The 62566-nt window shown below is 42.5% G+C and overlaps 1 pseudogene; it reads left to right on the top strand.

Annotated features, from left to right (window-relative positions):
• The first annotated feature begins 2800 nt into the window (after positions 1–2800).
• On the top strand, positions 2801–34364 carry LOC136484957 (receptor like protein kinase S.2-like; annotated as a pseudogene).
• Positions 34365–62566: the final 28202 nt, after the last annotated feature.

Genomic DNA, 62566 nt, shown 5'->3' with positions numbered 1-62566 from the left:
ATATCTATGTTTCATCACCACCTCACTGGCCTCATTGCTGCTACAAGCTGTTAAACCTCATTTGTTTAATTAGTTCGCAAAGGCAAACCTATTAATAACACTAGTGTAATAATCAATTACAAAGTGAAAACTGTATGGCAATTATTACATAGTAAATGCACCAGTGAGATGGGGCAAGCCCCACGGACGGCTCTTTCATGACTTGCTCGATAAATTCCCTATCCAAGGGGGTCGGAAGGGGTTGCGAGGATTTAAATCCTTATCAAACCGAACAAGCCCTTAATGCGTCTCACATGGCAATTTTTTCGGACCAACACTTGGTGATAAATATAATCCAAAGGCGAGTTAATAATACCATCCCATTCATTTCTTTTGTTGCACCATATAATAAACTTTGATCTCGTTGCTTGTAGCGATCGATGACAACAACTTAACAACCATCAGATGTTGAGATGCATATATATATGCATGTGCGACTTTGATATCAGAATCCTAGTCTACTATTTGGTTAGTTATCAGGAGATAATAATATATATAATTGTTGGAATCTTCGTCGCAGGTAAGCATCCGCGGAGAGTATTCTCACTAAGACTTGGGAGGTGTGGACGGCGAAGTGCTACATAGGCCCATGTGGCACTGATGCAAAAAATAAAAAATAAAAAGAGAGAGAGAGATATACAAGATCCCATCTTGCTTTGCATTGATCCAGGTGGCATATATATATGGGTATGTCTGTGTCCGGCACCGTGGCGAGACTGGTGAGGCTGTAGTCTATTAGCCAGCTCACCGGCCGGTACCATGTGGTCTACAATATATGGTAGAGTTGACCATCTTTGGGTGTATGGTTGTTTGATTTGCATACATCTCTTGTGCAATCATATCATATCAGTGGCACTACTAGAGGGTGGTCTCAATGATATATCAATCACACATTATCATTTTGTCCTAGTGTGTTTTACCACGTAGCTAGATATTTAAAGTTACTCTTACAAATTAAAAACCTTATTATTTATTTTATGATGTTCATAAGATCTTTTAAATCTTTTTGTATTGTGTGTTTGGATAAATACTATCCTATTATGTGTTGGCATGTTAAGACACTGTTAAAATAATTATGTTCAGTTAGACCACCATATCTTAAAATCCTAGCTAACCCACTAAATCAACTGTTTGGGGTTACCCAGTTAGATAAAGAAGGTTTGTTTGCTCGCACCATCCACTTTCTAATTTCCCAGCTTTAATGATGGGATAGATGAAGACCACAAGATTGCTACCTGTTGATATTTATTTTGATCTATTTGTTAATATAATTTCCTTGTGCTTTAAGTAAATCATTCTTCAGTAGTGTTATCCTAAACACTAAATGGTAAACAGTCGGTCACTTGCTGTTAGCCATTATTCGGTCTAAACAACCACTTAAACGAGCAACATGGCTGGTTAAACGGGATAAATAGCCAATTAAACGGAAATGACGTACCAGTGTGTAGAGTTTAAGCAGTGTGTAAACATGCTAAATGACCATTTAGTCAGAATATTTTGATGGAAGTTATACCAAATCATGTGTAAGAAGAAGCTAAGGTAGATAGCAAAAGGTAACTGCATTCATGGTGTAAATAGGATTTTAATCCTCACATGCATGCATATAGGGCTAAATCATGTAGGATTATTCCCATCACTTCTTCCTCACAACCGACAAAACATATATCTATGTTTCATCACCACCTCACTGGCCTCATTGCTGCTACAAGCTGTTAAACCTCATTTGTTTAATTAGTTCGCAAAGGCAAACCTATTAATAACACTAGTGTAATAATCAATTACAAAGTGAAAACTGTATGGCAATTATTACATAGTAAATGCACCGGTGTGATGGGGCAAGCCCCACGGACGGCTCTTTCATGACTTGTTTGGTAAATTCCCTATCCAAGGGGGTCGGAAGGGGTTGCGAGGATTTAAATCCTTATCAAACCGAACAAGCCCTTAGCGTGTCTCACTTGGCAATTTTTTTGGACCAACACTTGGTGATAAATATAATCCAGAGGCGAGTTAATAATACCATCCCATTCATTTCTTTTGTTGCACCATATAATAAACTTTGATCTCGTTGCTTGTACCGATCGATGAGAACAACTTAACAACCATCAGATGTTGAGATGCATACATATATGCATGTGCGACTTTGATATCAGAATCCTAGTCTACTATTTGGTTAGTTATCAGGAGATAATAATATATATAATTGTTGGAATCTTCGTCGCAGGTAAGCATCCGCGGAGAGTATTCTCACTAAGACTTGGGAGGTGTGGATGGCGAAGTGCTACATAGGCCCATGTGGCACTGATGCAAAAATAAAAAATAAAAAATAAAGAGAGAGAGATATACAAGATCCCATCTTGCTTTGCATTGATCCAGCTGGCATATATATATGGGTATGTCTGTATCTGGCACCGTGGTGAGACTGGTGAGGCTGTAGTCTATTAGCCAGCTCACCGGCCGGTACCATGTGATCTACAATATATGGTATATTTATCTGCTCGAGCAAACACCCACTTCTGAAGCACGGGGAAGACACTGTGTATTTATATGTATCTGGGTTTCATCATCACCTTGTCACCGGCCTCATTGCTGCTGACACACAAGCTGTTAAACCTCATCCCATCTGCTGCATTATTGTTTGTTTGGATTGGAACCCGGATTGTCCGATTGAGTACATGGTAAAGTTCAGTCCTTCCTGTTGTTCGTGGTAAATACATATAATCTGTTGTTACTGTTGCTCTTGACTTGTGAATATAATGCATGAATGGTTTGTTTGCAGGAACCCCAAATGATCACGACAGCTTATGGCGGAGGACTAGGAGTAGGAGCAGAGCAAGTACTGCCTGCTGGTAAGTTGAACGCCTATGTCTCTCTCTCTCGCTCGCTCTTCCTTTCCCTCTCCTTTATTTGTGCATGCTTATGGAGCACAACGTTTTTGTTACCATCAGAGACAGTAGCAAGGATATCGGGTTACAGCACAGCAGCAGCTATGACGCCAACGGATGTCACTCTCCCAGTGTTAAGAACAATCACTAACAATTTCTCTCAGGAGCGAAAACTTGGTCAAGGCACATTTGGACAAGTCTACCTGGTACTGCATTTTACATTACACACAATTGCATTAATTAGGATATTAATATGGTTTTCGACATAATAATTTAACTAGCAAAATCTATGATAATATAATTTCTTGAACGAAAAAATGTATACATTTTTAAGCAATTTTCATAATGAATCTATAATATAGGAGTATATGTCAATCTTGTCAGTTTCTCAGATTCCATAGATATCCCTAAAAGTATTTAAACAACAATATAGTTTCTAATAGATACAGTTATATTTGATACAGGAGGTAGAAGTATATATAGTGAGCTATAGAAGACCTAGATCCATCATACATCAGCAGGACATCTATCTATCGAACCGTTGTTGTCTTCCTGTTGCTTCCACTTGAATCCTCCCTGGCCCGGCCCCCTCGCTCCTCATTGATCTCTCCACACTTTTATTCATCAGTAAGGGCTTGTTGGTATGCCTATGTATCCACTTCTATCCATGTGTATTGGGGTGAATTGATGTGGAATTTAGTTTAAATTCCACACGAACCCACCCGAACACATATGGATTGAGATGGATACATGGGCATCCAAACAAGGCCTAAATGGCTTTTATTGATCTCACAATAGCACTTTTTTTTGTTATGTTATATTTTAATTCCAATAGTTATGATTAGGGTTCGTTAGAAAAAACTCGTAACTTGTTCGCTCGGTTCGTGGCTGCCTCATCTCCGCTTCTCTCATTGTATATTCTTTTAAGAAGCCAAGCTCCAGTCTCAGCTCGTAAAACAACGACGACCAAAGCAGCCAGTTCATGAGCCAATAGCCAATAGCCCAAGCTATTAGACAATAACGGAGCACCTCCAGCACTTTGCCGCTAAGGGGACAAGCCCAACTTATTTCCTCTACTAGCCCTATCGAGGAGATGGGGCCTGCGTCGAGATATTAGACTCTCTCCTTCTCATCACTCTTGCGCCACTGCAATCTCAGTTGTAGGTTGTAGCACAGCCCAACTCCATCTCCCATGACAACTAAAGCACCAACGACAACGAGTGAAGGGGGTGCAAGGATGTGGCCGTCCATCAGAGAGGGCCAGGCCCTTTCCTTCTATTGCTAGGAGTCAACCCCACATTGTGTATGAGATCGTGGTTGGAGTACTCCCCAAAAACCTAATTGTCGCCCTTCACCTGAGCAGATGAACACAGAGGCGGAGTGTAAAGAGGCGGTTTCGAAGGCCTCTTCTGGAGTTGTAAAGAGACATATTCTTTTAAGAGTACTCCAGAGTTTCATAGTTTCCAGACATATTTTAACCGCCTCTTTACATGCCTTGTTGACTTCTTGTTATCCTTAGAACTGTTTACTTTAATTATCATAGTTTATAGAAATAGCCAGTATAGGTTTTCAACTACCGATAAATCTAGAAGGAGTTCACCAAGCCACTCAACCTTAGCAGTGGCAATATCTAATTCTATGAGTTCTGCTTCTATTGTTGACCTCGTTAAGATGGTCTGCTTTCAAAACTTCCATGAAACAACGCCACCTCCAAGTGAGAACACATATTCACTTGTGGCATAAATCTCATCAGCATCAGATATCCAATTTGCATCACAATAACCTTCTAGTAGCCTTGGGTACCCAGTATAGTGAATACCGTAGCTCATAGTCCCTTTTAGATAGCGCAATACCCTCTCAAGAGCAAGCCAATGATCACCTCCTGGATTAAAACAAAATAGCTGAGTTTGCTCACATCAAACAAGATGTTAGGCCTCGTTGCACTAGCTAAATATGTAGCACCCGGTTTTAAGAAGAAAACCAGATACACACCATATGTGAGCCCAGGAAGTCAAATCTCACATATAGCTACAAATAAGGGTAATATCAATAGACAATGCTCAATATACAACATACTTAGTATAAAGAATATAACCTTAGATAGCAACCAGTGGAAAGACAACTCCGATCTTCGGGTGAAGACTCCAATTTCACAGGGACAAATAACTGGTTGATCACAGGCCTAACGCCTCCAGACTAGCAATCTGGTACCCATCCAGGATTTTTATCCAAATAATTAAAAAAAATAAAGCAAGCGTAAGTACATGTCGTACTCAATAAATATAACACGGGGTTCATGAGGCTCAAAAGGCTGACACTGGTTAACCGTGATTAGCTTTTAATGAGTCACAATTTTAGCAATTGGGTGGCAACAAGTTTTTTCACAAGCCCATGTAAACATGAATAATGAATAGCATAAACAGTAATCATTAGTGAGTATCTTTATCATCAGTATCATCAGTGTTCATCATCTATTCTGTAAGGGTTCCAAGGCCGCTCGCCAACCTCTTGACCCACTACAAAGAAAGGTTGGCAGGGTTCACTATGAAGCCTTTCAAAGGTTCGTCTAACAAGTTAGGGCCACTAAGGTTTCCCCATCAATAAGCATGAACCCCCTCCGAGGAGTGACTAACAAAATACCAAGAAACCAAAGTGCACCCTCTTGGTAGGGCGAGATCATACCTGTCGAAGCCCCTCTTGCACCATAAAGGTAACCACTAACAAGTTAGAAAAGGTCCTCATACTGAGCTAAAGCCAGAGCCATGTAGCCCTCACAGCTGTACTGTAAGTCCCGGATGTTCGCTTATAGATAAGTCCTTAGGGAATGGAATCTACAACACCATAAAATAGACCAATGCTCTAGCTCCCTGGTTCCATGTTGCTAAAAAGCATATTTTGGCATTTATTGCATATACCATTAGTCAAGTTACAAGATCATGGTTGTAGTTGAGCACTAGCATCATACTACCCAATGCAATACCTCATAGGTAATAAGGAATCCAAGATATCAAATAGCTAGGGAAATTACTACGGTTGCCAAGGTAGACACATGCTTATGATTAGATTATTAAAGTGAATAGGACAGTAAGGAAGATCCCATGCTATACTTGCCTTAAACTTAGATCCTTCTTCTAGTCCAAACCCTTAATGAACTTCTTCTGGATTCACCACATATAGCTCACCAACTAGTCATGATCATAGAACACCACACAAGCATTCATGCAATCATAAAACTAAATTAGAACAGTACACCAGACAATAAAAGGCATGAAAACTAATCTACGCATTGCTATGAGCACACAGATGCGAAAAACACGCTAATTGGAGTTATAACGAAAAAGTTATGAATTAAACAAGATTTCCTTTAATAAAATAATAGATTAAATCTAACCTCAAATTTCAAAAGTTGAAAATATATTTAACAGTAGGATGAACATGTAAATTATGCAATTACGAATCTAACGTAACTTGAATGGATCAAATCAGAGTTAAAACAAAGATTTTATAGCTAAAACAAGATTAGTGGCAAAACTGTAAATAGATGAAAGCGTATTTTGGATCTAACCGAAGAAACTACGTTTTCAAAAGAAGAAAACGTATTTTGAATCTAACAGAGGGATTTTACACTTTCAGAAAGAGAAAACGTATTCTGAATCTACTAGAAAGAAACTACGCTTTCAGAATAGAAAAACGTATTCTGGAAGTTCGCCATGGACTGCGGGTTATATTACGTGAAACTACATGGGCTCTTTTGCAAATAAACCCAGTGAAGGGGTACGGGCGATCTTGGACCGTTGGATTGAATTTGTATGGCCCAGATTAGAAAGGAGGGGGAGAGAGAGTCACCGGCCGGAAAAGAAAACCGGCGCGGCGGAGCTCCATTACCGGCGGCGAGAAGCTCCCCGGAGCGCTTGGTTTGGGCCCTAGAGGCCACGGTTTGACAAGCCGAGAGCACAGGGAATAAGAGGAGAAGACGGCGAACTCACCTAGGGCCTTCTTGCGGTCGACGGCGGGTCTACGGCGTCGGGCAGCGCGGCGGCGATGGCGACGGCGATGGCAAGAGAAGGTGGAGAAAAATCTAATTTACTACATGAGGGATTTCTCAAACTAGGGGCTCCCTTACGGTAGTTTTGGTGTGCTTTCCCCAAGGGGTTGGTACATATTTATAGGGAGAAAAACTCCCTACATCTACATCAACTAGCAATATGGTACTAATTGATGTTGCACCCTCCACATTTACTAATGGATCTAAATAATCATTAAAGCCCATTAGTAAATAAATGCATGAGCCTTTAAGATTTATTAGCATTATTGTACATGGGCTTTGAGAGTTGGTTGGAAAATGAGATATATTATTTATTTTCGGAATTAATTAATTTCACGAATAAAATAAGTCTATAAAAGTCCAGAATTGATATTTAAGCCACAAAAAATACTCCGAGATCTCCAAAAATTTGGGGAAAATTGTCAGAGACACTTTGGAACAGGATGAACCCAAATAAAGTATTTAGAGCCCATGATAAGATAATTTGAAGCATCTAAAAATTAAATTATGCTCACAGACAAATAGGAACAAGTTATAGAAAAACCTGAAAAAATTCCCGAGAAGTTTGTAGAGATTGATTGACGGGCGAGGAACTGAAAGGAGTAATTTGCGTTACAAAGAAAAGATTTTAGAAAGCTCCCAATAAAAACTTGAGCTGAGAAACAAAGAATTTGATTGTAGAGAAAGATAAAGGCATGCCGAAGAATGAAAATCGACCTACTAACATATTTTAAAGACTTTGCTCACTCTCAACACACAAAGAAGCAACAAGCAAACATCACATCATCCAAATGCCCGTCAAAATTAGAAAACTTCAAAAATTCACATTTTTCCTATAACTAAATTTGCGCTAGCTCAAACTAAACTTGGTAAATTTTATCCAAATATTAAAATAATTCATTTTATTTAGTGTTTTCTATGCACAACCCAAAATCGGAAATTTTGGGGTGTGACAAAATACATAAGTAAGCCGATGATTTGTGAATATCCCAATTGACCCCATGCTAATCTTTGATTTTTCTTCAATAGCACATTTGGGTCATAAGGAGTTAGAGCAGGTTTGCAATCACTATAAGCGACTCAACACCTTTTCCACATATTGGATTGCACAAGTGTTAACCTACCATTTCCTTCTCTATGTAGCTTTATTTTAAGAATAATAGTAGCTTCTTCCAAATCTTTCATTTCAATGTTACTAGACAAAAAGTCTTTCACTTCCTTAATCACAGTAAGTTTGTTTCCAAAAATTAGTATATCATCAACATATAAGCACAAGATCATACCTTCTCCCCCACCGTACTGATAGTAAACGCATTTACCAGCTTAATTCACAACAAAATCGGCTAATGTCAAAGTTCTGTCGAACTTCTCATGCCACTGCTTAGGTGCTTGCTTTAGGCCATACAAATATTTCAATAGTTTACACACCTTTCCCTCTTAACCATTTGCTACAAATCCATAAGAGTGATCCATATAAATCTCTTCCTCAAACTCTCCATTCAAGAAACTTTCTTAATGTCCATTTGATGAGCAAGAAGACCATGTGAGGCTGCCAAACACTCTTATAGGCGTCAAATGAGCAACTGGTGAATAGTATCAAAATAATTTTTGCCTTCTTTCTGGGTATAACCTTGGCAACAAGCGTTGTCTTATACTTCTTAATAGTACCATCAAGCCTAAACTTTTTCTTGAACACCCATTTACATTCTATAGGTTTGCACCCGTAAGGACGATCAACATCCTCCCAAGTTCCATTAGACATAATAGAGTACATCTCACTCTAAACATCTTCCTTCCACAAGTCAGTGTTAAGAGATGAATATGCCTCTTCTATGGTTTTAGGAGTGTCATCCATGAGGTATATAATATAGTAATCACCAAAAGATTTTGCTGTCCTCTATCTCTTGCTCTTTCGAGTAACTATATTATTATCCTCCTCAAGATTTTCCACATGGGTTTCACATCAGTGTGTTTTATCGGTTCATGCAACTATGGAAAGTGATATAGATTCATGACTAGAAGTGCTAGGAGTATTTTTCATAGGAAATTCACTCTAAAAAATGGTGGCATCTCTAGATTCCATAATGGTACCAACATTCATATCAGGTATTCTAGAGTTTATTATTAAAACCCTATAACCCATGCTGTGTATAGCAGTTTTTGATCCAAGCTTTTGCTTTTTGTTAATTGGATCATTCACTTTTGCTAAACAACCACATGTTCGTAGGTCCAAAAAATTTAACCTCTTCTTCTCCCATTCCTTGAATGGTGTAATTTCTTTGTTCTTTGTGGTAACTCTATTCTGAATAGGACACGCTGTCAAAGATAGCCTCACCTGACCATTACTTAGTAAGTCACTTTGTTTCTAACATGGCATTAACCAACTCAGTTAGAGGGCGGTTCTTCCTGTCGGCAATCCCATTGGATTGTCGTGAGTATGCTGTGTCGTCTCATGAATAATACCATGCATGCTTCATGCAAAACTCAAAAAAATCTTTTTAGAATTATTCTCCCCCACGATCATACCATAACCGTTTACTTTTCTTCTCAAGTTGGTTTTCTACTTCACCCTTAAAGATCTTATATGCTTCATCGTTTGATTTTAACAGATACACATAGCAAAATCTTGTACAATCATCTTTGTATGTCATGAAATATCATTTGCCAGCTTTGGTCAACTTGCCATTAACTTCACACAGATTGGAATGGATTAGTTCTAATGGTGCCAAGTCCCTCACCGCTGCAGCCTTGTGAGTCTTGCAAGGTTGCTTCATTCCACACATACATGACACTTAGAACCTTTGACCAAATCAAATTTCGTGATTAAATTCATATATATCTACAAAGTGTGTCATAGAACCAAAATTTATATGACAAAGACATGAATGCCAAACATATGACTCAATATCATGGCTCACATGGTTCATAGAATTAAAACAAGCATTAGTAAAAGTTAAGTGGAACAAGCCTCTGCTCTCATAGCTTTTACCAATAAAAGTTCCATAATTAGGAAGTATACACTTATTTGACTCAAACACAAGTTTAAAACCACCTTGACATAGCAAAGAACCACTAATTAAATTCCTCCTTATTGAGAGGACATGCTGCACATTCTTCAATTGTATGGTCTTTCCCAAAGTAAGCTTCGATTAGGTCGACCATACCAACACCACGAACAGCTGCACACGCTCCATTCCCCATTAGCAAGGAGAAAGTTCGCCTGACCTAATAAGAAGAAAACAAGGAAATATCAACAAACACATGAATATTGGCACTTGTATCAACCCGCCATTTAGGTGAATGGCAAACCAAAAGAACATGAGTTACAGGATCCAATGTTCCTCCATCAGCCTCAACCATGTTTGCAGATTTCTTGTTAGGCTTCCACTTGCTCTCCTCTCACTCCCTAGCATAATGCTCGTGCTTTCCGCAAGTGAAGCAATTTCCTTTTTTCCTTCTTCTTCTTAAAAGGAGTCATGGTCTTTTATTTGAGTTCTTGCTTGATTTCTTCTTGTGGAAATTTTAAGGATTTTTAGCATCATATGGGCATAAAATATCCCTCAACAATTTTCTTATCGTGGGCATCCATTGATCTCGCCTTCTCTTCAATATCCAAAGAGCCAATGAGATCAGCAATGTTGAACTCCTATTTCTTATGTTTCAGAGAGGTAGCAAAGTTGGTCCAAGTCTTTAGCAGCTTAGCAGTGATGCATCTCGGCACAAACTTATCAGGCAGCACACAACCAAAATTCTCAAGCTCTTTTGCCAGTGTTTGTACCTCATGAGCTTGTTCGACTACAGAACACCAATCAACCATTCAGTAGTCATAAAACTGTTCTATGATATACAACTCACTACCAGCATTAGAATCTCTATATTTGGCCTCAAGTGCACCCCATATTTCTTTTCCACAAGGCTAAATCATGTTTGCATCAATTATGGTGTCCCCAAGCACGCTGATTATTGCCCCCTTGAATGTAGTGTCAGCCTCATGGATCACATGCTCCTCTTCAGGAGTATGCGGTCCTATTGACGTAGGTTCGTCAACAAAATAGCAATGCATAGCAGTCAACCATAAGATGCATTGATGACCCCACCTCTTCTAGTGTGTGCCCCCAAAAACATTCGGTTTCAGTCCATTAGCAAACCTAGCTACTGAAAAATGCCTATCAACTTTTTGGATTGTCAAAAAATTAGGCAAATTCAGTACCAATTTAATCCAGAAAAATATTAATAGCATGTTGGTGACATCGAAAGGGTGCGTGTGAGATCCAATCGCAAATGAGATAGCTAATATTATACTATTGTGGATTCGACCATAGAAAATATAAGAACACAACGAGTCATTGTAGTAGCATACCCAGCGGCACCAGAGCCTGTTATGCTAGTTGACAAAGTGCTTATTGTTTTAGTCGTCTTGATCAGTGCAGTGCAGAAGAGTTGTAGTGCCGAACACCACGGAAGTCACTGCCAAAAAGTAAGGAAGTTGTGGATCGATCGAATAGTCGTGTCGCACGTGGATGCTCCATAATCTAATTGCCGCCCTTCACCTGAGCAGATGAACACGGGGATAGTTTGGTTTCAAAGGCCTGCTCTCCGTATTCCTATGCATGTAGGAACCAGGACGGGGAGAACTCTAGTTGTAGCACAAACTATGTGAAGGAATATTTGCGCAAGAGTACAGACTGGATGCTAAGATGAGTATTTTATCTCGGCTAGTCTCGTAGAAGACCAGAAGTCTTCGGAAGCGGAACATATCAGACATCGTGGCTTTTCGATGCGGAAGATCAGAAGACAGAAGTGGAAGAGATCGACTCTCATGGATCAAACTCTCGTAGGTCCCTTCATCATGAGCAGTAACTTCCAAAACTTCTAAAACTCCTGTCATCAACTGGCTTAAGTGGCAAAACAAACCCGTGCCCCGCACCATGTCGTGACGGGTCGGCATGGCTATGGCCATGCCGCACCTTGCCTTAGCTAGGCTCGGCTGGGTGGCGATGGCGCACACGCGTGTGGCACGCCCTCATCCTCTCTCAACTTCTCAATATAGGCACATACAATCCACCCATATATATAGGCACATACAATCCACCCATATAAGTTGAGTCAACGTCCAGTCAAAATCCAGAATGGGACTAAAACTATAATGCACATAACATTTAATATCGGCCTTAGGATTTATTTGATTTAATTGAATTACAATAGTCCAAGCCAATTATTAAATCCATCAGTTAAAACATTTACTCATACCTGCCAGGCACAAAAGTATCAAATGATCAAGGTTAGTACACAACATACATATACTTAGAGTGTATCATCATATGACAAACAAATAAACAATCAACAGCAACTAGATAATAAAATTAACATTTCGGATAGATAGTCTTCTAGTACAGGTATTTATTACCCACGGGTAGGAGGGTATCGGTAGTATATACCCGCACGCACACCCACACCTGCCTACCCAATGGCGCGTAGAGGATTTCTCCCAATAACATACCCATGGGTATGTAAATTGTCCATACCCCCTTTCTTTATCGGCTAACATCCATTGGGTATTTGGGTATTTGGCAGTCTCCCAAATTTTTTTTGTGGTAGAGTTGTATGCTATTATGTTCAAAATCTGGGATGCAAATGAGTCATTTGGTTGGTCCGGTGGAGCACTCTAGGGACTGGCTAACTATGCATCCACATCCCTTAATTTTCTTTTTGGATTTGGAATAAGTTTTAATGGCTCTCAGCTTTGTTTGTTCCTGGGATGAAGTATTTTTTCTATTTTTTAGGATAGCTGTTCCTAGGTGCTTAACCCAACTGTTGATGCCATTTGATTCGAGTGAGGATTATTGCTACGGCTTGCGAGCTAAATGAGCCACCTTGAGCTTTCAGCTGAGCTAGACTTCAAGATCTCATTATCTTATAATGATCCAGACTAAGCCGAGTCAAGTCAAGCTGAGCTGGTTCGATATTCACCCCCAATCACCATATAACCATAGGTTTGAGAGAGAGAATGATGTTACACAAAATCCTACAATCAAGAATCTTTACACAAAGAATGCACTTTTGTCATATGATCTCTAAACACGGTTTCTTGCCCTATCACGGTCCTGCTCGGGGTTGGCTGGTTGGGGTGGCTAGGGCAGGGGAACGGAGGTGTGGGGCGGTGGCGTCAGGGTGCCGCGCCGGCTGCTGCTGGCGGCGTGGGGCGGCTAGGGTTGCAGCGCAGGGTGCTGGCGCGAGTGAGGGAGAGAGGCAGGGGAGAAGACCGAGGCTTAGAAGAGAGAGAAAGAGGGGGGTAGATAAGACCCGAAGCCCAATTCTTTGCTTAAGATTGAACGGTTACATCGCTCCTCTGTTTATTGTCCTCGGAGACTTGGCCGCTAAGCAATCTAGACTTGCATACTAAGAAAACTATAAGAAGAGTCTTTGCAGATTTGGACCGTTTTCTTTACAAGCAATATTATTTATTTCCTAATAAACCTTAATCTATTTTTTCTAAGAAGATCTCTATTTATTTTCCTACTCTCCTTATTTTCCTAATTCACCTAGAGTCGGGATAATGTGGAGGCGGTGGCGGACTGCCCTCCACAGCCGCACGCTACCCTCCTGCGTGTTAGGCACCCCCGGCGTTGGTCTAGGCTGAGTCCAGGCCTCCCGCCAGCCCACTGGACCCACTATGGTGGGCCTCATTTGGGCGCGTGACATCTCTCCCCCGTTCTCCGCACAACGCGTCCTCCCACTGTATTCCTGCTTGGTCGTTGATGTTGCTCGGGGAAGAAAGCTGCTTCAAATGTAGCTACCTTGATAATGAAGATGATGCGCCCCAACTCAATGAAGATGATGCGCCCCAACTCATTCTCCATGTGGAAGGTGACGAACTCGGGGTAGGGCTATAAGTTGTTGATGTGGTCGAAGATGAGGTGGTGTTGTGTCCCTGATCGACGGTGCTTGTGTGTCTCGATTAGCGTTGATGATGTGACGGCATCCTCCGGAGCTATGGTGTATGTTGATGTAGCCGTTCTTCGTGAAGAGGAGTGTCAAAGTTGTTGTAGTGTGGGAGCCTTTTGCGATGAAGTGCAAGGTTGTCATTCATCTAATGGCAAAGAGGAAGTCGAGCGAGTTCGGCCATGGTGGTGATGGTGCCTGCAAGTAGAAGTACATGTTGAAGCTGATGATGATTCCTTGGTCAAGTGACCAAGCTGATTTTGCGGTGCCGCTGATGCTGGTGATGCCGATGCAGCTTTCTGATGGTGGCATCTGTAGCTACTGAAGCGGCACTATGGCTCCCACCTGTGTTTCCTCTAGTTGTATGATGAGTCGTTGGAGCACCAGAGCTGTGAGGTATTGTAGAGAGTCGGTGTAGCTGTGGGGGTTGGTGTTGTCTGATGTTGGGCCAGACTCACTCTAGCGAACCGCCATTTTTCCTTGGATCTTGTTAACAGGACAGGGGTCGCCATCTCCCGTTAATAATATCTGCGTATGTGGGGTTATATTGTAGCTGGGAACCTGGGGTGTTTTGGAGCTGATGGTGTGTGGCTGCCATGTGTTGTGGCGTTCTTGTCATCGAGGCTTGTGCTGTACCGATGTTGAAGATTGTGTAGCTGCTCCTTCTCACGCAAATCTCCTTGTCGTCGAAGTTCCCTTGATTTGGCTTAAGTTTGTTTAACCATGAAGTGTCTGCCCAAGATATCTGTGTCGTGTAATCCCACCAAGAGGGCCTCAATTTTATGTTTGTCCATATCAATGCGAAGAGAGATGTTGGAACAAGCTAGCACCGGTGTTGATGAGGTCATTGTTGCGCGGTGTTGGTGGAGATGTGACACCATGTGTTGCTCCCGTGGCACTGGTAGGGGTGCGTGGCATGCTGATATCTGTCCAGATTAGCTGTATAGTCGGAGAGTGTTGATTGGAGTTTTGTATCTGTAGCCGGTTGCCTAGTTTTGCATAATCCGGCAGTCTCCTACCATTGCAGATTGACAGTGCTCACGGTAATGATCGTCCCACTTCTTTTTAATGCTGTTGAGGTTCGAGGTTTTCTTTGTGGATTGGATGGCCGGGTATGATCCTGGTGCTGCAGCCGTGGTCGAAGTGCTGGATAGCATGGTTGATGTTGGTGTTGTAGATGACCTTGGTGCGAGTATAGGTGCTGCAGAGATTCCACCCGAAGGCAGTTTTGGATCTACTATCGGTTGAGGAGACGATGAGCCTGGTGTTGTCGATGGCTGGGGCATGGGCACTTTGGGTGGCGCCTCCTCGGAGCTCCATATTGGCGATGAACAGCTTGTTTGTGACCTGCTCCATGATCTCTGGAATTCTTGACAATTTGGAGCGTTCCATCTGCTCCAAGAGGAAAGCACGCCCAGCTGTCTCCATGGCGCACTTGGTTCCCTCCTCAAGTTCCTTGGCAGCAATCTCCTGATCCCGCCTTGCCTTGGACGCGGTGGTGGTTGTGGCGTTGGCCTTGCTGATTTCCTCGTTCATCTCATCAATCTTGTTGACGTGCTTCTTGATTTTAGCGGCGAAGTCCTCCAATATATTCTTCACCTCGGGCGTGACAGTGGTGTTGGCCATCGGATCCATCAGGTCCACGGATACCAGGTGTCATGGTCCTGCTCGGGGTTGGCCAGTTGGAGCAGCTAGGACAGGGGAACGGCAGCGTGGGGCGGCAGTGGTATGGACTGCACAATATTATTTATTTCCTAATAAACCTTAATCTGTTTTTTCTAAGTAGATCTCTATTTATTTTTCTACTCTCCTTATTTTCCTAATTCGCCTAGAGTTCGGGATAATGCGGAGGCGGTGGCGGACCGTCCTCCCTGGCCGCGCGCACCCCCCTTGTGCGCTGGGCGCCTCCAGTGTCGGTCTGGTCTGAGTCCACGCCTCCTGCCGGCCCGCTGGATCCACTGTGGTGGGCCCCATTGGGGCATGTGACATGCCCCCTTATGAACTTCTATCTAGATATCTACTCCCAATATTCCAAATTATAGTTCACTTTAGCTTTGTCCTAAGAGCAATCTCAACTGTACCAAAAAACTATGGGATAGGTTCCATACTTACCATCTAAGCACTACACTTAGGCTAACCTCACTGGGGTTTTCAGTAGAGGTCTCATGCTTTTATTATGGTGCCACACCAGAAAAAATGGTCCGGTGGCATAAAAATTAATAGGAGAGAGAGAAGATGGGTTTGGTCCCCATGAAAACTAGTTGGCATTGTTTCCTGTTGAATGAAACTCCAACGAAATCTGCAGTGGAAGCTTAAAATTTCGTCCCCTTGTGTTTTGGTGCATCTCGTGCAGCTCAACATCGTCATTGTGCACCTTGCCTCTCATGTTTATCATGCGCTATATATAATATATTTTACATCTGAAGTAAATTCAACTAGTTGTATTGACATTTTTTATGCTAGTACTTAATTTAGAGAATATTGTAATTGGCTATATTGTTCATAAAAAAACTCGGCCGGTGGGAGAAAGACCGCCCAACAGTTTTTATACTAAGAAGTTCTCAGTACACCGACCAAGAAAATCTAAGAACATGTTATAACCTGGGCGGCGGCCAATGCCACAACCACCCGGGTGGGCTGCACCATTACCAAGGCCGGCGACCACTGCCTGGTTGGGCCACACCGTTACCACAGCCGGGGAGGCATAGGGAGGACATTTTTTTAATTTTCGGCAAATTGTGCCTTACAAATTATATTCTATATTGATGGTTTCTCCAAAATATTTTTTCAGCCAATCCACTGTCTTGTCTCTCCTATCATCTGCCTATCACATATATCTTTCTATATTGGTACTCGTGTAGGCAAGTTTCTTATATAGCAAACCTTTTATTCTCTCTCCTACTTAATCCAATGTCACATCACCATTTTGCCTACTTGGCACACTAATTAATGTCATATAAACCACCATAGTCATCCCCGCTAGAACTGCCATAAGTCAAATATATCTAATTTTAACCAAGCTTATAGAAAAATGCATCGATTTCTATAAATCAAGTCTGTTTCATTAAATCCTCCATGAAACATCCCTTGATAGTGCATTATCGAACCTATAGATGTTAATATATTTTTCTACAAATCTAATAAAATTTAAAAAAGGTTTGGCATAGGATAAAGCTAAAGTGAACTATCATATGGACCAAAGGGAATACGCAAAATTGGCTGCTGAACACTAAAAGTGAGGTTGCTTTGCCAGCAGACACCGAAAATAAATCAATTTGCTGGTGGACACTCTACTTTGTGCAAAATTTCCTGGAGGACACTGAATGCATTAAAATATCCATTTCAACCTTAAGAGGAGAGAGAACAGCGGTGAAATGACGATTGTGCCCCTTGCTTTTTCTTCTTCCCTCTCCCTTTCGCAGGCGTGCGCTGGAACCGAGCTGAGTCCTCGCCGGCGCCGAGGATGTCGCCGGCGACGTGGCCTCAGGCTTGCACATGGGAGCCGAAGCGGACGCTCTCCTCGTCTCCTCGCTGCTCTCTCCCTCTCCCCTTTCACTCGAGCCATTTCCCCTCCCTCTCTGACTGCGCTTAGGGAGAAGCACGCCGCCGCCAACACCACCTCCGCCGCCACCAAATTCGCCGTTGTTGCCGCACCATACTCCGATTCCACTCCCCCGCAGCAGCTCCATGACCTCCCCCCTCCCTCCCAACTAGCTGCATCACCCCTCTCCATAGGTAAAGGCAGGGTTGGACATTGCCACCGCCGCACCCGCCATTGATGCCGTCGAGCAGAGCTCGCGCGTGGCCGACGCATCCTTCTTTCTCATTTTGGTGTCACCCTAGGTCGCTGGAGCCCGCGCCAGTGGCCGGTGGCCAAGGCCTTCGCCGCCGGCAGTAGAATGCCGAGCACCGCAGCCATGAGCTCACCGCGGCATCGCCATGGATGCAACCACACTTCACGTCTGCCTTCCCAAGCCTGACTTCGAACCTTAGATCTCCACCTTGGTCACCTAGAGCTCATGTGTGCACACGGAGGCCACACCGAGCCGGAGGCAGCAAAGCCCGCCGCCATACCTAGTAGCCGAGCCGCTTTTCACGCCGTGGCCGCAGGTAAAGGCCTCCATTGGTACCACGACTTGTCTAGATGGGTGTGGGAGACCACGCAAGTCTGCGGTGCCATGCCCGCCACCGGCCAGGTTGCAGTGCCAAGCGCTGCGTGCAGGAAGGAGGAGGGAGGAAGAAGAAAAGGGCAGGGGCAGAATCATCATTTCACCGCTGTTCTCTCTCCTCTTAAGGTAGAAATTAATATTTTTATGCGTTTGATGTCCTCCAGCAAATTTTGCACAAAGTAGAGTGTCCACCAGTAAATCGATTTATTTTTAGTGTCCGCTGGCAAAGCAACCTCACTTTCAGTGTCCAACAACCAAATTTGCCAAGGGAATATCTAACTAAAGCCACCCATTCCCAAAAGGGATACCTAAACACTTGTGGAAGGGGGTGACTCATTCTCAGCAACAATGTTGTCACCTTCCTTGTAATCATGTTACCGTCTTCACCATCATGGTGCTCTAGCATGGGGTCTCCAAGATGTGCATAGCTTATGCCTACTCTCAATATTGGGCTATGAACATTCGCAGCTTGCGTTATGGATGTCTATAGACATGCCACGATGTGCCTACCGACATATGAGCACTATGTTCATATGTCATACTCCCCTACAACCGCACCTTACTGCAATAATCCCTGCCAGCCTCCCCTATATATGCCATTCGCTCCTCAATCACAAGCTTCAGGCCGAATGGTAGTTGGGCAAGGGCTTTGTAGAGAAAGTCCTTGTTGGATGCTCTACTGCCATTATGGCCTCAATGTTGACCACTGCATCGATCCTAGAGTCGAAAATGAAATCACCCAAGATACTAAAACCTTGCTCCTCTGCCTCTTCCTCACCCTTCTTCCTCCTCATACATATTCCTTCACACATTCATACACCTTACAATGATTATATTGTACTTCGTCTCTTCCTCTGCTTCGTTATGATAAAATGATTTTTATTGACACCACTATTTTGTTGTAGAGGCGGTCTATAAATACAAGAGTTTCTAGAAATACAAGAGTTTTTTCTTACTGTTTAAGTAAGTTCAGTTTCTCTATAATAATTATATGGAGGGATGTATCATATATCTCAATCTGAAGCAAAATTGTAAAAATGTTTGCAAACTTTTTTGTCATACTTGTTTGGAAGCCGATGCCTTTGAAAATTGTTTCGACCAATGTTCAAAATGAAAGGTTATGATATTCCTACCAACGATGCAACAACAATGCAGTTGGAGGGTAAGAAACGATAACATAAGGTGGAAGATTATGGTTTCAATAAAATCATGTGAATTGTTACTTGTGACGTGTGACCACCTGTGTTCTTCGCTGGGTCGGCCTTCATGCCAATTTATCTCCCTGTTTTTTTGGAACCTCGTTCTAAAAACATGCATGAAGGATGAGGTGTTGTTGGGTTTTTAAGGAGTGAAATGAGGAGGTGATGTGGATTTGGAAAGACACGCAGGAAGGATGAAGGATAGAAGAATGAAGCATTTAATTCTCATGCTAATATCCTGTTGACATTTATAATTCTTTTACAATTGAAAAAGTAATAGTAAATATATGTATTCTAACAGGGAGAGTATGAAAATGGACAAAAGGTTGCTGTGAAGTTGCTTTACAATCGGGAACCAGACTCTGTTAGTAAGCAATTCCAGAATGAATTTGACAACCTAATGAAGCTCGAGCATACAAACATTGTACGGTTGATGGGTTTTTGCTATGAAACCAAACATGTAGCTATACCATACAATGGAAATCTAGTTCTCGCTGAAGAGGCAACAAGAGCACTCATCTTGGAGTATTTGCAGAATGGGAGTCTTCAAAGGCATCTTTCAACAAGTAAGGTGTCCTTCACTGTAACTTTGAGTTGTTCCTATTTGAGAAAGACCTTGTATTTGTTATGTTCCTCTATTTGGTGGTTTGTCCAACTTCATCGTGTACTATAATTGTACAGATTACAAGCTATTATGGAAATACAGGTTCACATTACATAGCACGACGTGGTTGTATCTATAGGACAGATAACATCCAATAATGTAGCATGTATTGGTGCCTAACTCTTTTGAGTTAGGGGATGCTGCGTGGCCACACTTATGTAGTAGAGAGAGATCACACTGCTCCCATTCCTTACCGGCCAACCCACTGTGACCCATGGCTTCTTTGGGTTTTGTCATGGGGGAGGCAGAAGATAGGCAGGAGAGGTGGAGAGGAGAAAGGGAATTTTGCAGATTGCGAGGATTAAGAGACAAATAAAGGAAGGGATTAATGAGCAGGCCTATATAGAAGTGAGGGAGAATAGAGATGAGGGAATCCGTGACAATGAATAAATGCCACACCAGAGTCCATTGCATCCAAAAACAGCCCATGTGAACCGGCATGCCAAGTAGAAGGGTCAATTCACCAATTGTGAAGTACTCAGTGAATGTTGGACAAAGAGGAACCTACTATCTTTTTTGAAGCATAGTGGAGGAACCTATTGTGGATTTTTTCCCTTCTTAATGTAGCATGTCAATAGAAAGGCGGCGGCAGGTGTAAAGGAGGACGGTGGCGGCCTAAGCGTCGACTACCCGTCCTTGGCAAGGAGAAGGCGGACCTAGCAGAGGTGGTTCTGTATGCAGGCATGTCCTTGGAGCGGCGGTGGCCTGGCAATCCGAAGACCTCCTCGGCGACGGCGGCAACCCTAGGGGCAGCGATGGCCTGAGCGCTGGTGAAGATCTTGGCGAGGAGGAGGCAGATCCCATCGGCAGCGGCAGCCCTAAGGGTGGCGGAGGCCGGGAGTCTGGGCGGAAGAGGCTATCCTAGGTGGCAGCCACAAAGGACTCCAGCAGAGGCGAAGGCCATGATCCCAATGACTACCGCTACCCTATGGGCGATGGAGGCCTTGGAATCTGGCGAAGCAGAAATGGATCATGTCAGCTGGCCTTCGATCGGCTAGTTCTTATTGGACAACGGATGATGAAGGTGGGCTAACCGGCGACACATGGCGTTCGCCTCACTTGAAGCAGATGAAGATGGCACCAGCGGATGTTCGTAGCCATGGCGCACTAGGGGTGGTGGTGACTTGACAACTTTCACTCGCTGAATCTGAGGATGTTAGGAAGTAGGGATGTGCCAAGGTTGTAGTTTTTCCCTCTTTTGGTTGTGTATTCTCCTCTATGTTGAGTTGTGAGTCTAACTGCTCTTGTATTCTTTTGGCTGTGTATATCCTTCATGAATATAGAGGTCCAATTAATGAATCCATTATCTAAAAAAAGAAATAGTTCTGCGTATTTCCATCCTATTAAAGTGTATTTTTTTTGTTTACCATAAGATGCAGATGAAGAACTTGACTGGCATACACGCTACAAGATTATCAAAGGAATTTGTGAGGGTTTAAAGTACATGCATGAGGAACTAAGACCACCTGTCCTTCATTTAGATCTAAAACCTGATAATATATTACTAGACCAGAATATGGTGCCCAAACTGGCAGATTTTGGTTTGTCCAGGATTTGCGACCAAGGAACTCAGATCACAAGTTGTCTGATAGGAACACGGTAAGGTGACTGGTTTTTGTGCAAATGCATCATACTCTTAGTAAGCAAATCAAGCCCACAGCAAATTTATATGTGTACCATTCCATGGATGCAGTGGATACCAGCCACCCGAATACTTAGGCAGAAATGTGGTTTCAAAGAAGTTTGATATATTCAGCTTGGGTGTTATTATGATAAAGATTATTGAGGAGCGGCATAGTGACTACTACACATCTGATGACACGGTTTCTGATAATTTTGTTGATACTGTAAGGAACGATAGTTTTCTTTTTACCAGGAATAATATTGTTTTGCTTCAAATGTGCCTTTAATGTAGAGTATTTGTGTACATAGTATCCATCTAGATTCAATTGCATTCCTGTTTTATCAGGTACAAATGAAATGGAGGAGTAAGTTGAGTGGAACATGCAATGGTTCTTTACTGGATACATACTGCAGACAAGTAAAGATTTGCACTGAAATTGCATTGCAATGCATGGAGTGCAAAAGAAGAAGGCCCAACATAGTGGAGATCATTGATAAGCTGAATGCGATGGAACATGAAATGGGCATGTTTGAAAATAATCAAGGTCGACATATAGAAAGGGTATGTATACGAATTAAATTTAATGGTATGCACACTTCTATTTATTTGTGTGGAAATATTTTATTAAAGGCATAAAATAGAACTTTCAATGACGGGACATATTTTCCATCCCTGTGTCTCAGAAACGTTTGAACAACTTATAGAGTTTTGACATCTGTTTCTTTGATACAGTACATGGTAGATCCTGCACACCACATACGCATATATATATATATCTCCCCCACACACTAGAAAAATCTCAGAGGCACAGTAAGACTTACATAATGGTGTTACACATTTTCCCTCTAAAGGCAAATAAGATGGGTACTCAGATTGGTGCACATTACTCATTAGTGTCGATCATGTCTATCTAGTATTAAAATAGTTACCAGACTTAGCACAAATCATGTGGTTAGTCCAGATTGCAGTACTTAATTAATTATAGTTACTACTTGATTTAGCCTTGATGTATACCATCAGAAAGATGTCCATAGATATTTCTTAGAGAGAGTGCATAAGACACATGCTAAGGAACAATCCTCCTAATGAAAATATCTGTAGCTGGGGTTGAGTTGGAGTAGGGCGAGTTGGAGTAGGGTGGGTTGTGTTGATCAGCAACAAAACCCCCCTCCCCTCACGTCATATCCAGTTAGCTCTAAAAATACACAAATGCTAGCCACATAGCTAAAATAACTTATATCTATAGTGGATATGCACATCTATATCTAAGGCTCAGATTTTTTTTTCATTCTAGTTCAAATCGTATACTGGCAAGGAAAATATAGGAAAGGAATCAAAACAAATTAAATTGTTAATAAGCAAACTTAGGAATATAATATAAATGAAGTGGTTGGAACACTTGATTATTCCTGAGGTATTGAATGGTTGGCATGCTTTGCTAGTCCTCGTTGAGCCCCTATGTAAGGGTGCAACTCTCCCTTGGTCTACATAAGGTCTAAGGGCTATCTAGTGGTAACCTATTTTCCACTATGGATTGTCTAATTCCAAATTGAGCACAACTTGTTTTGGATCTTCCATAAGTCTCCTCCTTGGGATGTCAGAACAAATACCACCTACCCTTATTTGTGGTGCCGATCACCTAGAGTAAGAAATAAAGAGTCTCACATTATCTACACAAGCCAAAGACGAGGAGAAGAATAAACTGGTGAGAGACACGCCCGTGTAGCCCACCTGCATGGGTGGCTCAGGCGGCAAGAAACCCTAGCCGCCATCGCCCCAACTCCACCTCCTCCCATCCCCTCGCCGCCGCTAGAGGGAGCTACCAGGAAGCCCACGCAGCTCCCAAGGACAGCGGCAGCGAGGCAGTTTGCCTAGCTACGGGTCGAGAGCTCTCCGTGCGGGGAACACGCTCGGCGGCCTGGGGCTCCTCTTCCTCGTCTTCGGCAATCTCCGACGGCCGGCAACGCAGATCCAGCCTCCCCAAGTCCGGATCCACCACCGAAACCGCCTGGCGCTCCTCTTCCTCGTCTTTGGCACCGTCCAGCGGCCGGTGAGGCAGACCCAGCCTCCCGAGCCCGGGTCCATCGCTTCCTCATCTGAATCCGTGTCCCAGAGCCTGAATCTGCTGGCCCTGGCAGAGCAAGTCCGTGGCCTGCGCGGCGAGGAGGAGGCTAGTGCACGGCGCATCTTCCCCTAAGTTTGGATCTACCAGCCTCTGGCAGGCGCAGGAAGGCGCGCACCCAACCCCCCTTTAGTCCCCGCGCCCCACACAGCACCTACCTGGCCTAGAAAATGGGCGTCTGCTCGGTTTCGCCAATGCCACCCTTTGCCGAAGCCCCTCCTCTTCCTCCATTGGTGCTGATCCTTGGCGACCGTGCAAAATCTACGGAGCTACCGCTCACTTTGGCTTTGGGGCTTTTGGCCGGAGCGGTTTGTGATGGCACAGCGTCTTCCTGGTGTGCTCGACTGAGTAGCGAAAGCGTCATGCCCGGTGCACGGGGAGGTGCTGGAGAGTGGCACCTCCACTTGGTCCTTCGGTGGCCTATGCTCATCCATGGGCTAATGTGCAACGAAACTGTTGCACCAAGTGCACGAGCAGGTGCTCTATCTCCGCACAAGCATCCGCTCTTGCAGAACCTCGCCCCATGTTGCCTCTGTGGGGTACCTCCTGCTCCCCCCTTCATTCATTCATCTCTTGAGCCTGCCTAGCGACGGACATGGTAGGCATTGCATGTTTGACTCGTATCATGGCCTGGTGAGTGTCCGCCTTCGGTGCCTCTGCTCCGTCGGTGGTCTCCTGTTGGTGGTGTCATCATATCTTATGCCATGCGGTCTACCTCTTCCATGATCCCCCTTCAAGGATTCCTCCCCTTATTTTGGCATTCGATTACGCTACGTGGAGCTTGGATGTGCAACAATAGGTGGTGCCTTCAGCTTAAAGGGAGGTCGTCGTCTCCAGCGTGCCCTGGTTGGAGTGTTTCTCACCACCCTTAGTCCCCTTTCCATTGTGCTCCATCATAGAGAATGGCTTTGGATTGACGTAGCTACGAGGGGTGGTGTGGTTGCACAATAATCATGGTGCATCGGCGAGTATGTTGTTTGGTGGTGGCATTCTTTAGTGATTGGTGGTTGTCTTACGGGTGGTGCCATGGCTTGCTTGTTACCTATGCTAAATTGTTGTAACGACTCTTCAATTGCTCTCTCTACTCTGTCTCTCCACACCCCCTCTCCTACTATGTGTACACCTTCTGGTATGCCAGAAGTATGCTATATCTGTTTGAGCTTTTTGCTCCTTTGATTCAATATAAGTAGGTGGGAACTCCCCCTGAATTGATCAAAAAAACACAAGCCAAAGACATGCATAGATGCACACTTGCTACTTTTTAAGAATGAGTGTTGTCCTTAGTCTTCATTTGGCTAGGAAGATGCAAATCACTCTACTACCAAATCTTGCTCGACACTTTGGTGAGTGACTATGATCATAACTTGGAAGCAAGAGACCACAATTGGAAATGGTGATGAATCCCTTGAAAAGTACGTAGCCAATGCAGTTGAGCGAACTTTACTATATGGTTGAGCTGTGGTGCTAGTGTCCAGTGACACCACCAAAGCATCCTGTTAGTGTCACTCAGTCAAGTCTCAGACGCCCTTGTGTCAATTACCCTACTACTGGCATTTGGTGATTCCACTAGAACATCCTGTGAGTATCAATCAATATGATACTTTATTTGTTGAGATCATTCAGTACAATTTTTTAGGATACACAACAATTTGAGGAAGAAGAAGTTGGAGCCACCTAGCAAGGAGCCCCGACGGAGTCGTCGACTTGCGGGCTTCCCCGCGTCTACATCGGAGGAATGCCCCTCTCACCTGAAGAAACAAGTCATGCGTGCTCTGGACTTGAATGTAGACGATGAAAGGGCACAAATTAGCCAGCAAGCACTGGATGAATATGTGCAATGTTTTAAGCAGCCCATGCCAACTTCACACACTAAGGCCCTGGCTGCTCTTTTCGGTTGGGCACTCCCTGAGGCGGTGTCTGCTGCTGACTTGGTTGAGTGTCTTGTCTGATTGGCCCTCCTGGTCGCTTTTGCTCTCCAGTATCATTATGGATCCAGCACACATCCTAAATTGGAATGTACGAGGATTGTACTCAATAGCAAGACAGGATGTTGTTCGAGTCATGGTGGATTCCTCCAAGATTGATGTCGTTTGCCTGCAGGAAACTAAAATGAGTACGGTTTCCAGGCGTATGGTCCTGTCCATGTTAGGAAGTGATTTTGATAATAATTTTATTTACCTTCCTTCGGATGGGGCCAGTGGTGGAATTCTGGTGGCTTGGCGACTCCAGCTGGGCACTATTGGAGCTACCAGGGTGGATGCTTACAGTGTCTCGGTCCAGTTCTGCCCGTCTGATGGTAGTGCGTGGTGGTTGACCTGTGTTTATGGTCCCCAACTTGATCATGACAAGATCCAATTTCTTCAAGAATTGAGGGATGTCAGAGTTCAGTGTTCTGGGCCATGGCTGGTAGTCGGGGACTTCAATCTTATTTATAAGGAGGAGGACAAGAACAATTCCTACCTCAATAGAGCAATGATGGGAAGGTTTAGAAGATGGATAAATGATGTGGGGGTCTCTGAAATTCCTCTTCATGGTCGTAAATATACATGGACCAGCTCCTTCACTAACGCTTCCCCTACTCTTGTTCGGTTGGACAGAATGTTTTGTTCACCGGACTGGGAAGATCAGTTTCCAGGATGTCTCTTGCAATGTGATGCTTCAATTGATTCAGATCATTGTCCCCTGATTCTTGGGCTGAAGGATTTTATTAGCTGCAAGAAAAGATTTCATTTCGAAGCCTTCTGGCCTTCTCTGGATGGTTTCCAAGAAGTAGTGAAGGATGCTTGGAACACTGTACAGCCTAGTACCTGCCCACTTGATACCCTCGCTCTGAAACTCAAGGCAACAGCCAAGAGGTTACAAAGCTGGAGTCAGAAGAAATTTGGTCACTTGAAGTCCCAATTGCTCATGGCAAAAGAGATCGTCCACCAACTTGATATTGCTCAAGAAAGCAGACCACTTCAGCCTAATGAGTTATGGCTACGCAATAATCACAAGAAGCATTCACTGGCGCTTTCTTCTCTGCTGAGAACAATATCAAGACTCAGGTCCAGGATGAATTGGCTAAAGGATGGGGATGCCAACACAAGGCTTTTTCATCATTATGCAAGGTATAGAAAAAAGAAGAATTTCATCCCCAAATTGCATGTTGGAGATCAGGTTTTCACAAAGCATGAGGATAAGGTAGCTGCTGTTCTAGATTTTTATGATAGTCTCATTGGGACTGAGTACGATAGAGGGAGAACTATCAACTTGGACACCCTTGGCAGCCCTGGCTTTGATCTTGAAACTTTGGATTCACCTCTCTCAGAAGAAGAAGTGTGGAACACCATAAAGGGGATGCCGCCTGATAAGGCTCCTGGACCGGATGGGTTCACTGGCAGGTTTTATAAAAGTTGTTGGGCAGTTATCAAGAATGACATCATGGCAGCACTTCATTTTCTTTGGACTGGAAATTTTAGAAATCTCAAAAAACTGAATTCTGCATACATCACTCTGATTCCAAAAAAGACCAATGCTGTTCAAGTCAAGGACTATAGGCCAATTAGCTTGGTTCACAGTTTTGCCAAACTTGTGACCAAAATCTTGGCTAATAGGCTCACTGATCGGCTAGATGAGTTGGTGTCCTCTAACCAAAGTGCTTTCATTAAAAAGAGGTTCATTCAAGATAATTTCATGATGGTCCAGCAGACAGTTAAATTCTTACACCCTCACAAGCAGCCTAGAATCCTCCTGAAGCTTGACATTACCAAAGCTTTCGACTCTGTGTCTTGGGCCTTTCTTTTGGAGGTGCTTAGAAAATTGGGCTTCGGGAATCGCTGGTGTGACATGATCTGTGGCCTCCTATCATCTTCATCAACCCAAGTTCTCTTGAATGGCATCCCAGGAGAAGGTATTCTGCACAGAAGGGGTCTAAGACAGGGAGATCCGCTATCCCCTATGCTCTTTATTCTTGTTATGGATGTATTAAATCAGATGTTCACAAGGGCTGCTGAAGTGGGGCTGCTACAACCTTTATCAAGGAGGCCTATCCAGCATAGAATCTCCCTATATGCCGATGATGTAGCCATCTTCCTTCAGCCTAACACAGTAGATATCAACTTGTCCTTACAGCTACTGGATTTATTTGGTGATGCTTCTGGCCTTAGGACGAATGTTCAAAAAAGTAATGTGCTGCCAATCCATTGTGCTGAGGAAAATTTGGACCTTATTCAGAATTTGTTGCCATGTGAGATGCTGGATTTCCCTTGCAAATATTTGGGGCTGCCACTGACCATCAAGAAGCTGACTAAGTAGCAGGTCCAACCCATCATCGACAAAATTGCAGATCAGCTTCCTGGGTGGAAGGCTAATTTGTTGACCAGAGCGGGCAGAGTTATTCAAGTGCAGTATGTTCTTACAGGAATCTTGATTTATGTGGCCATGGCAATAGATCTCCCACCTTGGGCTCTCAAAGCAATTGACAAGATCAGAAGGGCCTTCTTGTGGAGAGGTCGAAAAGAGGCAAAGGGTGGTCACTGTCTCATTGCCTGGCCTAGAGTTTGCCGCTCACGCGAACTTGGTGGCCTTGGGATTGCTGATCTAAAGGCTTTGAGTATTGCTTTAAAAGCGCGATGGCCGTGGCTCAAGCGGAGTGAGCCCAACAAACCATGGGCAAATCTACCTATCCAAGTCAGTACAGAGGTAGCTGGCCTCATCTCCATGGCTGTAATAACTGAAGTTGGAAATGGATCTAATACACTCTTTTGGAAGGACAAATGGATAAGTGGCAAAAGTCTCCAGGACATCGCACCTCTAATATATGCATTGGTTCCTAAAAGAAGGTCAAGTACACGTACTATGGCGGAAGCTCTAACGGGGGAAAAATGGATAGAGGACATACAGGGTGAGATCGATTCTACTGCCTTGTTCCAGTATCTTCACCTCTCAGATATTCTGAATGCTGTGGAGCTAAATGAGGAAGTTCCTGATAAGCACATCTGGAGGCTATCTGCTTCAGGAAAATATACAGCAAAGAGCGCCTACGATACGCTCTTTCAGGGTGCAGTCGCCTTTGAACCTTATGAAAGAGTATGGAAATCTTGGGCTCCACCCAAATGCAATTTTTTCATGTGGCTTGTCGCTCATAATAGATGCTAGACAGCGGATAGATTGGCAAAGAGGGGGCTCCGTCACCCAGATCAGTGCCTTCTATGTGATCAAGAGGAGGAGGACATTCACCATCTTCTTGTGGGCTGCGTTTTCTCAAGAGACTTCTGGTTCTCCCTCCTATCTCGCTTTGGTTTCACAGCACTTGCTCCTCAGCCTTCCGACCAATCCTTTGATAATTGGTGGAGAAAAGTTGACGGTGCTGCTAGTGGAGACTTTAGGTTGGGATTGAACTCTCTAGTCATTCTGGGAGCCTGGAGTATCTGCCGGCATAGAAATGATTGTGTCTTTAATGGGGCAACCCCAAATGTTAACTTGGCTCTGGCTTTGGCTAGGGAGGAGGCGCATTGGTGGAGCATGGCAGGAGCCAAGGGACTTTCCATGCTCACTGCTGGAGGTTCAGCCTAAACGACTGATGTAGGGTCGTCTTTTTGGTCTGTCTTAACTGGTGATCTAGTGTCTGTGTAATGGCAAGGGGTGTGTGTGGGGTTTGGGTCTATGTATGACTCTTTTTTCTTCTATTAATACAATGATACGCAGTTCCCTGCGTGTTCGAGAAAAAAAAATTCAATCCCCTCAAGTCCTTGCTTTGTCTTTGTGTCTTTGCACCTTAGCATTTCATCCAAGCCACCAAATGCAAGATTTCAGTGTGCACAACACATAACTGCTAGGCTCAATATCATACTCTTGAATGCCACCAAACTCCCCCGCACCCCATGGCCAAAGGAGAAATAAGACCTAAACTGATGTACTCCCTCCGTCCCATAAAGAGTGTCATTCTCACTTATAGAAGTCAAACATTTTCAACCTTGATGAAATATATATAAGAAAATATTAATATTGATGATACTTAACTATTATCATTAGATTAATCGTTGTATATATTTTCATAATAAACTTTGGATATACAAATGTTTGCTAATATTTACTACAAATCTAGTCATACTTAAGAAAATTTTACCAACATGAACCCCACAACAACACTCTTTTTGGGATGGAGGGAGTATCTATCAACTCAAAAAATGACACATAGTAGAAGTCCATCCTGAGGTCATTATGCATATCCATTGAACCATATACAACAAACCACTACGGAAAATTAGTAATAAAGCCATCGTTGTGACCTCACTCAATATCATTTCAACAAAGCATATGTTTGTCATGATTGTCACAATGTCATTAATTGACAAAACAGAATAAGAGGCATATATTCTTTCGAATATTGAGTGCTAATATGCTTATGAAGACAAAGTGAAGTAATTTTCTATTGGTTGCACATAATTTCTACATGTGTGAGTGATTATTTTATTGCAGGACCCCCGAATGATCATGCCAACTAGCGAAGAACAAATATCAGCGCAACTGATTGCCGGTACATGGAAAACCTCACTCTCTGTAGATGCATGCCATGTTGGCTTACTATCAACTTGCTTGCAATTTCTACCAACATATTAATCTAGCACGAGTCCAAGCCATCGTCCCCCATTTCAATTTTTTGACAAAGCAATGACTAAAGTGTAAATCTTTAAGTGGGTCAGAATGTGTGGGTTACAATTAGCTCTAACACATCTCTCTCTCTCTCTCTCTCTCTCTCTCTCTCTGATCTTATAGCATGCTTGCTTATGCAGCACACAATTTTCTGTTACTAGCAGAAACGGAAGCAAGGCCGCTACGTTACAGCTACTCAACAACTAAGGGATCAACAGGTCTCATGCTCAGAGTTAAAAGGAATTACGGACGATTTCTCCGAGAATCGGAAACTTGGTGCAGGCTCATTTGGAAAAGTGTACCTCTTATAACATACCGTGGATAAGCATTGTAAGTGTAGTAAATTTGCATCTTTCACTAATATAAGTTGTTTATCAATACATCTTTAACAGAGAGAGAAGGAAAATGGAGAAAAGGTTGCAGTGAAGATACTTGATTTTGACGGGCTAGGACCTGATGCTGAGGATTTCAAGGTTGAGTTTGACAGACTTATGAAGGTTGAGCATCCAAACATTGTGTGTTTGAATGACTATTGCTACGAAACACAATATGAAGCAGTACCAGACAATGGTAGATTAGTTATGACTGAAAAGACAACAAGAGCACTCTGTCTGGAGTATTTGCACAATGGGAGCCTCGAAAGCCATCTGTCTAGTATGATGTTCCTTCAAAATAGCTTGTAGTTTGTTACTCTTAATTCTGAATGTGTTAGTTGGGATAGTCCTGTTCCATATTGATAATGTTGACTCAACTGTAGATGAAGACGTGTTTGACTGGCATACAAGGTACAGAATTATCAAGCGAACTTGTGAAGGTTTAAAATATATCCACAAGGAACGTCGAGCAGTTCATCTGAACCTTAAACCTAGCAATATATTACTCGATGAACATATGGTGCCAAAACTTGGAGATTTGGGTATGGCCGAGATTTTCAAGGGCTATATAGGAACACGGTAATTATTAAGCGGTCTGCCTTGTTCTATGTATCACTTTCCAGTCATCCCATACGTGCTAACTACAAATTTCTTTTATGATATATTGGATGCAGTGAATACCAGCCACCAGAGTACATAGAAAGAAGATTGATCTCAGAAAAATTTGACATATTCAGCTTGGGAATTATAATATTAAAGATTGTGGCTGGAAAAAGGGGCTACTCCAAATATCGTGGCATGAATTCTGAACAGTTTGCTGATGACGTAAAAAACAGTATTGTTTGTCTTTAACAGTATCAATGTTTCTATATATATGGAAATATACAAACTGCATATGCAATGTTTCTTTAACAGGATACATCTGTATTATCAGGTACAAAGGATCTGGAGGAAAAGGTGGGATAATGGAACACTCGTTGGTTCCATACTGGATACACATTGCCGACAAGTAAAGCTTTGCACTGAAATAGCATTGAAGTGTGTGGAGCATGAAAGAATCAGAAGGCCCAATATAATGGAGATCATTGATAAGCTGAACAGGATGGAAATCAAGGTACTATGATCATTTGTACATATATTTTGTTACTTTTCTGTGGACGTTCCCTCGTAGCAGCATAAATATGGGAGTAATTTTTCCTTCCATTGCAATTTTGGATAATTCCATATTTGCGACACAGTCAATAATGATACGGTTGAGCCCCACATGTCACCGGGACTGTGGGACACACACACAGCAATACCATGGACATCCACATGTAATTGTTGTTTTAAATGCTTGCTCGTTTAAAGCAGCTGAAGTATGAAATAATTAGGTAGTGTTATTCAATCAATTCTTACATTCTAGTATTTAACAACGATATAGTGTAAAGATTAAGAATACAAGTCATACATCATATATAACTTACAATACCTGTTTCACGTACAGTATATACGCGCAAAGCAGCTGGTACAAGACTAGACCGTGCGTGCCTTGCTAGATAGAGATGATGCTATTCTTTTATTTGCTTGTATGTAATGGTACTGTGATATTATATAGGCATCCTCATATCTGAATATTATATTGCAAATTGAAGGCATGCAAATTCTTCAAATAAAATTGTATGCATTTATATTTTTTTGACTTGGTCTATGAGAGAATCGATTTCTTTCCGAGAGTTTATATATCACTAAAAAAATTGTATATATTCATTAATAGCCGTGCCCACCGCCCCCACCGGGATGTGTGTCTGCATATGCACCCAAGCAAAGTATACATGAACCTGAGGGGCCAGAAGATACAAGTGCTGAGGTGAGCTCATTTAGTACTATTACCAATAGCATATTTCAACATTTTCCAAGTGTTTTTCTCAAATAGCCAAGGTTTAATATTCTTGTCCACAATTGTTTTCTTAGTTAAGTGACCCAAGGAGAAAATTAAATTATATATAGGAACCAATAATCTCAAACTAATATTTTGTAACAAAAATAATTATAGGCCGCTTATTGTAAATAACTCTTGAAAAATGTTCTAGCTAGATTATAAATTATAACCTTCCCTATTTGAGAAAGTTCTAAACACACCTTTAACCCTCAACCATTTGTAAAATGTACTTGTGAAATATTGAAATTTAGTGCCGACAAGGAAACATGTGCATTTTTATTATTGTGTAGTTAGATAATCATTCTGAATAATTAATGAAGTAGAAAGAATAAAGATTCTTTCTTTCATTATGGGTCATAGATAATACTCCTTCTAGTCTACTCCCTCCGTCCCAAAATATCTGTCGTTTTCGCTTTCCGAGAAATAACTTTGATAAAATATATATTAAAAAATATTAATATTTATGGTGCATAATTGGTATCATTGGAAAGATCTTTGAATCTAGTTTTTAATAAATTTATTTAGAGATACAAATATTGTACGCATTTTCTACAAATTGAGTCAAACTTGCGGCACGGAAACCAAAAGTCACAGATAATATGGGATGGAGGGAGTAGTTTATAAGGCATTTCGCATATGTGTTGAGCCAAACTTTATAATCTTTGATCAATAATTTAGGTAACAAATTTTAAATATTGTAATACAAACTTGATACTATTAAATTTATACCCAATAATTATAAGTTTATAATTATAAACAATATATTATAAATAGTAAAAGTATAATTTAAAAGACCGTCCCATGTCACAAGATGCCCTATAAAATAAATCAGAGGGAGTAATCACTACATGATATTTAATATTTCTTGTGTATTAGTGAAAACTCTAAAGAAGAGCAATAACCATATATGTAGGCAATTTGTGCAAAAAACAAGAAAACTTGAGAGAATTTTAAAACCTTGTAGTCCTAGCGCGGTAGCGTCACCTCGGTGATCGCATAACATCACCCACTATATGGAATCTTCTCTTGATTCATCTCAAAACTTGGTAGGTGTCGTGCGATGGTATAATAAAAAACATCAGCATATGAAGTTATTTGAGGCGTGAAATGTGTGTATGGACACACAAATTTCATGCTTCAATAATGTTTAATTTTTTTAATGATGATGTTCAAATAAGCTCTAAACTCTTTTCTATACCTAATATATGAATGAGGCACTCTCCTCCCTCATTTGCAGGTAAGGCGCGGCCCCAGCAGCAGCGAGCTCCTCAGCGTCCATCCTCTCCAGCTCCGGTTCCCCTCGACGCCAAGCGGCGGTTCGCCGATCTCCTCCAAGCTGCACCTAACTAACAACACCAATGACCGCGTCGCCTTCAGGCTCCTGAGCAAGGGTCATTTGATCCGGGACTTGGAGGGGCCAACATGCGGCGTGGTGCCTCCGAAGTCCAAGCTCACCCTCGCCGTGACCCTGCGCAGACCGGTGAGCAGCGGCGGATTCTTCGAGCTTGTGAGCACTAGAGCAGGCGACGAGGACCTGCTGCTGGCACAGGACCCCCCTCCTCTTGACTTCCTCTACCAGCACAGCAGTTTCATCAACAGAGCCAAGGAGGCCGGCCGTGAAGTGCATTCGGTGAAGCTGGCTACAAATGTCCACACGCAAACTGCGGTTTGTTTTGGACCCTGGTTCCGCTTCCGCAGAGAGAACCTCCGTCGCCTCTTCGTGGATTGTTTTCTACCTGCTTGGTGACCCAGTGATGGCCTTGAAAGGGCCTAAAATGTTAAAATCTAGTTATGCATGCATATATGAAATCTAGTTCGACTTTTGACATTTTCTGAGATTTGTTAAAATTGAATTTCATGTTTCTGGACTAAATTATTTAATACGTACTGGGATATCTGTATTAATGAATATGATGATGACTACTACATGAATAAAGAAACAAAATATTACATCTCCACTTTGATTACACCAATGGAGTGGTTTTATTGGATTCTTTGACGCAACACGCACTACAAAAAGAAAGATTTAGGACACACGTCCATCTTATATTTAGAGGCTGGCATAAAAAAGCCGTCTCTATTGATAATACCTAGAGACCTAAAGACAAACCTTGCCTATGTTAATCAATTAATAGAGCCAGGCAGCTGGAACCTCGCCTCCCCTTTATGGATCCATCTCCACCTGCATGGATCCAGTGTGGGTGGTTGTGGATCCCATACAAGCGATGTTGGATCTAGTGCTAGCAGTAAGGGATCTCATGTGGGCGCCAACGCATCCGACCGTTGCTAAGTGGACGGCGGTGGATTAGGGCATCATGCTATGTGGATCTACCCATGGTGGACTAGTTAGATCCATAAAGGGGAGGCGTCGGAGAAGGCATCATCTCCATGGTGGATGGCTTGGTCATGTGTACGGCAGGGAACTTCATCGTTCCAAGTTGGTGCCACTACGTGAAAAACGGTTTATAGCAATGGGACATTTTTTATAGGGGCGGCTGGTGATGGAGCCGCCCCTACAGTGGCGTACTCGGGATCCACGAGACCAGCCGCCCCTACAAATAGCACAGTAGGGGCGGTTGGTGATACAAGCCGCCCCTACAAATGAGTCGATTTGTAGGGGCGGCTCACTCACCAACCGCCCCTGGTGTTGCGATTTGTAGGGGCGGCTCAATCACCAGCCGCCCCTGTTTTCATGCGACCGCAACCGCAGTTTCGGCTAAACCGTTGGGCCCTGCCTATCCTCGCTTGTCCCCTGCCGCGTTCCCTCTGAGACCGAGCACGCGCGCGCGAATTGGAAATTCGTCGGCCCAATTTTCCCGCGCGCGACGGCGCGTTTGGGGAGGAATGGCGCTGGTTGCTGACCGAACCTGCTGCACCGGCCCCACCTCATCTCATTTAGCGTGCGTGGTATGGAAAACAACTAGCGTGGTGCCCCTGGTTTGGTGAATCCGCCGTCCCGTGGCGTGCAGCCAGTGGCCATCTCCCTTACCGCCGAACGCACCCACCCCTTCCTTTTCCCAGCTCCACCTTTATTGTTCATGAGAGAGGCCCTTACCTCACATTACCCTCCGGGGTTCATCTCTTTGAGCTGTGTATTTTTGTGTTTGCTGTTCTATGTTCGTCGTCCTTCTCCCTCCCCTTTCTTGCTTCATCTTTTTGGATTGAGATGTTTTGGGGAGTTTTTAGTTCATCCATGACGAGCTAGGACACGTGCTGAACTAATCCCTCCAGTGATTCAAATCAATTTGGCATGAGCTCGTAGATCGATCCGGTTTTCGCTTTTGAGGAGAAAAACACGTTCTTGTCTACAATCTGAAATTTTCCCGGAGTTTGGATTAATCCCAGGCGATGATTTCTTGGAGATAGATTTGTAGCAAGTCGAATTTCTCCTGTGCAAATTCTGGGGATGAATCATGGAGGTTTGGGTAGGATTTGGTTGAATTTCTTGGTGCCTTTTTTTCTTGTTCGTTCTTTACTGTTCTTCGTTAGGTTCTCGCTGTGGTTCCGTGAGGGCACCTGTGAGCTGCCATTGCTAGCATCCTGGTCGTGTGCATCTCCTGGCCAAGTTGCTTTGGCAACAGCGTGCATCAATCCTCCAGGCGAGCACCTGTTTTCCTCCGGTCCTTCTGTTAGTTTCCCGTTCATTCTTTTGCTCGCCCCTTTCTGTTCCTCGAGGTATCAGGCCGGGTCCAGTGAGCATCCGCTCAGCCTAGGCTGCTCCGGTCTCCTCGGCGCCTGCTGCTCTCGTTCCCAGTGCCGGCTGCGAGCAGACCCGCGACTGCTCGGTCCACGTCGTTCTCGTCCAGGAAGCGTCGCTCAGCTCAGGCGCAGACAGTCTGCCATCAGGGTGCGGACAGTCTACCGCTGCAGCGCACGTCGAGGGACTGCAGCGGCTAGATCTCGCGCGCCCTCGTGCGCGGCCAAGGCGACGGCAATTGGATCTATGGCGGCGAGGTCCTAGCAGCAGTGGGCCTGTGCTTCTACGCCAGCTCGGGCGACAACCGGGCACACAACGCGCGTTCCCTTGCCTGCTCGCCGATGGCCGTGGGCGCGGTGGCCTCTGCAGTTCCGGGGGCACGACGGCAATGGATTAGAATTTTTTTTCCGGAAAAATATACTGTAGGGGCGGTTCTAGACTAAACTGCCCTTATAAATAGGTATTATAAGGGCGGTTGGTGTTAGTAGCCGCCCCTACAAATCAATTTGTAGAGGAGACTGGTGTTACCAGCCGCCTCTACAAATCGATTTGTAGGAGCGGCTGATAATACCAGCCGCCCCTACAAATCGATTTGTAGGGGCGGTCTGGGAACCGCCTCTACAAATGCATGATTTGTAGAGACGGTTTGGTAGGGGGCGGCTGGCCAAACCGCCTCTACAAATGGTCTTAAGCCGCCCCTACAAACCCTTTATGTAGTAGTGTGCGTGTCCAAATCCCCTTCGGGTTTGCCTTGTCATGCTCATCTCTTCTTCCTCTCTCTATGCAGATCAACAGCGAGGTGGTGATATCTATGGCTAGCGGAGGCTCCGCGGTGCTAGCAACCTTTGTTCTAAGTTTCCAAATATGTATTTGTACTATCATTCATTTTGTAGATTTAAAGATACGTAATAACCAAGCACCGTTGTTGTTAACTGAACGTTGTGCTTGTTGTTTTGGTTTGCATGGTGATTTGGAACATGGTATCACTTTACTTGCTAATCAAATATGCTTGTGTAAATGTATGAACTGAGTTCATGTTGCTAAAACAGGTGTAGCAGTGCTCCAAAATGTGACTTGTGTTGTTTGCATCATTGTTCTATGGCAAATAAATTTGGTTTGGTTTATTCTACCTAAACTCTATCGAAAGATTAACCAAACAAATATGAATACCTAAATAATTAGTAACTTATTCCTTCACGTAGTTCAATATGTTCTTTAATGCTAAAGCTTGTGAAAAGTATTTTAGCAAGAGGTAAGTGATATGTTTAAGCGATTGATATGTTTACGCATGTGGATGTTTGTGGGGTATGTGGTAAGTACTTTTCTTGCAATTGGAGAATATTATTGCATCATATGCATTCGTGCCATGAGGTGCATGTGAGCTAGATCATTGAGAAAAGTGATATAACTATTCCAGAGTGCATTTGAGCTGGGTCGGTGAGAATGTTATATGACTATTCCAGAATGCCATTGTGGATTATGTCATCATCTTATGGCTGCGACTGTACTAATACAACATCATATTTCTCGAGGAGCGGTATGATATAGCTTCGTACCTTATTCGGTATGGAGACAGAAGTCACGTGCAAACATACAGTGGATATGTGCTCATGTGTGAGTAATGAGTGATTATCAAGGTGATGATCAAAGTTTTGGTATACTGTACTGAGATTAACTATGGCATGAGTAAGTTATGTGTGCAACATGTCTCTCGGCTTTATGATGTGCAGGTGTTGAGCGTGAGATTATCCACAATAATGGTGAAGGTCAAGCGAGGAGTCTGTGCATGATGGACCAGGAGCAGTGAAGGGAGGACATAAAGGTTTGGACCAAGGGACTGAGGGCCGAAGGATGGGCCATGGACGTCTAGCACTTGGAAACCTCGAGAAGCAAGTGTACATGCGAGGATGATGATGGAGATGGTGTTGACCAAAGTCAAGACGACAATCGGACCATGTCAAGGCAGCACACTTGGTGATTGGACAGTCATGCACTACTACATAACAGGTAATTACCGCCACCACTTTCACTGCCGGTTTGCTCAAAATAGGCGGTGATACTCATCACCGCCAGTTCGTATTACGAACCGTTGGTGAAATGATTTTCACCACCGGTTCGTGTTATGAACCGTTGGTGAAAATTTGGGCACTTATCACCGTCGGCTGGTAACACGAACTGGCGGTGATAAACCTATCATTACAGCCGGTTTGTGTTGCCAACCGGTAGTGATGGTCGACCCATTTGTACTGCCGGTTTGTGGTACCAACCGGTGGTGAAAATCTTTTTACTAACGGTTCGTAATACGAACCAGCGGTGATGATTTATGCTGCAACACAATAAAATTCATAACTTTTTCAAACAAAGTTGGATGAAAATAAACTTTATATCGAAGTTGTAGATCTCAATGAGATCTACAACTTTGTAGTTGATGACTTTTTTATTTGAAATTGTTTGCAGTCCTAGAATTCTGTTTGAAGCTCTTATATTTTATAATTCAATTTTTTGAAATATACAAACAACCTCAGATGAAAAAAATGATCAAAAGCAAAGTTACAGATTTTGCTATGATCTACCACTTTGTAGTTGACAACGTTTTCATTAGAAATAATTTAGGGTCTTAAATTTGTATCTCAAGTTCAAAAATTTTGAAATTCAAATTTTGCAATGGACCTCGGATGGAAAATCAACCAAAACCAAAGCTGTAGATCTCTATGAGAACTACAACTTTGTAGTTGATGACTTTTCATTTGAAATCATTTGATGTCCCAACTATATGGCTGAAGTTTTGACGATCTGAAATTCAAATTTGTCAAATGACCTCGGATGGCAAAACCACCAACATCAAAGTTGTAGATCTCGATCAGAACAACAACTTTGTAGTTGATGACTTTTTTATCTGAAGTCGTTTAGGGTTCTAAATATTCATTTTCAAATCATAAGAAGTTAGTACTAAAGGAATATACATGTTGTATGGACACGACTGACTTAGGGGCGGAGTGGTTAGAGCAGCTACGCGTGAGGGCATAGGTCTCAGATTCGAATCCTAGCACGGCGCAGCGCGCGAAAAATCGCGTGACTTGTGGGGCCTTCCCAGGATTAAAAAAAATTGATATTTTTTTACTTGATTTTGGAATTTTTTAAAATTGTTATCACCACCGGCTAGTAACACGAACCGGTAGTGATAAGTTTTTATCACCGCCGGTTTTGTAACCGGTAGTATGACAATGGGCATCACCGTTGACTTACACTTCTGAGGGCCAAAACCGGCGGTGATGGGGGTTCTAGAGCTGGCGGTGAATACCTATTCTGTAGTAGTGAAGGACAAGCGGGACACGCGTCAACATCATGGAGAAGGTGTAGCTACAACGCAACTCCAAGTGGGTGTGGTGGTTTGGGCCTTGAAATAGTGGGCGACAGGTTTGGCAGATTTGACCCTCAAAACTAGGGGAGGATCTCAGGGCGGCATGTGGTGTCATTGCAGAGCTTGTGTCGAGGCAAAGCGAATTCATGAAGGGCTTGTGTAGCACCCAGTTTTAAGAACAAAATCAGATACACACCATATGTGAGCCCAGGAAGTCAATTCTCACATATAGCTACAAATAAGGGTATTATCAATAGACAATGCTCAATATATAACGCACCTAGTATAAATAATATAACCTTAGATAGCAAACAGCGGAAAGACAACTCCAATCTTCAGGTGAAGACTCCAATTCCACAGGGACAACTGACTGGTTGATCACAAGCCTAATTCCTCTAAACTCTAGCAATCTGGTACCCATCCAAGATTTTTTCAAAGATTTAAAAAGTAAAGCAAGTGTAAGTACATATCGTACTCAACAAATATAACATGGGGTTCATGAGGCTCAAAAGGCTGACAATGGTTTAACTATGATTAGCTTTTAATTGTCACAATTTTAGCATAGGAGTACCAACAAGTTTATCACAAGCCCATATAAACACATGATCAGGTAAACATGAATAATAAATAGCATAAATAGTAATCATTAATAAGCATCTCCATCATCCGTATCATTAGTGTTCATCATCTATTCCGTAAATGTTCCAATGTCGCTCATGACCGTGAGCACGGCTGATATACCAGTTTTACACTCTGCAGAGGTGGTACACTTTCAATGTGAGTCATGATTTACCCTTTCGCCTGAGGTAGCTAATCTCTTGACCCACTTCCAGGAAGGTCGGCAGGGTTCACTATGAAGCCTTTCAAAGGTTCGTGTAACAAGTTAGGGCCATTAGATTCACTTGGCAAACAGATGTAGGAACCCCCCTTCCCGATGGCACAATGACACACAGCCTATACACAAGGGGACAGAGGTTGTCCTATACTTGATTCGGCAAGCCATTCATACGCCAATAAAGGTAACCTCTAACAAGCTAGAAAAGATCATCATACTAAGCTAAAGCCAGAGCCATGTAGCCCTCATAGCTTTACTATAAGTCCTAGATGTTCGCTTATAGATAAGTCATTAGGAAGAGGAATCTAGAGCACCATAAAAACAGCCCAATGCTCTAGCCCCCTGGTTCCATGTTGCTAAAAAGCATCTTTTAATGTTTATTGCATATACCATTAGTCAAGTTATAAGATCATGGTTGTAGTTGAGCACTAGCATCATACTACCCAATGCAATACCCCATAGGTATCAAGGAACAAGGTACAAAGTACTAGGAAATCCTTAGTGGTAGTCAAAGTACACACATGCAGCATGAATTAAATGATTAAAGGTGTATAGGACAACAAGAAAGATCACATGCTATACTTGCCTTAAAACTTAGATCCTTCTTCTACTGAATTGTAACCTCCAAAAGACTTTTTCTGGATCATCAACTTCTTCTATTTCATCAACGTACTTCTCACCGACTGGACATGATCATAAAGCACCACACAAGCATCCATGTAATCATACACGAAGCAAATAATAGATCTAAATTAGAATAGTACACTAAACATAAAATCAAGATGAAAAGTCTGTAAAACAAATCTACGTCCCGCTACGAACACACAAACGCGAAAAGCACTCTAATTGGAGCTATAATGAAGGAGTTATGAATTAAACAAGATTTCCTTTAATAAAATAATAGATTAAATCTAACCTCAAATTTCAAAAGTTGAAAATATATTTAACAGTAGGATGAACATGTAGATTACTCAATTATGACTCTAACACAACTTGAATGGATAAAAACGGAGTTAAAACATAGATTTTATGGTCTAAATAAGACTAGTGGGAAAACTATAAATAGATGAAAGCGTATTTTGGATCTAACCGGAGAAACTACGTTTTCAAAAGAAGAAAACGTATTTTGAATCTAACAGAGGGATTTTATGCTTTCTGAAAGAGAAAACGTATTCTGAAAAACTGCAGGGTTATATTACGCAAAACTGCAGGGTCTCTTTTGCAAATAAACCCGGCGAAGGCGTACGGGCGATCTTGGACTGTTGGATTGAATCTGGACTGTCCAGATTAGAAAGGAGGGGGAGAGAGAGTCACCGACCAGAGAAGAAAACCGACACGGCGGAGCTCCATTACCGACGGCGAGAAGCTCCCCGGAGCGCTTGGTTTGGGCCCTAGAGGCCACGGTTTGATGAGCCAGGAGCACAAGGAATAAGAGAAGACGAACTCACCTAGGACCTTCATGCAATCGACGGTGGGTCTACGACGTCGGGCAGCGTGACAGCGACGATGACGGCGACGGCGAGAGAAGGAGGAGAAAAATCTAACTTACTACATGAGCGATTTGCCAAACTAGGGGCTCCTCTTATGGTAGTTTTGGTGTGCTTTGTCCAAGGGGTTGGTACATATTTATAGGGATCAAAACTCCCTAAATCCACGTCAACAAGCAATATGATACTAATTGACGTTGCATCATCCACCTGCACTAATGGGCCTAAATAAATATTAAAGCCCATTAGTAAATAAAGACGTGTGTCTTTAAGATTTATTAGGATTATTGCACATGGGCTTTGAGCGTTGGAAAAAATGAGAGATTTATTATTTTGGGAATTAATTAATTTCATGGATAAAATAATTCCAGAAAAGTCTAGAATTGTTTTGTAAGCCACGAAAAATACTCTGAAAGCTCTGAAAATTTAGGAAAATTTCCCAGAGACATTATGGAACATGAGGAACCCAAATAAAGTATTTGGAGCCCATGATAACATAATTTGGAGCATCTAAAAATTAAATTATGCTCACAAGGAACAAGTTCCAGAAAAAGCTGGAAAAAATTCCCGAGAAATTCGTAGAGATTGATTGACTGACGAGGAACTGATAGGAGTGATTTGCATTATAAAGAAAAGATTTTAGGAAGCTCTCAACGAAAACTTGAGCAGAGAAACAAAGAATTTTATTGTAGAAAAAGATAAAGGCGTGCCGGAGAAGGAAAATCGACCTACTAAACGCATTTTAAAGACTTTGCTCACTCTCAACACACAAAGAAGCAACAAGCAAACATCACATCAAGCAATAGCCCATCAAATTAGTTCAGAAAAGTCTAAAGATTCACATTTTCCCTATAACTAATTGACGCTATCCTCAACTAAACTTGGGAAATTTTATCCAAATATCAAAACATTTATTTTAATTAGTGTTTTCTATGCACAACCCAAAATCAGAAATTTTGGGGTGTGACAGCTTGCGGCCATCCAATGTACGAAATCTGATTTGGACCATTTCTCCCTCATGGCTAAGTGGTTAAAGCCTAAACCTAGGGGCATCCTTGGAATGTCTAATAGCCCTATAAATAAGTATAGTGGCTTCCCAAGATAGCTATCTCTTCCACCCCAAGTTGTTCTGTTAGGCTAGCCAAGTGTTTTTCTTGTGAGGGATATTAGAAGCAGAGACATATAAGCACCTTTTGCTCTAGTTTTCTATATCTAGTGGAAGGATGAAGGGAGGGGGCTAGACTTGGTCTTGTAAAGAAGATTTCATGGTTGCTTAATCAAGTTGTTGGCTGAAATCTTGAGTTCATCAACTTCCTCCTCTGACTTTTCTTTTTTGGTGATTTTTGTGGTCATTTTTGGGTGATTTTTGATCTGCTGGTTTGGTTGTGTTGTAGCCTCAATTTTGTAGTGTTTTGGCACTCCTGGAACTTGTTCAAACCATGGCTTGAAGCCCATCTCTCATCTCACATGTTTCCCTTCCCAAACCTCTCCTTTTGAAACATCTTTTGATGATTTTCTTGGAAATGTTTGATCTGAAGGTTTTGGGTTGTTCATGGTTGATCTTTAGGTGCTATGACCCCTTGGGAACTTATCTAGCCACTGGTTTCAACTGATTTTCCACAGGCACTTAGAGATCATCATTTGGAGGATTCTTGACAAAAACCCCAATTTGAGAGAGGGATTTTGAAATTCCCATTCAAGTTTTGATCTTTTTGAGTTGATCTCTTGGGGATAGATTATATATGAGTTAGTCAACGTGTGTGCCAAGTTTCAGACTTTTTGGAGCTCATTTGATTTTGCTTTGATTTTTTCTTGGAGAGGATTCTGCTGAAAATAGCAGATACCAGCCCAAGCCGGTTTCACAGACCAGCCTAGGCCGGTTTTTTTTAACTTGCTTCCATTGAGGTAATTTTTTTTTGGTGGAGATCTTTTCTGTAGTGTTACAAACTACTACACTAAATTTCAGATTTTTGGAGGTCATTTGATCAGTTTTTGACTTTTGTCTTCCATGAGCAGTGTTACGAAAAAACTGGCTCAGGCCGGTTTTTGCGTTGGTTTTCAAGTTTGCTCATTTTGACCTCTATTTTCTTCCGTATCTTCCCATTCTAGTTTGTAGGTTTAGTAGGTCCACTGTGACTATATGATATAGGCTAACGGTACTCGATGGGACTGTAGATTATATTAAGGACATAGGCCAGGTTCTTACAAAGAATTTTAATTGCCTCTCATTCACCCCCTTCGTTTTTGGTCTTTCAAAATGACATATGCATTGCATTTGTACTCGTTTAGGTGGTTATTATTTTTCAAGTATTAATGTTAGCAAAGATTAAGGTGAATATAAGAAGTGCATTTCTCATGAAATTGATATGTAGTTGTGGCTTAGTTATTACTCCCTTCAGGTTGGTAAAGAAGTCGTTTTGACAGTGACACGGTCTCCAAAGTATAACTTTGACTTCTTATTTTTATATAATATTTATTGAAAAGTGGTATATGTATATTTTTATGAAAGTAATTTTCAAGACAAATCTATTCATATAGTTTTCACATTTTCAAACTCAACAACTTAAATGTTATTCATGATTTATATTGCCGATGTTTGACTCAAGCCTTGTCCAAAATGACTTTTTTTAGCAACCTGAAGGGAGTACATATTAGAACATGAACGTCCATTATTATTTTTCATTATGGCCATGATATTGGATATTAACATAATCATGATTCTTTTTATCCACTATCCTATTTGTTATGTTTATTTAAATTGATGTCTATTGAACTTGCATTTTAAATGACTTGTTCAAATAGTTTGCATACTAAGATTTATTCTCACACCCTTTTATCTTGCTAGGTGCTTGGATGCATTGCTTGAAGGTGTTGACAACAAAAATGTAACCGGGAAAGTTCAAATTCGAGTTAGGAATTCAAATACATTCAAAAGAATCAAATTTGGGCAAAATTGCATGAAAATCCCAGTAAAAACCGGTCCACGGTGGTTTAGAAACCGACCCAAGCCGGTTTGGGCTGCTCTGTATGGGCTCTGAAGAAACCAGAGCTGACCAGTTTTCCAAACTGGCCCAGTTCGGTTTTGGTTGATTGTCGGCTAGGCCGGCCTGCCCTCACTACTACACTAATACGTGTTTACGACAGCGACAGAGAAGGCAGCAGCGTGATGCTCGTGTGAGTGTGACAGAGAAGTTATGCCCTGGTGCTCGAGCAGACGAAAACAGTTCCTTCAGTGTTACGCATGAGCACAACATCTCGATTAGTATTACTTATGAGAGGAAGTTTAGTGGTGAGATAAGAACGGAGAATCATTTTTGTTTCTCTTTTTTTGCGTGTAAGTGGTAAGTGGTGAGAAGATTTGCAGACACTGATTTTGTTGTATATATATTACTACTAGGTAGTGTGCCCGTACGTTGCTATAGGACAACTAAATTTTTTTACTAAAAACACACGGATCGCACGATAAGATAACAATATTGTGAAATTAAATTCGACGTTAAAGTGACATTTAATCCAAAAAGCAAAGTTCGTGAAATTTTCACGATCACGGAGAGCGCGGTGTCACATGCTCACCAACTCTACTATATAGACCTTTCCGCGCGTTGCAATGGGAATAAATAATACTCTGAATAATTTGAGCATGAACGTGTTGTATTGATACAAAAAACGTTCGGAATGTTAATATTACAATTGAATTTTATGATGTACAATCTATGGACTCATGACGTACAATCTCTGGATTAATGACAACTAAATGTACTCCCTCCGTCTCAAAAAGACCGTTGTTTTAGAAATGAATCTAGAGAAGTAGATTGAAAAACTGATGTAACCAAGATCCAACAATTAATTTCATCTTTACGAAATAGTAACGTGGTTTAAATTACCAGCACAAAAACTCAGGGAAGTCCACCCAACTTCTTATACCGAGTAAAAAGTTCACTTCATCTGTTAGAAATTGATCTGGCTATCTAATTCACTTTCAAAAAATATCAATACAGAACGCAGGCACCATGGAGTTGATATCAGAATACTGTCGGTAAATTGGAGCAATAATGATAATAGTGATGACATATTTATATCTTCATCAGCACCATGCTTAATTAGTGCTTGGTGTCTGATTGGGGTCTTCTTGCATACGCGGCGCTAGTGGCAGCCTACGCGACCGCGCTGAGGCTGGGCCCGGGTTGCCGTTCTCGTGCCAGGGCAAAGTCAAGGGCCAGGGTCGTTTGGTGCCCATGCCCACACCACCACCTAACCATTGCCAGGCGCCCATGTCGTGGTCTCCCGCCGCGCCATGGCTTCGACAACTAACTGGGGTGGAGGAAAGATTTGGATTAGATTGAAAACCGAATTAAACCTTAGAATAAGGAAACCATTCTTCTCCTATTTTGATGCTGCTGGTGGCCGCTGCCACATAAATAACGTAACTTCAATTTCATCATCAGCATGCCCCTAATGCAGAGTTCTGAAATCAGCACGTAAGCAAATTTTCTTGAGTGGGAAACTTTCAGTGCACAGAACATTCAGTGCAACGCACACAGAACTGCAAGCGCAGATGCAGTAAAGGACATGGGTGTGCACATGTACGCATGATAATCTTTGAAATGGAACGAAGTTAGCAGGCATAAATACATGTCCGACCACCTTCGTGTGGGCCGACATCATGTTGCAAGGGTGATGCATCTATGTGATGTTATTAAAGAATCATCTTAACCATTCTCTACATTTATGTGTGTTACCTGCTGGAAGAAGGGGATCATCATCGCCACCACCAGCTATGACCGGCACTGCTGTGTTGCCATGATGCACTCTGTTCCCATCATTACTGCATCAAAGAAAGACACTTTGATCAGCAAACCAAGAGGTACGGTGGAACTAAGATGGTTAGAAACAAAAGAGATAAGCATATACAAATGCTTACTGTTAAGCTACCAAGGCAGCCAGGAAACATCAATATAGTTAGCGTCTTTTTCTGATGCAACGATTTGTATGGCATATTAGTTGGAGACAGGGTACAACGTTAACTCATTATCGTATTCGTATTGTTCCAAACCAAATCATTGAAATGATGCGACGGTTTGCATGTTGTGTTAACTGCAGACAGGATACTGCTCACCTACATTTGCCACACCATTGTACCTACACTGAATCACCCATCTTCAACACGTCAGCCACTACAGTACAAAAGGCTGCAACCGTGATGTTTGAAACATCAATATTACATAAGTCTATAATAAAGATTCAAATCAAATGCACATCTGAACTTTTTTCTTCCGATTCAAGCCAACTAAATCACATGCAGCCGAACTATTGTATTCTAATATCGTACAGGGATAAACTATGACTCAGAAGTTCATAAAGGTGAATTCATAATCACTGGAATGGTATAATTGAGACAGTGCACAGCTGCCCACTTTGCGTGCTCATTCAGAAATAAATTAGAACATGTCTATTTAATATTCTCAATTATCTATTATATTCTTGTTCACATCATAAAAAAGTGGTCATTAACCTTCACAATTTACGTGACAAGTAAGCAACTTCTAGCTTTGTGTCCTGACCGTCAGTAAAACATATGTTCGGTGACTTACTGCCAAAAGAAAGCTGACATATCTGAAAAAAAACCTAAGCACCTGAACCTCATCAAACTTATCTGCTACTGCATAGTGGATTCAGAAACAGGTAAGCACAGGGGAAAAAAGCTCTGAGTTTTCCCTACGTGATCATATCGTTTAGTAACTGATGGATGAGCTTTCTTTATTTATCTTATATGCTTTTAAGTAGCTGATGTTCTTCTGTTTATCTTGGACAACTCAAGACATGTACTAATTCATCAACTGTAATGTAAATGTGCAAGCATGATCTATGTCCAATCATTAGTTAATGGGCAAATGTATAGCCCCACCAACAAAAACTTCTCCTAGACAAGTCGCTGTGCAACCATGATAATTCTAAGATTGATCCAGTAACTAAATGCACATATATATGTATATATATATATATATATGTATATATATATATATGTATATATATATATATGTATATATATATATATATGTATATATATATATATGTATATATATATATATATATATATATATATATATATATATATATATATATATATGACAAAAGCGAGCAAGCGCTAGCTGACAGCCGCCTCTCATCGGGTCTTGGCTCTTCGGTTTGGACAATAGGCCATGTTTCACTCTATTGGAGCACGCAGGAGCAAATTGTATAAGTCGAAGTACTATTCTGTCTCTTCAAAATGTAAGTCATTTTGCCTTTTCTAAATTTATAGTTTTTATTATGTATCTAGATATGATGTATATCTAGATATGGTGTATATCTAGGTGTCTAGCAAAAACTATGTAATTACAAAAACCAAAATGACTAAAAATTTAGAACAAATGGAGTACTCTTAATTTTATCCAATATTTATGTTTTGTCATTGTTTTTTTCTTATAAAGAAGCCAATATAAAATCATGCTAAATAATTAATGTTTATACTTTGGTTCGAGAAAAAAAATAATGTTTATACTTACATGCATCTTAGTTGAATATAACATGAATAGAACACTTGCAGAAAGCTCAAAAAAATGTTGTACAATAGGAAGATGTTACTGGAGAAGATGCAAGCTCATGGAGAACATACTGCAGATACATCAGACATGTATACATTCAGACAGTGCGCAAGCAGGAAGAAAACGGTAATGGAACTCTCAACTCTGTAACATTAATCTTTATAAATAGCATGTGATAATTAGTTAATCGCAGAACATTACCTCTGCACAGTCATATTCTTGCAATCTCCAGTCAACCTTCTCCACATCTCTGCAGCTTACGCAAAATTGTGTCGACTTTATTCCTGCAAGAATTATATTCAAATTTCATATTTATATTCAAAATTCAGATTAAATTATTATTTCAAACTTGATGAAAACAAGAAACAATAATATTTCAAACTTCTTATTGTTACGATCAAAGAAGAGCCGACTACAGCTTGCATATCTATATAATATTAGAACCCAAAGAAGAAATGTCCTCACGTATCTATATGCTCAGAAGCACCATTGAAGAAGCAAAGTTTAGATTTCGGCAAACTGAGCAGTCATCTCTAGATAATAAAAAAGGGCCATCTCTACTACTCTACCTGGGCGCCGCGGAGGTCGGGTGCAGCGTCATCCAAGAGCTCTTTCCGAGTGAAGACCATGGCGAGGAAGATGTTGACAGCGTGAGCAATCCGAGAGTCCGCCATGATCGATGACCAGATGGTGGCTGTGATTGGACGCTAAAATGGAGAACACTTGTAATTGGATCATATCCCAATAAACATAACCCACAAAGCAGATCAAAGCACACAACTGCGGGCACGCATCCAATAAAGGACATTTGGTGTGCACATGAACGACTGATAATCTTTGAACGGGATCAAAGTTAGTTCGCAGCGAAGAGAAGGGTGGCATACCTATTGTGCGCTCGTTTCCGGCTAGTGATTGGCGCCCGGCGGCGTGGAGTAGCAACGGCGCGAAGCAGCGAGCCAGCGACGGCAGGGCAAGTCGTGGAGGTAGTGGTGTTTTCGGCAGCGTGGAGGCAGTGGCACGTTCAGCGGCGGCGTCGACAACAGGGCAGGTCGTGGAGGTGGTGGTGTTTCCGGAGGTGAGGCGCCGGTGCAGGCGCCGCGTGCATGACGCTCCTGGTCGCGACCTTGGCGTGGAGGCGTCCGGTGGAGACAAGGCATAGCGATGTGACGGAGCAATGGGCGCGGCTCCTCGCAGATCTGCAAGGGGTGCTCAGAGGGGTCGGAGCAGGGGCGGGGCGAGGTGCCTGTGCAGGTGCAGAGGATGGTAGCGAGGCGGCGGCTACACCTCCATGTCTCACTGGACCGGCGCCGGAAGATAGGCAGAAGGAGGCGCGAGGGCGAGCGCAGGAAGGGCAGGAGCGGGTTTTGATCGGTGATTTTCTTTTCCCTCTGGGGCTGCGGTGATTGTGCAGTGATTGATCGATCAATGGCGCCAATGTCCATCCAATTTTCTTCTGAATTCTTGCGGGCGAGCTTTTTTTTTGTCGGAGGGAGTGTTCACGCGCGCGAGGGAGGGACCGCGCGATTAAGGGAGGCCGTGGGATCGTACAGGCAGAGAGAGGCTGCGGGAATGCAGCAGACAGGACTACAGGCCCACGTTGAAATGTCACATCAAAAAGTGTCCATGTTTTATTCTTTTTAGTTGTGGGAGATATATGAATCATCGATGACTCGTCATACCGTGCAACGGTTAGTCGTACCGAGTGCTGTCAAAGAGATTCACTAAGAGCCTTGCTTCTTTCGCTTTTTGATCAGAGGAATGATTGAGTTGTAGTTGTCGCCAAAGAGATTCGGTTCACGTACACCCAAGTAGACTGAAATTGAGTCATTGCACGTGCTCTCGGTCGATTTCAGGCTTTGCGTTGAGATCTCAGTAACAATGATCTGCATCACACGTTGCCCATGTGTAAGGAGTTGCTTGGATCATGTGGCTGTTAGTTTATTTGAAAGCGACAAGAACCTGCCAAAAGTAGCTAGAGCGCCTAGAAGTCAAACAATCATTTGAGATGGATTCATCTCGCAGCCACAGTGGGGGAGTCAAAAAGATCAGACGACGCGACAGGCGGACATGCATGGCTGCAAGCCTGAAACACAGTTTTGCTGGTCGACAGCTGAAGCTGCAAGCATGCCGACACAGGCGACACACGGCAGCAGATCAACAGGCAATAGCTCAGCTCATAACATTTCCGTGCCTGCTTTTGGAAGTGCGATCTGACAGTGTTTAGGGTAGCTCTCTCCTAACAGTATCCATGCATGACGCACTGTTAGGAGCTGTCCATGGACACCACGAGCAGGCGTACGCAGCATGGCGGGAGACAGGCGTGGCTAGAAAACCGCTCGTGCTTCATTATCTGCTGGGGGCTTACTAGCGCCGCCGCTCGGACTTCCAGAGCAGATGAGCACGTCCAGACGCCCCGCGCGTGCTGCTGCCCCAGCCCGTCCGTCCGCACCTGCCGCTGCGGCGTATCGCTGATGCACATGCACATCCGTCCCCCGTCTGCCTCGCCATCCCGGCTGCGCCCGCCACTCCTTCCCCCTGACCCCCTCCTCTTTCTCCGCGCGGGCGGGACCTAGGAGCCCGGATGAGGAAGAGCGCGCCCCGTCCACAGGACCCCTGGTGCGCCGGATGCCCCATCTGTCGGACCTCGGCTCGTCGCGCCCCTTCCCCAGCGCCCACGCCATGCCCACATGACTCTCTGAACACACAACATACCTTTGAAACACGAAACACTTAATGCAGCATAAGTCTAAAGCAGATAAAACATTTAGAACATACACTTACAACATATGTGTGAAAACATATGCAATGTCTAGATAAAACACTTGCAACATGAAAACACTCACTGCAACATAAGAATAGAACAACTGATATATTTAAAACATACTCTTGCAATATATGTGTGAAACATATCCAACATCCAGATCAAAACGCTTGCAACATACATCTGAAAGAGCGAAACACTTGCAACATGCCTCTAAAACACTTGCACCACATGCATATGCAACATCCCGATCTACTTTTGCAACATCCATATGAAACACTTGAAACATACCTCTGAAACATCAGAAACACTTGAAACATACGTTTGCAACATTCGCTTTCAGCGCAACATTTCTTTGCTGCATGGGAATGGAGGCTCATCGGCGCGTGGAATTCACCGGTGTAGAGCTCGTCGGTGGAGAAGGCCGTAGCAGGTCCTGTTGAAAGTGCAATCAAGCCCTAATTATGGGTTTTGGTGATAGTAACTACGCAATTAGAGAACTAATGAGATTTATGGAGATGACAAGCAGGGAATCTATATTCGAGGATGTTAAACGAAACGGAGAAGCCCCCATTTACAATTGTTGATGGCGTCAAACTCAAAGAAGGTTTAAATTTTTTTATATTTCAAATTTGAGTATAGGAAAAGCCGTACTATAAAGGGGGACACATTGCTTAAGCTAAAAGTGTGCTACCAAGTGCTCAATCTTACAAATACATCATCAATTACTCAGCCAAGACAACCAGCATTTCATTCTTTACCCTTTCTTCTTGCCTGGTGCGGCAGTGCCGCACCTTGAGAGAGGCACTGCCGCTGAGTGGCATTGCCACAACTTAAATGACCGTTGGAGGTAGGGGGGTATTTATACTTTTCCTTTCCCCTCCAACATCTCTCTTCTTCCCTCAACCGTTCAGCTCGTGCAGAAGCTAAAAAGTGCTCTTCTCTCTCTCCTCCATTGGTGACCTTGAGCTCTCAAGCTTCTCCATTGATTTTTCCATCAATCCTTGAGAGAAAAAGGTGCCAAACTCGATTAGAGAGTAGATCCACTGATTCACAAACTCTAAAGAGCACTTGGTTCACGTTTTGGCCGGCGGTTGCGTTTGTTACTCTTGGAGCTTGGCTCCTAGCCTGCTGGAGCATCGTCCGTGGAGCTTGCCAACTTGTGTGGTAGCCCCTGGAGGTTTGTAACCAACTCTTGTAGCTCGTAAATTCACCCCTCATCTCAAGAGTTAACTCTCTTGACTTGAGAACGAGGAAGGGTTGGAAAGCGCTATACCTTAGTGGCTAACCTCAACAATATGGATATAGGAAAGCCTTAGTGGCGAGCTGACCCACGTGATAAATCATCGTGTAACCGTCTGCTTGCTTTACACTCTTGTGATTCATATTGTTGTTGAGGTGATTTCTAGGGTTTGTGGCTGATCTACTTGTGTGGTGTTCCTACCACTTCTTGTTGTCAATCTGTATTCTACACACCTGTAGGGACCTTAGTAAACTCTTGGATTCAAGTTTCCTTTCACTGATTTTGAATTATATCTTGAAGTTGTCTGCAGGTGTGGCAGTACCATTGTTCTAGCTTGGTAGTGCCATAGAGCGGCAGTGCCGTGGGCATAGAGCAGCAGTGCCACGGGTTGAATTTGACAAAAGCTCAAGTTTTGTTTTAACATCCCTATTCACCCCCCTCTAGGCTAACCAGAGATCCTACAAGTGGTATCAGAGCGGGTTACCTTGTGAGCGCTTCTCCACGTGAGGTATGGAGCCTAGAGGTGGTACTAGTGGTGTGAAGCACATTGACGTTGATTCGGAGGATGTGGAGTTGCATGACACCGACAGCAGCGAGCTAAGTGCTTCTACAGTGAGCAATACCACACTCCCGCAGCTTGAGGCTACCAATGCCGAGAAAGCTGTAAATGATGAAGAAAGAAGAAAAAGGAAGGCAGCTTGAAAGGCAAAAAGAGAAGCAAGAGAAAAGAAGAAGAAGGAGCATCAAAGGCTTGAAGATAAGAAGCAAAAAAAGAAGAAAGAAAGCTCAAGAGAGAAGCAAGAAGAAAAAGAAGAGAAGTTAGAAAAAAGAAGGAAGAAGAAGAGAAGGCAACAAATGCATCATCAAGTGACATATCAAGTAGTTCCGAAGATGGAGATGATGATGAGTCTTACCAAGTGTCAAGGGGGGAAAGAAGGAGAAGAAAGGAAAGGGCAAAGCCGACAACAACAAATATACTGTCGTATCCTTTAACTATTCTTCTATGCCTATGACTAACCATGATCGGAGGTCTTTCATCAATGTGGCAACGGGCAAGTTACCTCATTTCGATGGGACTAACATTGCCAAGTGGAAGCACTTGATAAGAGCCTATCTTATAGGTCTACACCCCGGCATTTGGGAGGTCATGTGCAATGGATTTGAGGCACCAGTTGATCCCAAGAACCCAACACTAGAAGAGATGAAAATCATTCACCTCAATGGTCAAGCCACAAGTGTGTTGCTTAGTGCTTTGGACGGTGATGAGTACAATAGAGTGATTGGAGTTGATGTTGCAAATCAAATATGGGACACTTTGCACCTTGCACATGAAGGAGTTGACAAAGTGAGAAAGGCAAAAATTAATTTGTTGATGGCCAAGCTCAACTTGTAATCTTGGATGGAGAAGGGCCACAAAATGTTTGATAGGGTGATGACAATGGTGGGCAAGATTAGAGGCTATGGTGGTGATGAGCTAGATGATCACAAGGTAGTCAAGATTATGTTGGAAGCTTATTCACCTAGAAATGAAATCGTAGTGACTCTAATTAGAGACAAGAAGAAGTTTAAGTACATCACACCAAATGATGTACTTGGGAGGATCTTGACCTTTGACATGCAAAGAGAAGAAGCAAATGAGAGGAAGAATCTTAGTGAGTTGCAATCAAAGCTAGAAGGCATGAAGATCAAGGATGTAGCTTTCAAGGCCAACAAATCAAGCAAGCAAGGCTCTACAAGCAAGTCCAAGATCAACAAGCATGCCCAAAGCAAGCAAGCAAGTCCAAGAACAAGTAGAGACTACATCATCCTCAAGTGAGAGTGAAAATGATGATGATCAACATGAGAAGGTTGATGATGTTGCTCTCTTTATGAAGAGATTTCAAAAAGGTCTAAAGAAGCAAGGCTACAAGGTAGTGAAGTGAAAATTTCCAAACAAGAAGAAGAGGACATGCTACAATTGTGGTAGTACCGATCACTTCATTGCCAAGTGACCATATGAGATCGGAAGGAGAGTCGCAGGGACTCGAAAGCTCCCAAGATCATGTAAGCAGGGAATCAACTGCGTGTAGATCTGAATCAGCTGATTCGAATGCAGCACTGGAATCAACTTTCTTCAGGTAGCGCCAGCAGATAATGACAAAGGCTAAGATCGGCGCCGGGACAAGACATGATGGACTCTACAAAAGGGAAAGATTAGAGTCGAAGTTATCTCAAATTAGGAATGTTTTCTCTTAGGGCCAAAGATTGTGATGAGTCGTGCTTAGATAGGAGTTATACGTAGGTCCCGGGTATAAATATCAAACCCCGGCTATTGTAAAGAGACACACAATCAATCAAATACTAGCTATTTACTTTTTTTTTGGCTCCGGCCACCCCTTAGGAGTAGGAGTAGAGTAGATCTCGGCGAGTTCTTCAGCAAGTACGGCTGTATCGATCCGGTCGACCTCCACTGCTTGTTTGTAAGTACTATCATGGCTTAAACCTCTATTTGTACGGCTACATCGATCCGGTCGACCTCCACTGTGACTCTGGTATAAGTTAGTTATCGACTATTGTCTAGTTCAAGTACGGCTGCATCAATCCGGTCGACCTCCACTGCTCGAACTAGATTAAGGTCAAGTTATCAGCTCTATCTAAGGGTGGCGTTCCTTCGTATAGATTCATTAAGTTACCGATATTGCTTATTGCTTCCATTATCTATTTAATTACAGCAATATCACTTTGCCCGATTGGGTTTGATCTAGATCGGCCTTATATCCTTTTTAACCCATCGTTTATTAATTAAAACTGATCTAATCTGTACTTTAAATGATGAGTTATGTTTTATCGGCTATTTTACATCAATCTTGATCGTACATAGCGTGCGGTTAAGGCGTGTTTGATCTTGAGTAGATCTATTGGCTAGCGAAAACTGTTCCATGGCCCGTTATCATGGCCTGTGTGATTCTGCCTCACACCCCACTATTAGCACCGTGGAGTGGGGATCGTTATTTGGTAGATCTATTCCTTAGAGGGCATGACCTTAACTGTGCGCTATGCCTGAATCGACTGTTTTAGCCGATATCGAGCGCTTTCACAAATAGTTTGCATCACGAGATCATTGAAGTAGCGATAGGTTGAAAGATGTGTTAGCCCCATGATCTTATTCTTGTATTATGGCCTGTATGATTTTGTCTCATGCCCCACTGATATTAGTAATAAGTTAGGGTCGTCGAGTCTATTGTTGTTTCTATGGCCTGCATGATTCTGCCTCATGCCCCACTAGTCATAGCGATAGATGAGATCTAATATGTTCATTAGATCTATCTCTATTAAATGGTTGAATGATGATGAACTGTTTCTTTCATAAAAGGGGTTTGGTTACTTGTAGTCATTGGCTTAGCATAAACTAATTACTGTTGATATCTTTTTGCCAGTGACCAATATTTGTCTAAAAATGATATTCATCCAGAATGATAACCGATTCTTCTTACACAACCCCATAAGCTTTAACCGATTTATTCTTACGAATATGCTGGAATCGACTATTTAGTCGATCTCCTTTCATATTGGCTCTTAGAGCCGTACATTCGGGACTGTCTGGCAACACCGACATGTTCCGCTCTTAATTACTGATGAACTTTCTCTCCTTGTCAATTATAGGGTCAAATTGACTGACACGTCTCGGGAGGATTGCGCAGGATCGACCATGCCTGCGCTGAAGCTAGGTGGATCTACAGCTCCATCGAGCAGACCCTTCTGGCTTGCTACGTGTGTCCTCGGCACGAGATGAAATTTCGTGTTGATAAGCACAAAAAGGACAAGAAAGAGGACAAGGACGACCATAGAAAGAGAAAGAAGTACATGGGAGAGGCTCACATTGGGCATGAATGGGACTCAACTAGAGAGAGCTTAAGTGAAGAGGATGGGAAGATTGCAACCATAGCTATCCACAAGCCATCCTCAACACTAAGGCTCTTCAACAACATGTCCGATGATGATTACTACTCCCCTCACATTTGTCTTATGGCAAAGGGTGAGAAGGTAAAATCCGAATCCAAGGCCAAACCTCCTCCACCTCCTAGTGATATCTCTAGCAGCGATATTAGTGATAGCTCTAGTGATAATGAATCTAGTGATGAAGAAATTGATCAAATAACTAAAAACTTGGATGGAAAGACTAAATTATTCATCACTAAGCTAATAGAGGATTTAGAGTGTCCAAGCCGAGCTAGAATCTAGAGAGGAGACTCTTATCCAACAAGAGGATCTCTACATTGCTAGCAAGGAAGCTCTTGCATTAGATAGAAGTGAGGTGGAATCCTTGCGCAAGGCCTTGGCCAAAGAGCAAGAGGACCATGCTATCACAAAGAAAGCTAATAATGCTCTCAAAAAAAGTATTATGACTTGGATGAAAAGCACAAAGAACTTGAGCTGCAATATGGCATTCTTTGAGATAGCAACTCACATCCCTCTAAGGCAAAGGAAACCTCTACTCCCTCCACTAGTCAAGGTTGTGGAAAATGTTATAATCTTGATTTGAATGCCTATTCCACTAACATTGCAAACATGGAGGCTATGAAAAAGGAAATTGCTAGGCTCAATAAAATCATTGGGAAAGGGTGCATGGACAAGGCACAATCCAATGACAAGAAGAAAGATGAATCAAAAAGGCCATAATTCAAGCAAGGAAGGCATCCCTCAATCAAGCATGGGCTCGACCACACAAAAGGAGCTAAGACAAATGGAAGAAAGATAGTGAATGGCTATGAGTGTGTGTAGTTTGAGAGTAAGGGCAGAATTGGTGTAGAGCAGCCTACACAGACCGTGGCAGTGCAATGTCCCCGAGCGGCAGTGCCGCACTCCACAAAAATGGGAAGGCTACCAATTCTATTCCTGATCAGACTAAGCCCATGAAGAAGGTGGTCCAGTAGAAATAAGTTTTCCAGAAGCCTAAGGAATCAATATGGGGCACCAAGAACAAGTATGCCTACCAACCGAAGACCCATACACCACGACAAAGATTAACATCGTGCTTCGCTTTGAAGAACAACAACAGTGGAAAAGTGGTTGCGAAATATGTTGGAAAGGAAAACAACATATATAGGAATACTTCTATTTGGGTTCCTAAGTTTCTTATGACTAACATGCGAGGCCCCAAGTCAAGTTGGGGACCTAAATCTAGCAACTAAACATGTTTTGCAGGCATACTCCTTTGGTGGATCAAGTTGGGTTCTTCATAGCGGATGTATAAATCATATGACCGGAGAAAGGAGTATGTTCTCATCATATTCCTCGATGATACATTCAAATGAAAATATTATCTTTGGAGACAATTCAAAGGGGATGTGATTGGTCTTGGTAAAGTTGCCATAACCCTTGAGCATTCAATTACAAATGTATTACATGTTGATTCGTTAAGTTACAATTTGTTGTCCGTTTCTTAATTGTGTGAGATAGGCTATAATTGTGTGAGACAATTCAAAGGGGATGTGAGTGTGGAAGTCTTTAGAAGAGAGGATTCCTCTATTGTCTTTATGGGTCGATTAAAGAATAAGCTTTACTTAGTTGATTTCAACAAAAGTAAAGCTAAGCTTAAGACTTGTTTAGTGGCAAAATCTAGCATGGGTTGGCTTTGGCATCGCCGACTAGCTCATGTTGGGATGAGGAACTTGGCCAAACTTCTAAAAGATGAACATATCCTTAGACTAACAAATGTTCACTTTGAGAAAGATAGGATTTGTAGCGCTTGTGAATCTAGAAAGCAAGTTGGCGTACCTCACCCACTGAAGAGTATCATGACCACCGAGCAACCATTGGAGCTAATTCACATAGATCTCTTTGGACCGGTCGCCTACCTAAGTCTCGGGGGTAACAAATATGGTCATGTTATTGTTGATGATTATTCCGGTTTCACTTGGATATTCTTTTTGTATGACAAGTGCCAAGTTTAAGAGAAAGTGAAGACATTTGTTAGAAGAGTACAAAAGGAGTTTGGTCTCCCAATTAAGAAGATGAGAAGTGACAATGGGACCGAATTCAAGAATACACTAGTTGAGGAGTTTCTTGATGAAGAGGGCATCAAGCATGAGTTTTTAACTCCGTACACCCCTCAACAAAATGGTGTAGTAGAGAGGAAGAACCGAACACTCATTGACATGGCAAGGACAATGCTAGATGAGTACAAGACACCAGACCTCTTTTGGTGCGACACCATCAACACCGCTTGCCATACACAAGAAGTTGAAGAAGACTTCATATGAGCTTCTAACCGATAACAAACCTAAGGTGTCTTACTTTAGAGTGTTTGTGTGCAAGTGTTTCATACTTAACAAGAAACCCAAAACCTCAAAGTTTGTTCCTAAAGTTGATGAAGATTTCTTCTTGGTTATGGATCAAATGAGCATGCCTACTGTGTTTTCAACAAAACCTCCAGGAGAGTTGAGATTGTGGTAGATGTGACATTTGATGAATCTAATGGCTCTCAAGTGGAGCAAGTTGATTCAAGTGTTGTATGAAAAAAGGATCCACCATGTGAAGCAATCAAGCAATTGGCTATTGGTGATATTAGACCACAAGAAGATCAAACCATTGAAGTGTTGGTTCCTCAAGTTGCTGCTACACCAATTTCTGCTGACATACCTAATGCTGAACAGCAGCAGACTCCTGCTGAAACACCTACACGCGGCAGTGCCGTGCCTATGTAACATCCCAGATGTTAAAATGCAATTAAAACTTGATCATGAGCATCATAAAGCATAAGCATCAAGTGGCATGTCATAAAAGCATTTCATGTTGCAATTATAGTTTTCACATGTTACATATGTGATGTTTCATATGTTCCATTGTAGTGTTTCATATGTTGTTTTTCATATGTTTCTTATAATATGTTTCCCTTGTTTCATGAAATAATGTCAATGTTAGTAATTAGGGATCTTTATGATTTTATATATGAGAATTTGCTTAAATAACTAAAAATTTTGTTAAAGTAAACCTTGTTGTTTAAAGTGTGTTCTTGAATATAGAAACAAAGGTATGAAATGTTTTCAAGTCAAACATGTTTAATTTTGAACTCAAAAATTGAATTCAGTAACTAGATTCTCATACTTAGGCATTTGGTTCAGTCACTGAAGTAAAGTTATTAAGTTCAATTTTTGGGGTATTAAGGATTGTTTTTTCATTAATAAAAATTATACAATTTTTGTTTCATTGGTTGGTGTGATGTTCAAGCCTTGTTAATATGCTTTTATTTGTAATGTTTGATCCATGCTTAATCCTAAATTAATTCGCAAAGTTTGCTTAACAAAACTGTTGGTCAAGTTCTAACTGAATTGCAGTTTTTAGTGTTAAAGTGCTCCCTTTTGAAATTCAAAATCTCCAAAACTGGTGACTTGTTGAGTTTAATCCTTTAAGAAATGTTGGAGACCTCTGATCTAGGAAGAACTTTGCTTAAGGCTGATCGGTGTGTCATTTTGCAAAATCTAGAGAAAGAGAGGGGAAGTTAGTGGTTTGAGTCGAGGAACAGTGCTCACCCCGACAGCAGTCAGCTAGCCTGCTCACCGCTGACGGCCGCCATTATCATTTTCGTCGCTCCCTCGCATTCGGGCACGCAGCTACTTCGGTGGCAGCGTCGCAAGCAGCTGCTAGACGTCTCGAGCCTTCGCCATCGCCTTCATATCACCGAGCCGGTGCCGTCTTTCTTCTTCTCTTTTCCTACCGCCGCCATTGAGCCCTTGCCACGCCAGCACAATTCATCTCCACCGCTGTGTCCTAGTCCAATTGCTCATGCCTCCAACTCTGCGTGCTCCTCGCAAACCCAGCTGAACCGCTTGCCACGCCAATCGCCACCAGATTCAGTCGCTCGTGCTGTTTACGTCATGGCTGAGTCGCCATTGCCGCCAAGGTCATGCTGCCATGGCCAGAGCACCTTAGAGTAGCTCCCTCCTTCCCAGCGCTTGTCTCAGCTTCCTCGTGATTCGGTGAAACTCACCAACTCTTTGTTTTTACCTCTACCGCTCAGGTCGCGTGGGAACGCTGCCCTCACCGTCGACAGCCGTTTCTGCTCTGCCTCCGCTCCATCAATATGGCCGACCAAGTCATGGTGAGCACCGTGGTGCTGTTCCGTATTGAACATAGTGGCTGGTCCGCTGTGCGCCGCCGAGCCGCCATGGTCACGGCCGCGCACGAATCGTGTCCCAGCTCAATCAACGGATAGGTTAGACGTGTTCGTGAGGGTGTTGTGAGGGCGTTGGTGACCTTTCCGTCACCGGCGACCTCACCGTTGGCTGCCTCCGCCACGCCGGAGAGCCGCCCGTCCACCATGGCCGTTGCTGTGCTTGCGGGGGTGCTCCTAGTGTTTGTCTAGGGTTCGAAGGGGATGCGGGGGAGAGAGGGGAGCCAGCCAGGGGAGTCCACATTGCCGGGGACCTCGTCGGCGGCGAGTACCCACCGGTCAGCGCGGGCAGCTCGCCGGAGTTGATCGGGACCACACATGTCAGTGTCTGGGGTAATGGAGAGGCGCGTGAGAAAAGTTTGACTCGGTTTTATTCTTTTCCAGAAATTATTTAAATGATACTATGAGAAAAGTTTGACTCGGTTTTATTCTTTTCTAGAAAAATATTTAAATGATACTGAATTTGTTTAATTCATAACTAATTCCAGGAATGTGATAAATTCATGAAATTTTATGTGTATCTTTGCTATGAGATACTCTACCATGGAAAAATATGAATTGGTCATTTTCAGTAAGTTTGGTATGCTTAAAAATTAACTCTTTAAATTAATAAATGGACCTTGCATGATTTTTATAGACTAAAATAAGTATGATTTAATCATGAAACTTTTTGTGTATGCTTTACATGCTAATACATGCCTTCACAAAAAGTTTGGCTCTGTTTTGATAATCCTAAATTGGTTAATTAATTTAAGTGTGTTAGATACCTTTTCCTTAATTAATAAATACTAAAATGAATTAGGAAAAATGTTTTATATAATCTTGGTGTGTTTTGGGCATTTATTGAAGACCTTAGAACACTCAAATCCCTGTTGTTCCTTGGCATGTTGGTTTCTTCTTTTTATAGTTATATAATCAACTTGTTAATAATTAAAATGACTTAATTGTTTAGTTAAGTTAAGTGCATGTGTATAAGTTAAGCAATAGTATGAGGTGGTGGCTCAAGTATGCTGATGTTAGTTTGTGCCTTTGGATAAGCATATATGTATGATCTTTTATTAATAGTTTAATAATGAATAAATGTGTTGCTTATGCAAGGTTGTTAGTGGATGAGTGTAATTAAGTCATGATGTGGCCTTGCCCTAGTCTCGCTTAACTAGTGTATTGTGATAGGTGTTACTTTCTTGATGAACACTTAATCAACTTGTAATCAAGTAATTAAAATGTTTTGTGAAGCGTAACCTTAGTTGTACCATGAAGGAAAGTTGTATTCAACTTTCTTAGAATAGTTTAAGCTCTGCTATACACTTATGTGTCATTCATCATGCGTCATGGCATGTAGTCCATCACGTTAAGCAAAGCATCATTTATTACGTGTAGTGCTTATGAGAGTGAGAAGACTCGTGTTGATCAAGTTTTGGGGAAAGGTCCATCCACCAGAGGTGTTGGTACCAAGTCTGACTCTTGGACCTCTCTATGGAACTAACCTTCTCTGCAACACAGGCAAGCCCCGGAGCAAAAACCCTTCTCTGATATTTATAAATCTTTATTACACTTTAAGTCTTGTGAGATGTGCATTAAGTAATTAGGAGTTGGTCAAATACCCTGCTAGTATGAGTAGGTTGATACCTCTTATGCTTAGTCCTGCTTAGGCTTCGGTATAAGTTAAATGATGGTTTCATCATTCGCAAGAAATAGGTTTTACCATATTCTTCTTAGCTCTGCTAATGGCTCATGTGGTTACCCTATTAACGATAATGTTAAATTGAGACCGGATAGACTCTTTGCTTGCGTCAAGTTTGAGTCTTGACGTAGTGCCCCGCTTGTGT

The sequence above is a fragment of the Miscanthus floridulus genome, chromosome 10, assembly GCF_019320115.1.
Source record: "Miscanthus floridulus cultivar M001 chromosome 10, ASM1932011v1, whole genome shotgun sequence".
Lineage (NCBI taxonomy): Eukaryota > Viridiplantae > Streptophyta > Magnoliopsida > Poales > Poaceae > Miscanthus > Miscanthus floridulus.
This window is presented reverse-complemented; position numbering and strand designations above follow the sequence as displayed.